Source organism: Thunnus maccoyii, chromosome 3 (genome assembly GCF_910596095.1).
Source record: "Thunnus maccoyii chromosome 3, fThuMac1.1, whole genome shotgun sequence".
Taxonomy (NCBI): Eukaryota; Metazoa; Chordata; class Actinopteri; order Scombriformes; family Scombridae; genus Thunnus; species Thunnus maccoyii.
In genome coordinates this window covers 5,614,822-5,685,162 of record NC_056535.1, presented here as the reverse complement: position 1 = coordinate 5,685,162, position 70,341 = coordinate 5,614,822, and the positions used below count along the sequence as shown (strand labels likewise).

General features: G+C 38.9%; 3 protein-coding genes across 3 annotated transcripts; 2 read left to right on the top strand and 1 right to left on the bottom strand.

Moving 5' to 3' along the window:
- The first annotated feature begins 11,709 nt into the window (after positions 1 to 11,709).
- LOC121894558 (integrin alpha-5-like) lies at positions 11,710 to 59,737 on the top strand. Its single transcript, XM_042407226.1, has 30 exons — positions 11,710 to 12,102; positions 19,698 to 19,822; positions 21,888 to 21,988; positions 23,137 to 23,260; positions 24,318 to 24,379; positions 24,569 to 24,614; positions 24,822 to 24,947; positions 27,688 to 27,732; positions 28,025 to 28,068; positions 28,291 to 28,347; positions 31,283 to 31,335; positions 32,813 to 33,021; positions 33,848 to 34,039; positions 34,124 to 34,169; positions 34,257 to 34,370; positions 35,263 to 35,318; positions 35,842 to 35,999; positions 38,868 to 39,005; positions 44,840 to 44,907; positions 49,404 to 49,554; positions 50,134 to 50,226; positions 50,771 to 50,850; positions 51,219 to 51,299; positions 51,410 to 51,515; positions 52,226 to 52,384; positions 52,508 to 52,615; positions 55,062 to 55,175; positions 56,108 to 56,209; positions 56,342 to 56,464; positions 57,585 to 59,737. The coding sequence occupies exons 1-30, from the start codon at positions 11,900 to 11,902 to the stop codon at positions 57,666 to 57,668; spliced, it is 3,168 nt and encodes a 1,055-aa protein (XP_042263160.1). The 5' UTR covers positions 11,710 to 11,899; the 3' UTR covers positions 57,669 to 59,737.
- Positions 59,738 to 59,980: 243 nt separating this feature from the next.
- Positions 59,981 to 63,501, top strand: fbxo2 (F-box protein 2). Its single transcript, XM_042407042.1, has 6 exons — positions 59,981 to 60,061; positions 61,187 to 61,252; positions 62,040 to 62,166; positions 62,411 to 62,503; positions 62,587 to 62,725; positions 62,943 to 63,501. Exons 2-6 carry the CDS (start codon positions 61,216 to 61,218, stop codon positions 63,075 to 63,077), a joined length of 531 nt encoding a protein of 176 aa, XP_042262976.1. The 5' UTR covers positions 59,981 to 60,061; positions 61,187 to 61,215; the 3' UTR covers positions 63,078 to 63,501.
- A 529-nt stretch (positions 63,502 to 64,030) lies between these two features.
- On the bottom strand, positions 64,031 to 66,517 carry LOC121894125 (small vasohibin binding protein). Its single transcript, XM_042406485.1, has 3 exons — positions 66,373 to 66,517; positions 65,841 to 65,980; positions 64,031 to 65,708 (listed from the first exon to the last, which is right to left on the bottom strand). Exons 2-3 carry the CDS (start codon positions 65,952 to 65,954, stop codon positions 65,622 to 65,624), a joined length of 201 nt encoding a protein of 66 aa, XP_042262419.1. The 5' UTR covers positions 65,955 to 65,980; positions 66,373 to 66,517; the 3' UTR covers positions 64,031 to 65,621.
- Positions 66,518 to 70,341: the final 3,824 nt, after the last annotated feature.

The window sequence follows — 70,341 nt, the reverse complement described above, 5'->3', positions numbered from 1 at the left end:
AGAGGAGACAATTACCACTCCTATGGTGCTTTACACCACTGCACTCTTGAGTGAATGCTTATTGCAAACGACATACAGTGCTGATTAGCATCATGTGATATGATTGAGAACTTCAGAAAAACAATTAATAGATAAAAGAAAGAGATACTTATTAGCTGCTGTTTCCAAGGTCAAGAATGAACTTTGAACCTCAGATATTTCAACACAGATTGAATTATTCTTATTCACTCATGGATGCAACTGCATAGGAAATTTGAAGGAAGCAATGTGAAAGTGACTTTGTACTAATATAACTTTGATGTTTCTGTTCCAGATGAGAATATACATGACTGTCAATATCTCTGTTATTGGAGTAAACCTCATTCTGCACCATTCCTGCTAAATGAAGTCACCACAGTGACACAGGGATTTAGTGTAATACTGGCTTGACTTGGATTAGAATCCTCTTCACTCCTCATTCCTGGAGGAAGACCATGAGATTAGTTTAAGTCGCAAAGTTAGAGTTTTGGTTTTTTTTAATGAAATATCTGGATATGAAGTGGTTTACATCTTACATATCCTCTGATTTACAGACACTGTTATTGCCAATAAAGCAGAGAGTTATTTTCCCTTTGCTGGAACATTTCGCTAAACATAATACTAAGATATTTGCCATAATAAATAATACTTTTAACTTACGGAAAGGCTTTTCAGGCGGGTGTGGGCATGGTTGCCGGTTGATAACAGTGATTAAGGCTTTTAAATTTCCTTGTTAGTTCTTATCGAATACAGAATAATGAAGTATTTATCTTGCATTTCCTTTCTGGGCATACTCCGTTCTCAGTTTCCTTAACAAAAAAACAGTCTGCTCCTGGCTTCATTCTCTCTTTCTGTGTATTCTGTCAAGTGAAAATTTGCTGTGTGACTGAGGGAGTGACAGGGAAACCTGTCATAGCTGTAGACACTTTTCATTGGACTATTTTTCAAGCAACCAGTGGGAATACACACTGAAAGATCAACCACACACAAGTCTCCTGCTTTAGATAGAAATCCAGTAACTTTGATTCTGTTATTTATAGAGTGGCTCCATCACTGAGAGGTTAATATTGAAAGGTGATATTCACAGTGGAAGACTCTGGGCTCCACTCCAATATGAATATAATGCATTGTTACTTGTCTTTTTCTCAATGAAGGGCCTTTATTTGTGTGAGAACCTCTCTCCAAGGCCTGTTTCTTCTCTGCTGACCTCGTGCTGCTCTGCTTGTTTGCGGTGTGAGTTTTCCTCGTGGCTCCTCTGGGGAATAGGCGTGTAGGTTACACAGGGCTAACTGCTGTATTAGCTCAGGTCCATTAAGAAGTAGTGTTGTGTTGACAAGGCAGATGATAGATAAACTAGGATAAGGTTTCACAGGGGAGCTATGGAGTTTTAACCACTGCTCAGTCACATTCCTCATCCCGCAATTCATTCTGGATGACGCTGATAAAAATGAGATGCTAGATGATGCAGAGAACCAATCAGAACTTTTACTGCTATGTATGCAAATACATACACTTCAGATCATGCACTTGCACTGAGACAGCAGAGAGATTGCAGAGACACTAGGACAAACAGTTTATGTGAAAAACCATGAAAGTTACTCTCTGAAAAAATTTTAATATTTATTTCTTCCTGTAACAATATTCTGTTTCCTCTTACCCCCTATTCAGGAAGATTAGAGGACAGAGAAAGGTCAGAGGTCATGCTGAGCTACACAAAAACATCCTTGGAGCTGGCCGTGAGTCAGCCTGTTACTCAGTGACACAGGACACAGGAGTTTAAACTCATGTCCTTCAGTTGAAGAATAGTCTTCCAACCCACAATAAAGGCAATGATAAAGGCAATGACCGAAATACTGTTAGCTCTCACACTGCTGCGTTGTATTTTTCTAATAATGAAGAATATCTTAACTGATGATCTTAAAACCTGCATTAATCTATTTTTCTGGCCACTCAGGGGCAGTGCAACAGGCTATAAACACAGCATATTACCACTATACAAAGTTGTTATGGAAAACTTGTCAGTTGCTTATTTATGCATCCAGCAGACACAGAGCTACATTAATATTCATTTGGAGTCGTGTTTGAGGAATTTAAGTCCAATATTCACCCTCCTTTTAGCTCTGTTTTGGTCTCCACCAACCTCTGGGCTAAATATTTGGTTCTTTAGCTGCTAAATGCTTTATGTTCACCAGCTAGTTGCTAACTGTGTCTGTCTGCTGTTTGGTGCTGGACGGGCTGCACAGTGGGTTTATCAGAGCCTGCAGCCAATAGCTGCCTGCTGCTGCTGAAATGGGGTTGGGTGAGAACAGTGAAAGGGAACCAAAACAGTTAAGTTAAAACCAAAACAATGAGCTGAAAGACACTATGATGCCACATAAGGGAGCTAGAGAGGATGGTGGTAATTCTATTTCAGTTTGTCAGTACAAGAAGCACTTTTTACTTTACACATAGTAATTTGATCCATTGTTATTACACAAATATTGATTATTGCTCCTTTAAAGTCCATCATTTATGCTTGTTTGTTCATCCACGTGGCTATCACTGCTCATGCTATTTACCCAACTAAACTGGAAGCACTTGTCCAGAAGGACCTACTGTACCCCACATATAGCCTACCAGAGTTTAGAACTAGAAATAGAAAAGTCTTTATGAATTTGATATATTGTTGGTTGATATACTTTATGACAGACTATTACTTTAGTACATCAGTTTTGTATTTGCTCCCTGAACATGTCAACTTTAAATTAGCTAAAAATGTACTTCGGTCAAGTGTCCTTTAAGACGTATCATCACACATTGATTCTTGATTACAGCAAAGGAAATATAGTTCCATTAAGTCATATTAGGGTGCCTGATCTTCCAGAGGTGGGTTATGACAGGCTTGTTAAATACCTAGTTGTTGACTTTCGCAAATACAAAAACCCCCCAAAACTCCCATGTTAGCAGCCATGTTGCTGTTTTAATTGTGGTTATTCTGTGGTTTCCTGTGGGTGTTGGCAGCCTTGTGTTTGTGTGTATGTGTGTGGCGGGAAGAGTGCATGCAGAGACCGAATACAGACACTCCTAGTAGGTGTGTGTTATGTCTCTTATCACCTTACTCTGACATAATGCAGACTGTGTGTGGGGGTCGGGGGATAATTTTGGCTGTGAAAAGACATAAATAAAATCCCCCCACACGGCTGCCGAGTTGACCAATGGAAAATGAAACCCCTTAAACTTTACAAGCATCCACATAGCAAAATAATTGCAGAAACGCTGAAATAGGTGTTCCAGCTTGCTTCTTTTCTCAGGCTTTTCCAATTTGCCTGCAGATATAACTAGCACAGCAGGTCTTTGAGCTTTTGCAGTTTCAGCGCACTCCTTGTAGTTTGCTTTTTTTCCACAGTCCTGAGCCAAATCTGTAAAGGTCTCATGTGTTCACTTCTTCCCTCTTTCCTTCTTTGAAAAAAAAGTAAAACAACACATTCATCACTGAGGTAAGGAGTCCATGCATCAGACTGTAATATTTACTTTGAGTCTGATTGATCTTTCTTTAATGTGATAACTGTCTTTAGTTTTACGGTTAGTGTTCAAACTCAAGTAAAGACAGAAAGCCAAAAATGCACAGACTCCATGCTTAGCTCCACTGTCATTCATACCAGTAAAAGCTCAAGCTTCCTCTGAGGTGAGTCTCCATTTCCAATTTCCTACCGAAATAAAAACCTGATGCTTGATTTGGACCAGGGAAAATATTTGCATCTGATAAGTAAATTTAAACACACAGCCGGGGTTTTGAAGTCATAAGGAAACAGTGCTCAGATGGTGTACAGTATATTGCTGCAGTTCGTGGTTACTTTGGTTGTTGGGCGTTACAGGCACAGGATGTTGCAATACTGAAAATTACCCAGAAAAAACAAGTGAATTTTTGTAATTAGGTTTTTGAGATCAGAGGAACATTACATTTTTTTCTTGATTTAAAGCTGCATTATGTGTTCATTTATTTATTGTTGGCCACTTGGAGACAGTTGAACAAGCTGTTACATTGACATATTATTTAAAAAGTTGTTGTGGCGTGTGTTAATGTGTTAGGATGCAGTTGCATATTTTGCCACCTGATGAAGGTAAGTTCAGGTTCAGTATAATACTCTGTTTTGGTCTCCACTAACTTGAAAGAGAAAATATCTTAGCGATTAGTTTCTAAATGCTCAATAAATTAGCTAGTTGCTAACTTTGCTGTTGGGCAGGTAGTTTAAAGTTATCAGAACTTTTTGCTTAAAACAGCTGCCTGACGCTGCTGGATGTTGATGAGAGTGGTGAGAGTGAACCAAAACAGTAAAGTTATTTAAACCATTGTTCTTATGAAAAATATTGTTTAGAGCAGCTTTAAATTGCATAAAATCACTGTTTTACAATTTTCTTTTTTTAGTATAATGAGCATGTGTTTCTTATCCTCTATGCTACATGGGTTTAATTACTTTTTACTAGTTTGCTAGAAGAAAGCTAGTAGGTTCAATTTGCGTTTTCCTTTCAGGAACCAATTCATGGATGTCAGAGTTTACCACAAGTACTTGAATGCAGCTTCACAAAAGTAGTAGGCTGCTCTTTTTCATGTTTCACCATGCAGTAAATCACAAAACCATAACAAAATATCTATTTCTCAATTTTAAACATAGCTACATTTTCAAAATGTACAAAAATGTGGCTGTCAGGACGAAAGTCAGTGCTTCAGAACTGTTTATTCGGGTACATGATTTGTAGTGAAGTAAAGTGTAAAGTAAAGCAAAATGTCCTAGAACCAATTAACAATGCAGTGTTCATTTTTCCAGTGTTTAACATCATCATTGATAATTGACCATGAGTCAACTATCAAATCGCTTTAAGCAGCAGAAGGAATTCTACAAGGAGCTTTAACTCCAGCAACAAGTCATTAATCCAATTTATAGTTGATGGGACTAACAAAAGACTTGATGGAGTAATAAAAGATATCCAGGAGGTGAAAACAAGCCTGCAATTCACGTAGAGCTTTGTTGATGATCTAAAAACAGTGGAAAAAGACACAGAAAAGAAACTATGTGCCATGGAAGTAGAGATCAACAAGTCGTGGGAGGAACTTGATGGGATTATGTCTAAACTTGACTACATGGAAAATCAATCGAAGAGGAATAACTTACTTGTGGACAGCATTGCTGATGAGCAGGGATAGAGCTGGGAAACTTCTGAAAAGAAGATCAAAGCCATGCAGGAGAAAAACCTGGGCCTGAAAAGTGAGTGCATGGAAACTGAACGCACTCACAGAGTTGGCCAATTCCCACAACATGGCAGACCCAGATCGACTGTCGTTAAATTTCTTTGTTTCAAAGACAGACAATCTATCCCCTCTGCTGCAAAAAGGCTAAAAGTTGATTCAAGTCAATTTTATTTATAATGCCAAATCACAAGAAAATCTCAGAGCACTTTTCCCATAGAGCAGCTCTAGACCGTGTTCTTTAATTAAAAGGAACTAACATCTTAATCGATGAAGACTTCTCAGACATTGTGAAAAAAATGAGGAGAGATCTTCCTCCTAAGCTCTGAGCTGCCAAAGAAAGAAGCGACAAAGCCAGCCTGAGGTATGACAAACTGGTTATTCGGCCCAGGGGTCCGACTCTGGCTTACTGAATGGACCTGCTTTGCTTTTAATTCGGATTGGCAGTGTTTTTAATATGACTGTATGAACAATGTCTCTGGGTTTATCTAAGAAAGGTTTAAGGATCGCACACTAACATCTGTAGTCTGAAGCATTCAGAAGTTCAAGATCTCTCTACACCACTTAACAACAATAATGTAAACGTAATGACAATTTCAGAAACACATTTGGATATCTCATTTAACCACTCTGAAGTAGCCATGTCTGGTTTTAGTATTTTCAGACATAACAGAAATAAGCATGGGGGAGGTGTTGCCATATAGGTACAAAACTGCATCCCAGTTAAGGTCCGATATGATCTGATGAATCCTGTTATAGAAGCCCGTTGGTTTCAAATTCACCTACCTCACATAAAACCAGTACTAATCGGTTGTTGTTATAGACCCCAAAGCTCTACTACACTGATGACATATGTACTATGCTTCATAAAGCTACAGATGCAGATAGAGAGATATACTTTCTGGGGGACCTAAACTTTGACTGGCTTTCCTCGGCCTGTGCTCTGAAACAGAGAATACTAGTAGCAATGAATGTATACAATTTGAATCAGATGATGCACGTGCCTACCAGAGTGAGCTCTAACATGTCTGGAGTCATATCTGTCACAGACTGTTGCTGACAAGCATGCACCAACAAAAAAATTCACTGTGAGAAGTATGTTGGCCCCGTGGCTGGATGAGGAATTGAAAACATGCATGGCTCACCAGGATGAAATTAAACATGCTGCAATAAAATCATGGGACTATATCAAATGGAATAAATACTGTGACCTCAGAAACAAAGTCACAAAAATGAATAGACTGAAAAAAAAATCTCACCTCAAAACAAGATTTATGAACTAAAGCATGATGGGAAGAAATTATGGAATATTTTAAATGGTATATTAGACAGGCCATAAGAACAGAACCCTTCCTTTATTGAATCAGATGGTATATTTATTACAAAACCCCTCAAAATTGCCATCTATTTTAATTACTATTTATTAATAAAGTCAACAGTCTAAGACAAAATATGAATAACTCTGATGATGAACTATCTGTAGAACTAATTAAAGAATTTATCATGAAAAAGAAAGATTGCAAGTTCAACTTCAAACAAGTACAACTGGAGGATGTAAAAAAACTTCTAATCAGTAAAAAACAATCAGACAACAGTCTGGACTGGATAATATTGATGGTAAATTAATAAGAATTATAGCTGATTACATTGCTGAACTGGTAAGTCACATTTTTAATCATAGCCTGAAAGTCGCCAAAGTCAAGACAAGTTAGTATTCTTCCTGTTCTTAGCAAACTTATGGAAAGACTAGTCTTCTCTCAAATTTTGAATTATTTCTCTGTCAACAGCCTTGATTCTGAGTTTCAGCATGCATACAAAGATGGCCACTCAACATGTACGGCCTTAACACAAATGACAGATGATTGGCTGAGTCAAATAGATAATAAAAATATTATTGGTTCTGTCTTGCTTGACTTCAGTGCTACTTTCGATGTTATTGACCATAAACTAATTTGGAAAAAAATATTGGCTTATGGCTTCAGTATAAATGCTGTCAACTGGATGAAAGGGTACCTGTCTAACAGAATGCAGTATGTGTACTGTAATAGTAGCTTTTCTCCCATTGAAGTACACAGGAAAGTTAGAGTATGGGGTTCCCCAAGGTAGCTGCCTTGGTCCTCTCCTATTCTCAATTTTTACCAATGACCTACCCCTGGTTTTAAATAAGACAGTCCTACATTGTATAAGTCCACCAATAGTCAAAGTGAACTAAAGGAAGTTCTGCAAAGTGATCTTGAATGTGTGTCAAACTGGGTGGAAAATAATAAGCTTGTGCTAAGTGTATTTAAAACAAAGTGTATTATCTTCGGTTCAAATCATGTAGTCTAGTAGGAAGGGGGGGTTCCCATGCACCCCACTGATATATTTTTCTAACTTAGTTTTTTGTAATCCTCAAGGTGTCTAGTAAACAAATTTTCATGTTCCCAACTCGAAATATTGTCCCATGGGTCCGTTTGGAGGCCATCTTTGAAAATTGAAAATTGACATAACTTTTGAACAAGACATCATACAGAGACACATGACCCCATTTTTCTATATAATTTTGGCATGAGGAAATGATTGAGATGGTTATTGTAGTGATTTTATCAAGTTTGGTATATTAAAACTCGAAAAATAAGAAAGAAGTCTGTATAATTTACGCTCAAAATCTTGCAAAATGACTGTCTACATGTATACCAAACTATATGGTCCACACAAATTCTGGAGTCAACTAAAATTGACAGTGAATAGGGAAAAATTAACAAAATATGAGTTAAATAATTCAAAATAACAAGGAAAATGTTCCACTACTAGTTTCATCTTTCATGACAGAACAAGCTACAGAAGTGGTAAGCAATGCTATGTTTTCATCATGCTGCTGTATATTTGTTCATCATCATTAAGAAGCTTGTCATAAAAAAAGTATTTAAATATGTTTTCTGAACTAAAATGTGAAATAAAATAAGAAATAGCTCAGTGTTCAGTCAAGAGAGAGCGTGTGTGTGGCTGCGCCAACACTGGTCTGTAGCACACACAGGGACGAGCTGGAGGACAATCGCTGCGTAGAACCAGAACTGGAGCAACCCATGTTCCATCCAGGGACAGTTTCACCAAGAGCAGGCAAAGAGTGGGAGATTTTCTGCCGAAAACAAGCACCAAGACCGGGGGAGACATGAGAGCAGCTGCTTGCTAACAGTTACAGCAGAGAGCAGGAGGGAGGACAGATGTCTTACTCTGCTACTCTGTACTGCAACTCTGCTACTGCTGTGGACTCACGGAGTAGACACTTAAGTTTATAACTGTATTTTCAGTCATCTGACTAAGTATTGATAACATTACAATCAACAATCCTTCCTCCCACACATGGTCATGTTTTGATTCAGAGTGTGCACAGTGTGTATTGAGGAGTGAGTTGTTTCTCACCCTCTCAATGAAAGGTTTAGCTTTAGAGCAGGTCCATGAAGTTAAGCTTTTGGGTGTCACCCTGTATGAACATCTTTCCTGGTTGGGTCATGCTGATAAGACTGTAGCCGAAATGGGGAGATTAGTGTCAGTCATCAGGGGGTGTGCTTATTTCCTGGCTGATCACACAGGTTTTGTCACATTTGACTATTGCTTGGTAGGTTGGTCAAGTGCGACTAAAAAAAAAAGTGCACAAGCTTCAACTTGTGCAGAACAAAGCTGCATGTCTAGCTCTCCACTGTTCATCCAGGGCGAGTGTCGAGGGCATGCATGATGCTCTCTCCTGACTGAAAGTAGAGGATAGTCTCCCAGTTTTCCTTCGTAATATTTGTACTTTGTCTGAGCCTAAAAGTGTACACTCTAAGATTTCATATATCAATAACAGACACGGTCATACTACCAGAAAGGTAATACAGGGTCATGTAGTAGTACCTACACTTAGAACCTGTGCTATGCAGAGAACATTTTCTACAGAGCTACGTTTTACTGGAATATGCTATCATGTTCCTTGCAAAACATGTTTTAAAAGCACTTAAAAACAAGTGTGTCAACTGTTGTCTGGTGTTTGACTTAATGTCTTTTGGTCTTGTTGTTTTCCAGTGAGGACCTTCATAGTGATCTTGTTTTGTTTTGTTTGAATCTGTTTTGTTAGTTTCAATTTTGCGCCCGATTGCTTTCGGTCCTGGTGGAAACGGTGTTTTGCTTTGTTTTGTTCTATTTTATTTTGTTTTCACTGTTATTGTTTTTTATTAGTATTATTATCATTGCTGTTGTTATTGGAGTGATTTTCTTTTCCAGTGGAGAGTGTTCTGTGAGGGTATGAGGTGATCTGGAGGATGCTTGGTTGGTTGAGGGGAATCTGGGTTTGGGGTGAGAGGTATGATGGTTGTGTTGTCCAGCTGTTTCTTGTGTGTAGTGTGTTGATGTTGTGTTTTTTTATGTATTGACCCCAGGAAGAACAGTTACCGCCCCTGTAGCAAATAATGGGGATCCCAATAAACAAATAAACAAATCATTTTATCTAATACTCTTCTGAGTTACTGTATTTGCTCTAATAAGCTCTTTTACATTATGTAAATGTGACATTACATCTGCTTATCCTAGAAAAACTGGTGGTGTACTAAGAACTTTTAATGTTGTGACATGTTATGTTGCAGTTCACACTTCATGCCCATAGAGGTCAATAAAGGTCATACATTGCTTGATGTCCTTCTCATCAGAATGCAATCCCAGGCACCAGCTTGCTCTGGACTGGTGGGGATTGATGGAGGCAGGACACAGCCTGGGGAGAAGTACTGCCACGGAGGCTGAACCGAGGGAACACAAGTCTTGTAATGAGGAAATTTACTGGTGTTAAATTGATAGGTTAGATTTTACAGTGACAGGTAATAACTGATATTATAATAACTTCTGTTCTACGTATAATAACCTGTCAAAATGTGAGGATGTGTCCTTTGAAATCAGTTGAAAGTGTTTACCTATTAATCAAATAAACTGCTGAGTAAAGTAAGATCCAGCACGTTATTACACCTATTGTTACTTTATGAGAGGAGCCGACTGTTAAATTATCAGTTGCTACGAGGCAGAGTGTGCAGCCTCTGTGCCATGTGAAACTGTGTTTTTACAGAGAGAAAACTTTCTTTGTCCAAGTTCTGTTGCCTTTGGCAGGTAACACATCATGACTCACAGTTCTTCAAATCTGGGGCCTCTTTTCCTATAGGCTACACACACACACACACACACACACGCATACACAGATGTTGACAAGGAGACCTACAAATAATCACGTACAATACGCTTGCCTGCTTGTCAGTTTGCCATGATAGCAAGTTTAGTTCCAACAGAGTGTTGAGAGACAGACTTGAAGATGGATGTCTGTGGGTTTTCCGTTTTTAGTCACAGTGATTTCTGCCTTGACGTGTTGAGTATGATAGAACAAAAGCAGGACTTTCTGACGTTAAGCAATGCACCAAGGTAGTTTGAGTTTACGAACTTTGGCAGTTTCTGTCAGGATACCTTCAGTTTGCTGAAGTTTTATTGCTGCCATTGGTGAGGAGACAGAGATGGAAGACGGTATTTTGTGTGTACGTGTTTTTCAATTTTGTCTCCATCTTTGCAGGCTGGTGTAGGCTACTGAAATCTGACATCTCTGCAAAAAGTTTTATAGGGTCATAGTATTTGCTTAACAGCTGTCAAAATGCATGACCATATCTTAATATCAATACATCAAAATACAGAATCCTGTGTGACAGAGAATTAAAACATTAGCAGTGGCATCATGGCTGAAAATCCCGATCAAGTCACAGACTTTGGTGCAACACCCACGTGCACAATATCAGAGCACTGGAACGGGACCACTCATTACTTCATTCATGTAGGTGTTATTAATTACAACTGTGCTACAAAATGTGTGCAATGAAAACACACACACACACACACACACACACACACACACACACACACACACACACACACTTAACTTCCCCAGTCTCTTGTTTTTTCTTTACAATGTGCATATGACATTCCAAACTGCAAAGAATACACATGTTAATAATAATCAAACAATACAAACCACACCATATTTTAGTTTAGGTAAATAACCCCAGTAATATAGCAAAAATAACACTAAGACTGGGTGAAAACTGGGCACTGGTGAACCCAGTGTTGGTACCATGTTGACCAAAATTGGGAGGAAGAAACTGGATAAATTCTCTCCTCAGTATGCATTTCATTATATATTCTATGGTACTCAAAAGTTTACAGACCTTCTTATTAATATAGCACATTATGTAATACTCCTATTATAATTTACAATATGTCTATTGTACTCAGTGATGACTTTATATTGACTATATCATATTCCTTTGTAATTTTTGTCCATTTTGTTGTGATATTCGTGATTCTGTGTCTCGTCATGTTTTACAGAATTACAACAGTCTTTTTTTTCTGTAGAGACTGTCTGGTCATATTTAAAGCTCCACCCCAAATGAGGTTGCAATGATTCCTCCCCCCTCCTTCTCCTTCTCTCTCTCTCTCTGTATTGCCTTTCTTCACTTTTCACCATTCACTCTCAGGATAAGCACACTGGATCTGAAGGAAACTATTCAAGACACCAATTTATGATTACGACCCAAACTGTCCTACATAAGGAACAGCACGGATGATGCGTTTTGCGCTGCAGCCATTCAATGAAAGAAGAGACGCACAAAAAAAGAGATGGGCACCGTTCCTGGACTTCCACTTACCCGGTCATGGGGAAAATGTTGTCATCACACCGTGCTGGTTGTACCTGTAGTGGTGGCGGTTCTGCTCCAGCTTTGCGCTGCTTTTAACTTGGACACGGAGAAACGCGTCGTTTTCACCGGACCACAGGGGAGTTATTTCGGCTATTCTGTGGAGTTCTTCAGTAACTCATCCAGGTAAAGTCTTCATGCATCTTCACGAAGCTTGATGTTATTCTTCACTTTGGCATTTTCCAAGTCAGTGGGAGAAAGTTAACAGCATTCTCTACAGTTCAAAATGACTTAATAATACTCTTTGTGACTGAGTGGGACTACAATCTTCACTACAAATCACTATATTTCTATAATCTCACAGGGTGTTTAGACTACTTTGCACAGTGAGCTTTACATGTTTCCTCTCTTATGGTAGCCCTGTGATATTTTATCACTCCCTAGGATTACAACATTTCTACAATTTTGTAGTTGTGTCTACTCTCTCAAAGAGTCAGTTCTGCAGACATAGCCTACTTAATATTTTTATATTGCGCAATAGGCTACTCGTAGAATATCCCTATAAAAACATGTATTTGTATGTTGTCAATATTCAGTTTAAAGTGATCTTGCCATGGTAGTTGATCATTCATATGATCTTATCATCATTTATTGAACATCCTATAGTTAATAGTAGTCTTTTTCATATATTCCATAATGATACAGTGGTGGAAATGCTTGGATATGTTAACTTATTAATAATAATAAGTTATATCAAATAAAACATATACATCTTCACTCTCTCTCTCCCTCTCTCCACACACACACACACACAGATACACACACACACACACACACACACACACACACACACACACACACACACACACACACACACACACACTCACACTGAATTCCAGCCGAAGTATGATTGGAAACAGACATACACGTCTGTGTGTGTGTATGTTTGAGTGTGTATGTGTGTGTGTGTGTGTGTGTGTGCAAAGTAAGAAAAATACTAATCTTGTGAATATATGCTACAGCGACAGAAGGGCTTTCTGCTGGTTTTCTGTTGACAAATGAGGAACTGCTGAGTGAGATAAAGTCAAAGATCAAACATGTTCTTTGACTTCCTTTAGGGACACTTGTACCGTTAACCTGTGCTGACTCACTGATGAACGTCTCCTCTGGGCTCTAGTGTGGAACACACACATGCATAGATAATCCAAAAGTACCAATATAACAAATATAATACAAAAGATGTGAAGTAAATGAATCATGGTTGGTGGCTTCATTGTTAGTTGCATACAAACAGTGTCTAAACACAATGTAACACCAGGAATAAAAACAACTAAAATTTGATGATGTGTAGGTCAGTACAGTGATATAATAGTTTACAGGGCTGATTATAGTTAAGATAAAGTCAGTCTCTTACAGATTGTTTCTAAATGTAGGCTGCTGTGATACAAAACTGTCTTGACTTTCAGTTTTCCACTCTGAAACACTCAAAACTTAGAGAAAACCCCTGTTACTATGTAATTTATGAAAAAAGAAATAAAATGTGAATTGATGAGCTGTAAAATACACCCTTACTCAGTTTAATTTGCTAATGGCTTACTTGATCCGATATGAAGCTTATTGTAGTCAGTGAGCTAGCGTTAGCAGTTTTTAGGTAGACAATATGAAATTGTGTCACTTAAATTTTTGAGACAGTTCGCTGACTTTTTGACTCTTCTCTATTAGTGCTGCTGTTGCATATGTGCATTACACACAATAATCTCACTTTAAACTGAACAAACTGCCAGTAAGCTAACTAGCCAGCAGGCTCAATTAGCAAACAACCAACATGATGGCTATCAGTTAGCATAAATCAGATGTAGACACACCAAGTATGCATGAATAGAATTTTGGAGTACTTAATATTTATAACTTAGTATTTTGAGTATTTACATTTAAATTCCACAGAATTTCAAATGAAAATGAAACATTTTATTCCACTTATCAGCTGTGGTTACTTTGCAGATTGTGAGAGATAAAAGCAAGAGATAAGATCATAAAATATGATGCTTTGCAAGCAGGCTAATGTGCTGACATGAAAAATTGAACACTGTGGAAAGCACTGTTATACAGAATGAGTTATTTTGTTTATTTAGTTACATGGTATTCATATGAAGACCTTTTTCAGCACTTCAAAACATTGACCAGAAACTACAGTACAGTTCTGTTAACCAACTGAAATTCTTTAAATTCTATAAAACAATATAATTGATCACTCTCAACATATTTACTTCTATCATGACAGCCAAATACATTTTGGTTTGTTCACCCAAAATGCCCTCCAGCTGTTCACAGCCGCTTTTCCTCCAGAAGATGTTACATCATCGGATAAGCTCTCTATACATGATAACAGGAATCTTGTACATATCAGCTGTTAAGCTTTTTTTATCTGCTCTATGATAACCTGATGGCGAGCAGCTTGTAGCAACCGATATTCGGTTTCATATATCCCTGTGAAAGTTATGTACACAGCTGTTCCTGTAAAAGGTTAAACTGTTGTAAGTCCCAGTTACACCTTATCGACTGTCTGTGTCTCATTTTCCCTCATTTAGCCTACATCCTCGAGGGTTCACACTTGGAAAGTGATGTTGGTTTAATGAATGCAGATATTTTCCTGTGAGGAAATTGGCTAAGATTCTCTCAGTTTTCTTAACTAAGCCTCTGGCAGTTAGAGGACATGTTGTGGAGTAATTACAGAGATGTTGATTTAGACCAATTTGTAAAGACCAAGCCCCCTTTCATCCCTCTGGTGCTTTGGCTTACACTGAACAATTCTGTTCCTGACCTAATTCACGTATTTTAATTGCTCACAATTGTCGTTGTTGTGTTCTTTCTTTCTTTGCTCTTGTTTCGTGGCGGGTAAACAACGCAGCAGGAAAGGGATGCTTTCCTAAATGAGGGACATGTTTTCATTCTGCTGATGGGGTTGTTTCTGCTGGTTGTCATGCTTTCTGACAATTACTAGACTGTTTGGCTGTAGGGAACCTTATTAAGAGTTGCGCCTGTTACCATGCCATCTCTGTCTCAGCACACATGTCCAGTTTGAGTGACTAAGTCTGGTCTAGCAGGCAGGCATCAAGTGTGCTGGTAGAGTTTGTGCCTCCTCATACATATCAGGTGCTGTGGTAAATAAATATCATCCATTTATTTAAGCCTACTATGCTTTCTGTTAGTACAGTGTAAGTTTTTTGGTTGTAATCAGAGACACTTTGGAATGACAGATTTGTGGCACAGTGCTGCACTGGGCAACTTTGTATGCTATCAGTAATGAGGGATTTTCCAAAACTTTTTCAGTTCTGTTTGACCAATTTTGAAATAATCAAAACTGAGCAAGAAATGAGAGATGTTGGAAAAGTTCAGCACATTTACTTGGCTGGAAATATGGGACTAGATGATTATTTGGAGGGGAAAGGACATTTTCTGTTGATTTTAACTGTCAGTGCTACATGCTTTGTTTAACTTTGACCAAAAGTGGACTGAGGGCTGTAATACTCAAGCTGTGTCCCAATTCCATACAACATACTAATTGTATAAAGTATGTATTAGATACTACATACGTACACAATGTCAATTACACTTTATAATAAAAAAATCGAAAGATGTATTACTTTTTGTTTGTTTTCCAAGATCTTCCTCACACTGTCTCAGCAGTAAATGTTTTTTTTATATTATAGCTTTGAGTAGCATTTCATGAGCAGAGAGGTGATATCACAATTTCATCTGTATAATAAATCTGAGTACATTTGAGTACAACACTACAGAATGTATTCACTTCAAGACAGCTATGTTGTTATTCAAGCCTATTACTCTCTCTCCTCTCTGTTTCTCACAGAGGTTCAGTCACGATCTCGTGGTTGAGACAGCAGGAAAGAAAACACACTAATTGAGTTTTATGTCCGATAATTCTGGCCACCCACACATGAATGAGTTTAATTAATGTATTTACATGTTAACCAAATAAAGCAGATATTTGAGTTGGGGATCTGGCTCGTATAAGCATCATATCTTGTTTATTATAACAACCCAGATAAAATCTTGAGAAACTTGAAGGGGCTTAACTGGGATACAGATACTCTGTTGGTTTGCATGCACATATATTGTGTTCATAACTGAATATACAGGAAGATCATATTACTAAATATCAATGGTTCCCAACCTTTTTGGCCTGGAAAGAAGTCTACATGTGACCCCTTGTCATATGTTTAATGTGACAATCTTAGAGGCTCAAAGGGTAAAACTATTCAGTGTTACGGACTTATAGAGAAAGTCTGAAAAAATAAACATAATTTTGTGTGGAAGAAATGTTTTTGTTTCTTTTCTATCCTGTTAATCATTGTTTGCGATCCCCTTGCAGTTTGTGCACCCCAGGTTGGGAACCACCGTTAATTGGTGAGCAGGTTATGATGCATGATGAACAGTTAAACTGAGTAAGACCTGTTATTAGCATATGACCTGTTTCAGAATAATGTGGCCATGTAAGTGCAATCACTGGGGCTCATAAATCCTTAAGTAAAAATTACATGTTGCATCTTTGACCTTGTCATGCCTCCAAGCTACTTCCCTGTTTGCAGATGTTCATAGTGAACATGAGTTAAAGGAAAGGAATCCTGGTTTCATGTCTCCACAAACACATCCATCATCCCACTGATACACATCATATTGTTAATGAGGCTAGTGTTTGGGTGATTAGAGTGCTTTTAATTGTCTCAGGGAGCATGTTTCAACTCCACATGTGCAGAGATCACAAGGGGTAGTGGCGGGTTAAAAGTCGTACCTTTGAAAGAAAAGGCCATTGAAAGCCTGCGCCCTGGTCGGCTGAGTGGCTGTGGAGTGAGTGGTTTATAAGGAAAGCTAATCCAGCCATGTAAATATTCCTCTTGTGCTCTCCAGACATTACTGGGGATGGGGGAGTGTACAGAGTCTGTCTGATCTCTGCTAATGTCATCAGTCACCAATGTCTTAAGTTGTGCCATTCGCTCGGGGCCAGGCCTTTTAAGCATGGCTGTCTGAAAACCTTGAAAGCTCAGCTGGTTTGTAATACACATGTACATTTGCATGTGCATGTATTATTCATTCGTACACACAGCCATGCTAACACATGCAGAGACAGTGTTTGGTTGTAGCATCTGTTTTGCTGTATCTCCTTCATATACTTTTGCCATTAAATCATTTTCAGACTGTCATCTAGCAAAAACATGCAGAAATATCTCCAGATACTTCTTGTTTAATCTCCCACTCTTCATGTCCTTACACATTTTCTTTTAAAACGTTATTAGGAGATAAAATGCTTAAAACCACCCTCACCTACTTAACTAGCAGCATGGAAATAGCAGTTTCATTGCGCACAGTTTGTAAACTTGTAGTCAGAGGTGGAAAGTTACTAAGTACATTTACTCAAGTACTATGCTTAAGTACAACTTTGAGGTACTTGTAGTGTACTTAAGTATTTCCATGTGATGCTACTTTATACTTCCACTCCACTACATTTCAGAGGGAAATATTGTACTTTCTACTCCACTACATTTATTTGACAGCTTTAGTTACTTTTCAGATGAAGATTTGACACAATGGATAATATAACAAGTTTTTAAAATACAACACATTGTTAAAGATGAAACCAGTGGTTTCCAACCATTTTGGCTTTTGACGTCTTACAAAAAGCAGTGTGTAGTCGGGGTCACATTTCACATGTCTATGAGTTGTTAACAGCTCCACCAAATAGTGATTTTTCCCTCTAAACTTCTCACATGCTTTCATTTCAATAAATGTTCAAATGATCCAATATTTCAAAAAAAATAAATAAATTCTTCCTTCCTCTCCCATTAATCATCTCACGACCCCTCAGATTTACCTGGTGACCCTTTGGAGGGGCCCGACCCCTAGGTTGGGAACCACTGGACTAAACTAGCTAACTATTATAAAGTAGTTGAAACTGGCTCCAACTCCATTAGCTACAACAGTAACATGCTGGTCTAACACTGATGCTTCACTATTAATAATCTAATGATGTCATATATAATAATATATCAGTCAGAGGGAACAAACCACCACTTTTACTGCTGATAATACTTATGTAGTGTTACCTAAGTATGGTTTTTCATGCAGGGCTTTTACTTGTAATGGAGTATTTTTACATTACTGTATTGGTACTTTTACTTAAGTAAAGGACCTGAATGCTCCTTCCACCACTGATTAATGTGCAGTTGCACAACTACATTTCCCATCAAACATCCTATCTTCATTGAAGGCGAAGACCAAAATTATTGCATCTTTGTTTTGATGACTATGTAAACTAAACAAACCAAAACCATCACCAAAAAAGCAGTTCAGACGGATGATTGTCATTCATTAAGCTAAAATAAGTTACAGTTGCTCTCTGGCATCAACATGTTACCACCACTCATCCTTCTTACAGGCCAACTATGACTTGTAATCATCCAGTCAGCTCTCGTAGTAGTTTCAGTATAGCAACTGTGTGGCAAGCTAAATTTAAAGCTGCTCTATTCAATATTTTTACATTAACAATGGATTAAATAACTACACACAGTGTGAAAGAGGTTGAAAGTTAAAACCTGTAGAAAATTATCACCCGACTCTGCAGTTTCTCTCAGCTCTATGGGCTTTTTTTTGCATCTTGCTGTTTGGATTTTGACTTGCAGCTTAACTCTTGTGACTCACTCTCACTGCTCTTATTAATCTCATTTCCAGCTGCAGCAGGAAGCTCTGTAAAATCCACTTTATGCTACCTGCCCAACACCAAACAGCAGAACACATACATGTTTAGTTCTATTAAAAAATGTTAGCTTACTCACGGTGTAACAACTACAAACTGTAACCCTATACGGAGCACACAAAATGATTCTGCTTCTGTTGGACTCATTGCACAAGACAAGATACTGAGACATTGAGGAAGTTGACACCAGTAGGGCTTTGTTAATGACAAACAATGCTTTACTTGGCATCAAGTCAAAACTACACAGTGTTTTGGGCTTCTACAAAAAGCTCCTTTGGCTACACTGGTTGTTAATTCAAACAGTAACAGAGGATAGATGATTAGAGACCCCACGCTGAGCTTGCAGAGCTTTGACTAAACTTGATGTAATATTATGTAAGTTGCATTTGTTGATCATAGATAAATGTTAAACCTTCCGTGCAGCAACACTAGAAGTACAGTGTTTTTCCTGTATCTTACGTCTGACAGACCTCAATGACCGACCGCTAGTGATAATGATAGGGATCACTAGAAATACGATTGCTGAGGGAATAGCTGCAAACTGCTCTTTAAATGTTCTTTAAATACCGTTACAAAACAGTTGTACTCTACCTTACATGCCCCAATAAACAGGAGCATGGGTCAATAAGGGAGAAGTCAGCCTTGGTGCTGCTTCTCGAAACTTGTTCATGGTAGTGCCTGGTGTTACTTTTTCTACAAACTAACATTGTTTGGTTTTTTCTCTTCCATTATTTCAGCTTTGATTAACAAATCCAAGGTATATCTAGGGAAAACTTATAGATCCCTGCCCCCGTGTCTACCTTTCAACACCCACCCCTTCCCTCCTTTAAAAAAAATCATATTCTTCATTTATGAGCAGTGTGTGCGCCAAAACTTTAATGTAACACAACCTGAATGCATTTGACTTAAGATCAAAACAACTGTCTCTTGGTATAATTTCTACTTTTCCTGGACATGGTTCTTCACCGCAATGTAAGACTTTGTTTTTTCTTTCTGTCTTTCTGCTGTCTAGTATCAGCATTTTGATCGGCGCTCCAAAAGCCAACACCAGCCAGCCCGACATCACAGAAGGAGGAGCTGTGTACTTGTGCCCCTGGAGCCAAACTAACTGCAGTATTATCAACTTTGACAAGCAAGGTAGGGTGCCTTGTTAAAACTAAATTGACGATCAGCCTCTTTGTAACCATATCGAGAAAAATAAATGTGATGATTGAAAATTCATGCTCAATATTCTAAATCCAAGGGAGAGAATTTTCCCTACATCATAATCACAGCAGTAGCTGGTAATTCACATTGTTCCAGGATGTAAAAATGCCACTTTCCTTAACGGCACTGTGAAACAGTTGAGACAGGGCTGTGCAGTAAACTCTCAGCTGCGTCTAACCAGCCATAAAAGTGGCTGAGAGAAGCTATAGGTAGCATCCTGAGTTAGACGCCACTGTGCTTGACCCTGAGGTCAGGAGTGCGGCTCGCTGCCTTCTCAAAGCTCCTAATCCAACAGTTCTCTGTTTTGATTGAAACCAGCCTTTGATGTCTCTCCTGTGTTTTAATGGTCGCTGAAGTTTCCCTCTGCTCCACCCCTCGGTAAAGTCTCCATTTTGGGGCATGAGCTGTGTTTGCAGTGCTTTGATTTCCTGCTGGACTCGGGCCCAGTGTTGTGAGCACTCTTTAATTAGGGCAGAGTCATTACGGGGACAAGGACCCCAGAGGATCTGGGCTGCCCCAAGCTCTGCCAGAAAAATAATCGCCTCAATCAGAAAAACGGGAAGCGATAAGGAACAGCGTTTGAGGATCACAGGGTCTAACTTATCGTACACTTTCAAATGCTGATATGGAGTGGTGGTTTACATAGATTCGGAGCTGTGACTATGAAAACTCTGCCTACATAAATACACACATACAAACTGTTTACAAACACAAACTGCCTCTGTAGACAGCCTCCGAAACGTGATATGTCTCGTAAGAGGCAAGGAAAACCACACATATGTTAACACACACACACACACACACACACACACACACACACACACACATGCTCGTGCTTTTACATTCAGTAGTCTTGCATTTCCCATTACAGGCCTCAGGATTCATGGTGTGTTTGAGGACACAGCCCAGACTCCATTAACCAAACAGGCATCCTGAGTTGCAGCCAGAAGAGTTTCATGTCACCGCTCTGCTACAGACAGCAGGCACATACTGTATATCAGAAAATATACCACAGTAAAGCTTACATAGTTACAGGCACATTGTAGCATGATTTAAAATTGTTAGTGCTTAAACAGGGACAAGCTTTCTCATTTGGGCAAATTGAGGGTGTCAGGTTTTGTTAAATGACTTTTCAAGGATGCTGAATGGCAAAAATGTTGGATGATTACTTTTTGTGTTCACTGTAGGTGTGACAAAAAATCCCTGCATGTAAAATAAATTAGGCTCTGACAGCAACTTTCAACATCACAAACTTTTATTTAGTACTTGGATAAGGATGTGAGCACTTTTTCCAGGTCAGAAACTTGTTTTTACAGTGTTCCATAGGACATAAAGGCAACTTGGCTCACCTACCTGGCTCAAGAGTTCGTTTTGTGGACCAGGAATAGCAATTCCAGTAGAAATATTGCTGTCTTGTTTTTCTCAATTAATTATTAGACCAGCCTAAAGTGGAAAGCAAAAGTCCTGGAGGTGTAATGCTGCTGAAGTTGCAAAAGTAACCTTTTGCAATTTGGCAAGCAACCACACACCCACATATACACACACACTCCTAGCACTCCACCACCCCCACCTTCATCACTGCCTGAGCACTGCCAGGGCCTCTTCTCAAAACAAACCTTGACAATGAAGTACAGCCGTTTGGGTTACAGTAACAACGAGGTCCAAGTCCCTTTGAGCTGTTTGATGTGTGCCATAGCATGGAGGATGGATTAAGACTGCAGACCCCGGGAACAAGGCCATAAAATATCCATGTAAAAAGCCAAGAACATGTGGGGAGCGCTCTCAAATGAAGCCCTGACTGCACAAAAATCAAACACCGATGACAGGAGGATCTTTGACAAAGTTAAAATAGAAACTCCTGACATAACGGAAGTTTCTTCCACGACCCAGTTTCTGACTAAAGTGTAGCAACTATAAATTATTCAGTCATAGAGGAGCTGCATATATCTCTGTGTAAATGTGCTTTTATGTATTTTTCTCTTCTATCTTCTTCTAGGTGATCGATATTTTTTTATAAATGAAGTGAACACTCAGGTTGAGTTCAAGTCCCATCAATGGTTTGGAGCTACTGTGCGTTCCCATGGCAACAGTGTCCTGGTAAGAATGGTTCTATGATGTTTGGTCTCTTTGAATTATTTACTTACATTTAGTTGTATGATTACATGCTATGCCAACATTTGTTGGTGTGATGCTTATGTTTTAGTTTTTCACACTAGCTAGAGTTTTTCAATATGGGGTTTTGGGAATTCTTGTGGGATGGCTTGATGTACTGTACAGACCAGATTGCAGAACATTTCTAAGACTGCTTCCTCTGAGCACTGAAAATGCAATACAGTCTCTAACCATGGGTTTGGTACTAAAAAACATTGTTACTGTCCAGAAAAGGTTGAATAGCCTGTGTTAAACTTTACATTATCTTTGTCTCTTGGGCAACTTCTGGCAAACACAGTCAGAGAGCACTGAATGCTAACAACGACCCTGAAAAAGCTCTTCAATTTGAATATAATGGCTACAATCACACAGAAAAAAGTTATAGGTTCCAGGACCACTTGATGATTCATGTAGAAGACATGGTAATACAGGAACAGCATTGTTCTTGTATTGCAGGGTAGTTGGTGCTGGTACTGTAACCTAGCCTCAGATACTGACACAGTTTGAGGGTTACCATTTATTGTATGCATTTTCAAACAATATGTCTCACTTTTACAAGGATAAAGATTACAAAATGAGCACTAACTGATTAGTATGGCAAATGACATGGCAGGATGAAATGACATCAGATGCATTTCCCCAAAGTGTTGAGTGAGTTACAGCACACCGCTGTTGCCTAGAAGTCGGCTAATGGATAGTAAACATTTGAGACTGGCGCCCATGAGATGGATATACTGTACCATTCATGAGCAGGGCAACCTGTAATTCCAAAGTGTAGTTGGCTAATGTTATGCTACCCCTTGGCCATGGAAGAAGGTTTCCTACTGTAGATATTAAGATTTTTTTTCCAGGCATGCTAATGTTAGCAGCTTACTTCAGAGCACACATTGCTTCATCTATAACTTGCACTTTCTCTTGTGTTTTCGGTTTAACTGATACACAGTACTGTTCTTACTCGTTCCCCATTAGACCACTATGATTGCACAATCATTATTCAAGGGAGGAGTTCAGTGAAGGGTCAGTTTAATGCTTCTGAGCTCAAAAACATGATCATTGACTCATTTGTCATTGAGCTGTTTCTCTGTGCTTTCCAGGCCTGTGCTCCCAGGTATTACTGGAGGACCGAACACGACACACCCTTCGCCGATGTTACAGGAACCTGCTACCTCTCTGACGATGGTCTCAAAACATTTGTGGAGTACGCTCCCTGCCGAACTGGTGAGTTACTGCAATAATAGCCATTCTCCAGGGGATTTGTTTACCGTTGTTAATTATTTACAGCTAACATAAAATGTGTTTGCATTGGATATTAAGAATCCAATGCAAACACCCACAGACATGTTTTAAAACATAAAATACTAAGTTTCTCCACAAAAAAAGTTCAACTAGCTACTTAGAATTTCTTAAAATTACATTTCCTCCTTCTCCTTTATTGAAAAACTCCAGAATCTATGAAAATGCAAATGTTGTTCATTTCAAAAGTTTAACAGCTGGATACAAGATGTCTCCTACTTCACTGTAAAGTCCATTGTCAGTGTTTGTGCACTGGAGGCTTTCAAGTTTCCATGTCACACTTGTGTAAGTTGAATGCTGGACCATGATTGGCTACAAACTTGTTGTGATGTCACAAATCCTGCTCATGGGTATACGCCCTGAACTCAGTGACACAGAGGAAGTTCCCACCTTCAGCAGATAAATGTGAACACGACCTTCCTTCCCACATTTTTGGGTGGAGAGGGACTTTAAGAAGAGTACTGTCTACAATTTAGGCCAGCTTTTTAAACTCGTTAACATAACCTGATATTTACAAGTGTTACCAGGTGAAGCTTAAGCTATGTATTTGAATAGCTGAGAAGCTATGGTGAAGTCATGTCATATTTATTCATAAAGCACATTTATAAACAACAGTTGACCAAAGTGCTTTACAAGCAGAATAGCAAAAACCATAAAACAACACAATAAATACACAAAGACTAGTTACCACAAGCTATAGAAAGTGGATCACATAATGTTGTTGGAACCCCCTGTAAATCAAAGAAATTGCTGTTGCAAAACATTTGCTCACCCCAAGGCTTTATCTTTTCTTTGTTTCCTTCTATTGTTTTCAAAGTGATGGTCTTGAATTCAGTTTTGGGTCACTGTACAAGTGAAATGTGATGAAAATTACACTAGAGAATTCTGCCCTAAACAGAACTGAATGTTTCATCTCTAAGAAAAGTTTGAAGTTTCTTTGAAGTTTAAGTGTTTCCCATATTTTGGTGCTTTTCCGCTGCAGAAAGACATGGACCTGCTGGACAGGGCTATTGTCAGGGGGGATTTAGTGCTGACTTCACCAAGGTAAGAGAAGTATTTGCTGGAGTTTTTGCTGGTTTTCTGTATAACCACATAGTCACAGTTTCTCTGTTTTGGCTGATGTAAGCAGTGGAGATTACACTGTGAACATCAGACTTGCAGAGTTTGTTGAAACTCATGATGGAACTGGTGACACACAGATTCCTTAGTTCTGGCTACTGTTGTGTGTTGCAGAGCGGACGAGTTGTGCTTGGAGGACCAGGCAGCTTTTACTGGCAAGGTGAGCTCACAAGAATGTGGAACAGCATTGGATTTTTATGAGATATCTTCAAATGGATTTTCCCTCTGAGAGAGAAAGATCAAATCAATCCATCATCTTTGTCAGTGGATGAACTACAGTGTAACCACTCAGGAGCCAGAGTTCAAAAGTCACATGTCTTATTTTAACCTCTGACCTTTAACCCTTTGTTACCCATCCATCCTATAGGTCAGCTGATTTCAGCCACCACGGAGGAGATTGTGAAGGCCTACTACCCCTCTTACTTTCTGCTGTCAGTTGCCGGGCAGATTCAGACACGACAGGTGCACGGGAGCTATGACGACAGTTACCTGGGTGAGGAAGCACACTTAGATAATAGAATTATTAAAATTTGATGTATTATTATGACTACGTACATGTACTACTACTAACCCTAACACTACTGCTACTAATATGACAAATACTACGTATACTACTACTGATACTACTGTTGCCATTATTATCAGACTGCTACAGCTACGTTTACTGTTTCTATACATTTTCATACCAGCAGCAGGGCCTCTTGATCCAAGATGGATAATTTTTCTGACAGTCTGTTGAACAATTTGGTCCAGAGTCACAAACAGCATGCCATGAAATTTGATATTGATATTCACGTTCCTCAGAGGATATTATCTGATGCTTTTAGCCACCCTTTAACCATTTTTCTGGCACCACAACAAGGTCAACATTTTAACCAGGAGTAAGTCGCGGTTAAGGAAAAAATAAATACCTTGAAAACTGACTGGATTTTCATTAAATTTGATATGAATCTCTATCTCTCCAGGGGGCTAGAATGATTTTGGTAACCTCCTGACATTACTTCTAGTTTCACCAGCAGGCAAAAATCTGCACTTGGATGGCAGAAATATAAAAATCTAATCAACACACTTTCCCTAAACTACCACCCTTCCATTTTCCACTAACACCACCATCATGTGAAATTGTCAACTTTGTACTGTACACAGAAAACTGAAAAATAACAGTTGGATTGCAGTTAATTTGCTGTCTATATTCACTGTCTTTTGACCTTTACTCTGGGTGCATACAGGCCAAAATATCATCTTACACATGACCCATGACATGACTCACAACATGCCATAATCTTTTAGGCAGATTTCCAGTGAACAGGCTGACTTCAATCATTCTCTCCAAGGGATAAAAACTGATGATTACAACCTCATGGCCTTTCCTCTAGTGCAACTTTTTGCATTTTTGCCCCACTGTTAGTAGCAAAATCAACAGTATTTCATATATTTCTTACAAACTTTCATAGTGTGGGGCTTAAAGAACTTTTGCTTCTAGGATCTGCAAGCAGAGGCTTAAAGGCAACACAAACTGGCAACATATGATTTCCATCAAAATACCCAAACTAGGGCTAAGATTGTATGGATTTTTTCTTACCATGGTGAAAAAGCAACGGTTTTGCAGCGATGACGGTAATGAGCTCAACACCACGGTAGGCATCACATGACCGTGGTATTGTGTTAATGCTGTTCTCATCAGAGCCTTAACCCAAACCTATTGTTTTCTGTTTGCTTGCACATAGTCGCCACAGTGCTATATTGTGTGCTATTGTCAGTTCAAATATAAAACGTGATGCAGTGCTGTGTGACGGAGCTATTTTTGTTTTCACTGCTAACCACCAATAGTAATACTTCTGCTATTGTAGCAGCAACTATTTCATGAATTTAGATTTTTATTATTTTTATAATTAGTTTTTCTTTTCTTCTTTTCTTATTATAGAATTTATGTCAGTTATTTTCTATTACTGTAATTTAATTATAATAATATAATATTATTATTATCCTATTATATATTAGTAGGTGTTGTAGTCATATTAGTTTTCTCCAACTAAACACAATGGGCCTCATGCAAGAAGCACTTGTAGAAACAGATTTGTTCTTAAGATACACGTATGAATGATTTAAGAACATTTTTGGCATTCATAAAGTTTCTTGTACTTAAAATTTTCTCTTAGGTATGAACTAAATATACGAGTGGTCCAGAGCTGTCATACGTGTCATGAATGGGTCATCTCTGCCTTTCTTCACAGGAGACAAACACTTGTTTCATTTACAATTATAATGTCCTAATCTGAATTAATTTGGAGTTTAAATATGATACAGAAATTAAGAAAATAAAGATATAACTAAAACAAACTTCATGCAAAATTAATATTCTGTTTACCATATTATCATTACCATAGCTGCTGATTTACTAAAAGGTTTTTTAGATTTTATGATTTTTATTGGCATATTTTGGCACAGAAACTCCTACATTTCAGTAGTTGCTTAACGTCTCTCACTCCAACAGCTGCCTCATGTTTCTCTACAGCTCTCTGCCCAGTATCATGTCGTGTTGCAGCTGACAGTGTAACATCACCTACTGTAGGCTGTAATATTCTCTCATCTAATATCTCTGTGACTGTCACATGACCACCTCTCATATTAGTCATGGATGTTTTTAGGCATCAAACTTCATGTCAAAGCATTTCCTCTTTATTTCTGTCACAGTACAGCACTGATCTGATAACACATTGTTGGCTCCTGGATTCATATTGTCTTACTGTTTTGGGTCCTCTTCTACTTACACTCCTAAAGTTGATATGTTTGACTTGAAGCAGTGCTGTGACTCTATGTTTGTGAATGAAACTTGTCCACAAACAAAGGGAAACATGGAGCCTTATTTTTAATTTTAGGGGCATGGATTATGCTAATGATCAGATCTTGTGAATGTGCATCTCCTTATGAACAGATGACATTCAACAGGCTGAAACGAGCGATTTACGACAAGTTCAGGCAGTTAAGAGAGTTTGTTGAATCTGACTTGGAACACTCGTATGAGCAAACCTCACAGGAGTTTTAGGACAAAAGTATGAAAATGTTCTTGCATGAGGCCCATTTTATGTAAGATGATGATGAATTAAAATACACCAGTGCTACAACTAATATCATTACTACTAATAATAATACTATATTTTTTGAAGTAATTAAATAGAATTATTACTCTCAAACCCAACTGTATCTCTACTCTCCATGTGTCTTTCCTGCAGGTTACTCTGTGGCTGGCGGCGAGTTCAGTGGGGATGATGATGAAGGTGAGGGTCATATTTACAGTGCAGAGTTCCCAAAACACATGGCTGAGTACAGGGTTTGTTGACCCCTGCCCCAGCTCTGTCTAACCGCTCAGTCTCAACACACATGATTGTGGATGGTCTGCTGTGTTTTGATGTAAAGGGATTATTAAGTCTTTTAGGGAGCAAGAACATTTAGAAACACAAAGAATAAAAAAAAATACACACATATATATATATCAGTGTTTCAGTTTCAGTTCTTAGTTCTCAGTCTTGTTTTGAAATGACCCCTCCTAACCTTTTGCCCCTGTTGCAGATTTCATCACAGGAGTCCCAAAAGGCCTCATGCTGTATGGTTTAGTAAGGACTCCCCACATTTTCATTTTACACCATTTTACAGTGAAAATAGTGTACAAAGCATAAAAGTAAAGGAATAAACTGTACATGCGGTATACAAAGACCTGCAGTATTAATGGATAAAGCTGAATACATTTTAGTTGAATAATCTAATATCATTATGCACTTTTTGGATTATGAACCATATTTTATAATCAATAATGACTTTTGTCTGTCTCAATATAGGTGTCCATATTAAATGGAAGGGATCTGAAGTCTATGCTCAACTTGACAGGGGAGCAGGTATGTGCACATCTGGCTGGAGATTTTCTGTACTTTTCATATGTGGGTACACATTTAAAGTGGCATGTGTAAAGGAGGGTTGAAGATGAAGGAATTCGCCCTGTGGAGAGGCCTATACCAGGGTCAGAGGTCGAGCTTACAGTATGCACAGCTCATGGTTTCCAAAAGCTGTAAATCAAACCCTGAAACAGCAGGCCAGGATAGTGTTAATGTTGTCACTGTACTGACTCAGTATGTGCATTTTAAAGGGGAAGAGTGGCAGCGTTGGTCAGTGAGACACTAGCTGGGCTTATAGTCATATTGCTTAAAATATAACCCACGGATGAATTATTTTTAAAACGGAATGTCACAAACTTTTGGAAAATTTCCTATGAGCAAATAAATGACTCATCTGCTGTGCATTTTAAGGTGGGACGTGTCTGCCACTAACCACCAATTTAACTTCCTGTGCGAATTCAAGTGCTAAATAAAGTGCAACAGATTAGATTCACAGTATGGTTAACAGCTACATCATGGGGAAACTTATTTGTCTGTTACTTTCTTGTGTGCTTTCACAAGGCTTCATTGTGTACATATTGCAAAATGTAAGAGCATGTGATCAAGTTCGCATGAGAAAGCATGTGTCTGAGTGTGTGTGGCTGTGTCTGTGTGTCGTCAGTATGGGAGGTCATCAGCGACTGCTCAGAGGTGTCAGTGTCAGGGCGGAGGACGCTGAGTAAACTGTTAAATCATAGTGAGAATGATCTGAGGTGAACTCCTGGCTAATAGACTCTTTGCTCTCTGTGGGTGAATGCTGGTCCCTGTGTGGTTGCTCGGACTGTGGAGTCAAAGTCAGCTGCAAAAACACACCAGAGGCAAGATGCTCTGATGATCTGGTGAATGAAACCTCAAATTTTGTCATTTGTTATGCCGGTAAACAAAGAGAGATGTGAAGATGCAGATAACCACAAAATTTTCTCTGTTTAGCTATGTTCCACTGGTTTAACAACCCATGAGGTGGCCTAGTTGCACTAGAGTTGGGCAATATGATGATATATATCCCATGAGACGATGGAACTGTGTTTATCATGAGAGATTTTGCCACACTAAATACCATGATAGCTTTTCCTGTAATATCTCTGGTGGTATCAGACCATTGTGGGCAAGGCAGCAAATCAATGAGCTGTACAACTGCTCTGGTTCTATTGGATTTGATAACTTTTGCATTAATGTCATGAAGTAGTATGTTTAAGCTATTTAATCAACTGGATAAGCCAAAGACATTTCCAGTTATTCCAATTATTTTATCTATGCATTGTTTCTCAATAACAAATGTTGGATGCTAGTCCATTTCCTGGTATTATAGAATAATACAGTGCATTCATTCCTTGTATATTTATTCCAAAATAGTGGACTCTCACTAGTATATAGTGTATATTTTACATTATATAGTATGAAATTTGGACACAATGACATATTAATGTAAATGGACAAATTTGTACCATGGACTGTTTAATTTGTGCCTGGGTCAAATTGCAATAGTGACTGCCAGCAGTGACAAAATTTCAAACTGGGAAATGTGGAATTTTACTGCTTTGGTATTGCCTTTTATAATATTACAGTGGTTTCTGTTAGCATAGTTAGCTAAATTTAAAGCTTCAGTAGTTTATTTTTAGCCACTCTCAGCAGCAGAACAAGCTGTAAACACAAAATTGACATATTTTCACCTTTGATATGGCACACATGTTACATTAATTTTCTGTTGAAGTTGTATTTCTGTCCACCTTACAAATGTAAGGCTAATATTCACTCTCCTTTAGCTCTGTTTTGGTCACCAACTATTGAAGGAAATAACTGGCTAAGAAGTTTGATTTTCTTTACCAGCTAGCTTTTAGTAGCTAACTTTAGCTGCTAGATGCTCCATTGTGTTCATTAGCTCGTAGCTAACTTTGTCTGTCTGTTGTTTGGTACTGTACAGGTAGCGTGCAGTGGGTTAGTAAGGAATTTTTTGCTAGGTATGTCCTGTGAACAATTGTCAGTATGACAAATATTAGTATTTGTGGTAGTTGTAGTGTTAGTAATAGGGCAGCTTTAATAGAAAAAAGGGAAAAAAAGCTAATAAATATAAAAGGACTTCAGTGTAAACATCAACCCAACAATGGATACAGATGCTCTCATGCAAAGTGTGACAGATTATTCCTTTTGTCCTTCAGATAAAACTACTTTACTACTACTAGTGACATCTGCATATGAGAGCATAAAAGAAATTAGAAAGTTCATCTGTGGTCAACTCTCTTAACTTGCTGATTTCACCTCACTTCACCATGACTTAGCTGAACATTTGTGGTGGCTCGGCTCTACGGGAAGTGTTGATCATGTTTCTTAGAGTATGAATGTATGGCAAAGCAGTGCTCCTTGGATATCACTGTGGATATGAATATGAACTTTGTACTGAGCCTCAGCTTGATTTATGTTGATAAAGTTTTTTTGCATGTGGGATGCAGGAAGTCAATCCTCTTATATTCAGGCTTGTTTTTCACAAGGGTCTCTAAACACACTTCCATGTAGCCACGCTACAAATCACTTTGAAGGGAGAGTCACCCAAGGATGTAACATGACCCTAATTTATCATACATGGTATGAAATTAAACCGGAAAAACCTGAGCCCCATGAGCATTTTCTTGGAGTGAGATTTAAAGGAGTTCAAATCCCCGATCCCTAGACCCCCTACCTCTCCTTGAGCTTACAGAAGCCCTAACACTGAGCTCCATGAAAAGGGAGAAGAAGAGACCCCAGGGGATTGTGGGATTGAGAGATTGAAGACGAAAGCTTCTGGGGGCGGTGGTGGAGGGTACAAAAGAGAGGACACGGAGAAAGAAAATGAAAGAAAAGAAAGGGATCTATGCACCGTGGTGTGATTACAGGCTAACCGGGTCTTATTTGTAATGTGTTCCAGATGGGGTCCTACTTTGGCTATGCAGTGGCAGCCACGGACATCAACAATGATGGGTGAGTGAATGGAGTGATGGTGACACAGATGATGGTAAAAAAAAGGGGAAAGGGTGACAGAGTGGGTGGAATGAGAGAAAAGTGATATAAATATAAGCTCAAATAAGAGACTAAAAATGAAAGGTGAAGTCACTGAAAATGAGGTCAACAGTGTGAATTTCTCATGCTCTGTCATGACAGTTTAACTGACTGTCGATAGTTCCTCTCTGTGTTAAATTCCCTAGCAAATTTCACTTCCTCACCTTGGAAGAGTCACAACCTCAGCTCCATGAGAACCACTGTTGTAAGAGTTTCGGTTTAAACGCATTAGCTATTCAAGTGAAGCCCTGTTTGCTTATCCTTTTAAAACTGTAGTTAGTTTGGTATATGTATTGCAGCCATTTAAATATGTATTTGATTTGAAAATGCTTGCTGGTAGTTGTAATGTATATGTTGTTATTGAGTCCTTTTAAATTGCTATTGATTTAGTATCAGTGTTTCATCTTTCAACAGAATAGTCATAACAGTAATAATTAGTCAGCTGCCCTTGTTCCTTTCCCCTGTTTCAACCAAGACATGTGATTCAGTGTAAACCTGTTAAACCCCACTGACTTACGGCTGGGCAAAAATACTAAATATATGTGGCTGAATTAAAGGATGGGTTCACAATCTTTCAATTCTGTCTTAAAACAATAGTCAGGTGCCCAAGTGAACACTGAAACAGTTTTTGCTCGCTGTAATCTTTCCTCCTGTTAATTAAAACGAGATCTCTTCCTTATGAGCTTTCAACGCAAGTGATGGGGGACAAAATCCACAGTCCTCGATCTGTGCAAAAATGTGTTCAAATGTTTATCTGACATTAATATAGATACCCTCTTCATTTGTTTAGCTCTACGTCTATTAACTCTGTGTCTATTGAAGCCTCATATTAGCATCAGATGAAGTCTGGAATACATTTTTGCACAACACAATGGCTGCTGATTTTGTCCCCCACCACTTCCATTGGAAGTATGTTTGGAAGGGATGTCGTAATGGCCAATAATAACAGGAGGAGTGATTACAGCAATGAAAAAATGTCCATATGCACACCTGACTGCTGTTTTTAAGACAGACCTGAAAATTTGTGAACCTGTCCTTTAAGGGGGAACTTGTATAAAATGATACCCAAGAAATCCTTTTGATGAGTCTTGGGTTTGGATCTTTCACTAGGTGTAAACATCATATAGCTTCCATGAAGAGCTTGAACAAACTGATACAGATATACTATGATACTGCTGTACAGCGTGGAATAATACTGTTTTTTCAACCTTAAAGCTACTGAAGTGCAAATACTAAAAGTGGAAACCGCAATGCTAAAGAAGACACTTTGGCCCTTTAATCACAGTTAACTATCTCTTGTCGTGTATCTATATTTACACGTCAACTCTTCCTCCTCTTTATCTACTTCCTCTGTCTTCATCTCCATTTTTTCATCTCTTGCTTTTGCCTGCCTCCCCAGTCTGGATGATCTGGTGGTGGGTGCTCCAATGTTTATGCGTCGAGGGTCCAATGGACGTCTGGAGGAGCTGGGTAAGGTGTATGTGTACCTCCAGAAGGGCCCTCTGCTGCTGGAGCCCAGCCAGTCCCACCTCCTTGGTCGGCAGGCATTCAGCCGGTTTGGCAGCTCGCTGGCTCCCTTGGGTGACCTCAACCAGGATGGATTCAATGGTAGGTGTGATAGATACAGTACAGTGTGTGGCTGAAACTAATAGAGTTAAATGTTGCATAGCAATAGCTGTGATTTTTATATTGCATCTTTCATCTTTTATCCAGTTAATTAAACATTTTTGTGGAACAACTTTATGACACAAAAATAATGATTCCAAGCAGGGTATTTTATATGTCATAAAACATACATCTTGAAGGGGTCTTTAAGCCTATTTAAGGATAAATAAAAGGGTAAAATTATAGAAAATGGTGAAAATTGCCTTCACAGTTTCTGAGAACCCATCTTGAAAGCTGAAACTGAAACTAAGGAACGTTTTGCATTTTATTTATTTTATCTTACTTGATGATCAAACTTGTTTTTGATTTTATTTTCTGTCAATCGACTAATTGATTTAATGTTTCAGCGCTAGTTCAGATGCTATTCCAAGGGTGAAAGAGAACTTGGCAACACTAACTGACTTACTGGAAGAGTCCGCATTTTATTCAATCATGATTCAGCCAAAGTCTAATAAAGTAAATCACCATAAAACAAAGCAAATCACCAAAAAATAAAACCAGTAACTATCACAACTTGTTTATTGGCCCTCAAACACACTGCTAGTTCTACCTACCCTACTATAACATTGCTATAGATACAATAAATCAATAAATATATTGGAATTTAAGCATATTGTGCTGCACTCACTGTAAGCTGCTCTGCATGTAAGCTTCAGCTACATATCTAGAATGTTGATATTCATTCAGACGTTCATATATGGGTGTTATATATCGATTATGAGAAAATATGAGATTCTTCACACAGTGTGTTGTTTCTCTTTACAATCAGACATGGCTATCGGCTGTCCTTACGGAGGAGACGACCAGCAGGGACTGGTTCTCATTTATAACGGTCATGCTGGAGGACTAAAGGACACGCCCACTCAGACTCTCGCTGGCCAATGGGCTTCCAGCTCTTTCCCAGCCAGTTTTGGCTTTGCTCTCCGAGGCAACAGAGATCTGGATCAAAACGGCTACCCAGGTACTGCAGGAAACTGTGTACCTCCAGATCTCTATTTGCTCTTTATTCCTCATCTTCATTTAACACCTCTTCCCCTTCTTGCAGATCTGATTGTTGGTGCTTTTGGGGCTGACAAAGCCGTGCTATACAGGTATGTTTAAACACTTAGCAGTGTAATGATAGAAATATAGATAATATTTCTTCTTCTTATCCTTTCATGCTCTGTGTGTTCACTCAGAGCTCGGCCAATAGTGAGTGCAAGCGCCTCTCTCACAGTGCAGCCAACCATGTTCAACCAGGAAGAGAAGACTTGTGAGCTGTCCACTGGGAATGAAACCATTGCTGTGTCCTGGTATGGATGCCCATTTTTTTCCCCTAAAAAGTTCAGCCCAGCTAATATATTAATAGGAAGATTATACACGGTTTGATTTCATTTGGTTGGTTTCATTCTAGCGGAAATATCTCTAATGGTTTAACAAAAAGCTTAAGAGTGGTTAAAGAGCTCTCTGACGATAACAGAACATGGAAAGTCTTGCAAATGTTATGTAACGCACATCTTAGTTCAATTTCCAAAGTTTACCCCATGAGAATGTCAAATGACTTCATGTTTGCCAGTGTCCTGTCCAAGCTGCTCTGAACTACATGTTCGGTATTCTTAGATCAGAGGGAAAAAAAGGGGGAAATATACCCAGCTTTTAATCTCAATGAAGCTCTTTCCACAAGTTTTAACCATCGTATTAAAACATTTTTAGACTGCTGTTAGAGGCATTTGCCAAACTGGCTGGTGTTTTAGTATCTGCCCGATTGGGTGATAGAAGTGAGTCTTGTTTTCATGTTTATTGCTGTTTTAGTTGCCTTGGAGACAAAAAGAGGAAATGGCAGAAAGGTGGAGTAGCTCCATAGAAAACGAAAAGATGAAGAGAGTGTCGAGTGCAGTTATGAAAAAAAAAGTTGGAAAAGGTTTGAAAGTTTCTTGAAATGGATGAGATATTGTTTGGCATTGGAAAGACTCCGAACACAGCATGAGGCGTACCCTCCCTTTACGTGAGCGTTTATACGACCACACATGTATTTAAATGTGTTTGTCGACTGATATTTTAAAGCATTTGATACTTTGAATAAAAAAAAAGACACATGGAAGTCTCACAAACCAGTGAAAAGACTCCAGAGATCTCTGTAAGCTCAGTGAGCATGCATGTTAAGTCTTTTTTTCTCCCATATTTTTGTCTGTCTCTAACCTCCAGTGTAAGCATCGGTTTCTGCCTGCTGGCTAATGGGAAGCACCTCCCCTCTCATCTAGGTGAGGCACACACACACACACACACATATATATACACACACACTCACACACACACACATACACAGATGGTGCCTATTACCTTGCTTTCTTTGTGTGGCCACAAGTATGCTGGACCTCACTGTGGTCAATTTGGCAGTTTAGATCAAGATAAAAGAACAATCATGTAAATACAGGATAACTTGGTGGGCTCTGGCAGTTTAGAAAAGTGTGTGTGTGTTTATTTTAAGTGCGTGGGTGTGTATTGTCTGTGTTCTCTGCATAGTTGTCGTCATGTGGGCCACAGCAATGCCCTCTGTGTGTTTCTGTATACTGTACAGCACATAAAGGCGCTTTACCATAATAATGTTTACCACTGTATATGTGTGTGTTTGCATGTGGTGATATGTGTGTTTGTGTGTGCACATACATTAACATGCATTTTTGTGTTTCATACAGGCATATAGATACAAACGATGGGAATATTCACTTTTTTCTTGCCGTGTGTGTGTGTGTGTGTGTGTCTTTATATGTGTGTATTTTAAAGGCTTTGTAGTGGAGGTTCAGTTAGACAGTGTGAAGCAGAACCAGAAAGAGTCCATCAGGAGGACTCTGTTCCTGGACAGCCAGCAGCCCAGTCTGGTGAAGAACTTCAGCCTCGCCAACGGAGAACGCTCGTGCCATGAAACCAAGATCTATCTCCGGGTCAGTCACACTAATTGTTTTTACACATCAGCATCAAGCAGATTGGATGTAAATTTTTGAAATGTTGCCAATGATTAAATACCATATAAGCACATTTCTATCAGGTAGATTGAAAAAGATAAATATTCTCCAACAATTAAACAAGATGCTGATGGCTCTGTGAGGCTGTATTTATTGCTTTGAGCTAAATGCTAACGTTAGCATATTAACATGCTCACACGGACAATGCTAACATACTGATGGTTATCAGTTATACCATTGTCACCAATTAGCTGTAAACACAAAGCACTGAGTAACATACTGGGGAATGTCATAAGTATTTGATAAATTAAAATAGATAAAAAATATTGAGCTATATGAAAGTTAAGGGATCAACATCACTATAAATCATCCTAAAGAGAAGTTAGGGTGGCTAAAACCCCCTTAAGTGAAAAACTGAAAGAGTTAAGATTGTTGTATTTGAGGTAAATCATTTTGTTATTATATTTTACAGATGAATGTACCTATAGATAATAACACTGTACTCACCACCATCATTGTAGAGATTGTGAAGAAGAGCTCTCCTCTGGAAAGCACTGCAGGGCCAATGAAATACAAACAGCAAACTGCTTTGCTCAGCAACAAAAAATCTTGGAAGTTCATTCTCGACCTCTGGGAACAGTGTGTAATCTAAATAATCTTGGCTCAAAGGTCCACCTACTAGCTTTTTGGAGCTTTCAACCATATCTCTCTCTGGTCATTGACTTTGACAGTCAGTCCTGTGGGCCTTTCTGGTCTGGTGTTCACAGACAATTGATGTTGTCTACAAGACTTCTCATTTTGTTTGACTTTTCAGCCGCACAACCAACATCAAGCATTGCATATCATGTTGAAACTTCAGTTTGAGCCCAATAGCTCTGTAATAACTATAAATGTTCACTTTTGTTTAGACCACCAAGTAACAGCTTTTGATAACTGTGTTAAAGGTACCCTGTGGAGATTTTGACTCCTACTATTGCTATGGAGCCATGTTTTGATTAGTGGGCCCTCAATTTTTTTGGTATCTTGCGCACAAGCACGCACATGCACAATGGCTGCTGGTGTAGGTAACACACCAAGGAATGTAGCAATGAGCCATGAAAGGCAGAGAAGAAGAAGACTGGCAGCTAGCAAACATTGATTTAAACAATGAAGGCTAAAAAATAGCCACAAAGTCAGTTTTGCAAATGTTTTACGAGGAAGAAAATACAGTTAGGGGTCAAGGGTACAAACAATGGGTTCTGGTGAGAAACAGTGAATGTAAACATAACTTTGCTGTTCACAAAAAAATAAAACAGAACAAAAAAAAAAAACCTTGACTGTGCACTTTTAAAGTTGAACTGTTTAAAAGCTTGTATCTGCTTGTATCTTGTATCTGCTTGGACTCCATCATACAGCTGTATTCACTCGTGTCACTTTACTGTAGAAACAGTTTACATGAATGGGCCAAAATATGAGAATAAATCCCAGGTTGTAAATAAACTGATTTTTTTCCTTCCTACAAAGACAGGTCATTTACAAACTCAAAAATATTGTGCAATAAGAACTGACTATTCTTCAGATCATCTTAGATCTATGCCTTTTATATCATCAACACATTTTCTGGTTCTTTATCCTGGCCTTCAGGAGTCAGAGCCCTGCTGGTTTTCATCCGAGCCATCTAATCAGAGAGTGTTTTGCACCTGCATCACCAGGTGAAGGCAATTAACTAGTTTGTAGGACGGAGGTTAAAGTCATTTCCTAATCGACAAGGTTTGAAGTTGCCGTTTGAAGTACTATTTTGGGAGGTACATATAACTGAACACAGAAGTAAAATACTACAGCACCAATCTTCTCATCACTCAGTGGTGACCTGATCAAAGAGAATGCCTGACAAAAACACTTAAGTCATATGTGTAGATGTTCACTGTAAGGACATAATGATCAGAGCCCTTTGCTCTTTGACAGGATAAGAGATGGTTTGACTTGAAACTGCCAACCATCCACTCGCCTGTCAGTCAACACTTATCTGTTTGCACACCATTTTTTATTCTTTAAAGGGGCCACATTATCATGGCGGGTCAAATGGAATTCGTGTCACTTCTTTAGAAATTTAAAACAGGCTGAATCTTACATTTAGGCCACTATTGTTGTAACATCTGCTTTTGATTTTACACAGTGTGACTTGTACATTTACTTGGAATAGAGCTTCGCACAAATCTGCTATAAAAAGCTAGACATTTCTACCCTTGTGGCTAATTGCTAACCATTTCAGATATTCTGCCTCTCATCTTAAGAACTGACAAATCAGCACATTAAGCCATTAAGTTTTGTTTTTTCCAACTTTCTATGGATTCATTTTTGTCTTTGTGTAGCACGTTTTAAATTGTCCCTACCTCACATGTATGGTATTCTTTTTTCAGAGACTTATCATTTTGTCAGTTCACAAAAGTACCAGAAACCCAAATGACAAGAGAGATGACACATAAAAATGTACAAATCTTAAGTCATAATCACACAGCTGTAAAGGTTGTAAAAAACTATATAATACAGTCTATTTACATGTAAAGTGATTTTTCTCCAACTTGTTTTTGTGCCTTTTTTTTGAAAATATACCACTGTAAATCAATGAAAATATTAATAATTCGTAGTGTCAAATATTCTTTCAAAAAATGTTTCAACGTGTTTTCTCAGCTTGTCTCTACATGATATATAAATAAAGTTATGTTACTATAAATAGAACATGCTCAGTAACAGATGGGCGACAGAGCGTGAATACACCAGATGAATGTTTATTGGTCCCTGTAGACGACAGTGGGTTTGTGTCATTCACTTCCTCTTCAGTTACTCATGCATCTCTGTCTGTTGCAGGGTGAAGAGGAGTTTCGGGATAAACTCTCTCCCATTTACATCAGCCTGAACTTTAGTCTGGATCCTCAAGCCCCAGCGGATCAACATGGTCTCAGACCTATCCTGAATTATCAGACAGAACAGCTTATAGAACAGAAGGTATGTACATAAACTCGTATGAAGTCATATTTACCTCATATTATCATAGCAGAGAAAAGGTCACACAGTAGTCTACATCGTAAACTTCTCTCAGTTACAACCTGTATCTGGGTGTTTCTGTAGTCAGCTTAGAAAAAACAATTAAAAGGTTTTTGCCAAAAGCAAACCTCAAGGTTAGCTGGTCAATATCAACTGTCAATAAAAGGAAATTATGGCGGTCCAAATGCAGTCTTTATGCAATTTTCCTGAGGCGCAAGCCTATGTTTTGTGTATCTGTGTCTGTTTGGTCATTTCCAGGCACCAAAGAAGTGTATTGCGCTGACATGGGAGGAGAGGCGCAGCTCAGGCTGTGTTTATGCAGATGATGCAGTGCAATTTTGGGGGTCATTTTGGCATGAAATTGCATTTGTGATAAAACCTGCTCGGAGCACCTCTTATCACACACGCAGACGCAGGGCAATTTTCGTGGCTTCAGCTGGCAGAGGCACACAGACGTCTCCAAAATCACAGAACTTCTTTCATTTATGTTAAGTTTTGCCCCTTTCAGTTTGCTACATGTTCTTTCATCTACTGCAGATTGACATGAGAATAAAACACAAGTTTGTTTTTAAGGAAGATTCTTACCAATAATATCATCCACATGAACATAATCTAGTGACCCGGAGTTCAGAAATATGCTCTGTTGGATGAGTTTCCCACAACAACTTGTAGAATGTCGGATCTTTTCCATGTTTGCTGTGCATCAGTTAACATGTGGATGACACAGCAGAGGAAACTTCATTAATTATTTAAATCTTCAGGATCAGTCAGGATATACAGTATAATGTTCTGTATTTTCTAAACATCAGACTGGAAAGCTGTTACTCACAGATCATTTGAAGTAAAGCAGTTGTCTTCAGGATGTGTCCTGAAGACAACTTAAAAGCATAAATGAGGACTTTTAAATATGCAGAGAAGAACTATGGAGTTGAAATGTATTTATTATCCTATATTCATTGTTTGCACAAAATAAGTGGCAGCACACATGAGAACACACCAGCTTTATTTTCATTTTACCATTGTCAGCATATGTGGATTGATGTATGTTAATATTTGGGGTGTCCTGAATGTTTATTTTGGAACTTGTGGTGCTTCACAGCCTCTCTCCCCTGTTCCACCAGTTGCTGCGTTTAAAGGGGATGAGAGGAGCTCATGTGATCAGTCATTACTGAGGCCCGTCTTGACTCCACCTGCACATAATGCATTCCTCCCACTAATAATGTATTCAGTCTCTCCTCCACTTTGTGCCTGGCCAAGCCCAGAGTGTGCCAACGCTGATTGTTGAGAAAATTGCAAAAGTGTGTTGGTCACACCCACATGCCAGGAATTAAGACTTGGATCTGTACCTGCACCCTATCTGAGGATAATAGGGCCCTATGTGTTTCCCAGCCAAAATTCTGCATTCAAAATTTCATGTGTTTCAAATTTTCTTTAGATTTATATTTCATTTGATTACAATGCAAGAAATCACGGAATGGAATGCATGATTTAACCCAACGAGTAATGTCGGCTGGGTTTAATTGCTACACAGCACTTTCACATCCAGCAGTGAAGGTCAGACAAAAATGTAAAGTTTTTTCTTCCAAAAACTGTCCAATTCCAAGTTTTGAGACTGAAAAACTTTCACATTAAATGGGATAATTTCATCTGTTGATTGATGGCCTCAGTCAACCTAAAGTGAATGAGTTCAGTATGAATCAGCCAGTGGATTCATCTATATAATTTACAGTGTTTTGCTGCTTGAACATGATGTTGGAAAAGCCCTTTTCAGAAACATCAGGGTCGAGAAATCTTTCCCAAATTTCCAACCTGGATATCCATGGGGAACTGTGCCATTTAATTTCTCCTTGGAAGGAGGATATGAAGTGTATCTGTGTCGGGCTGTAAAGTGTATCTATATATTGCATTACCACACTAAACATCTAGACCAAACCACTTATACAGCCACACGCCTTGCATTTTATGACCTAAACAGATGGTCACCACAACGATTTCCAGCAGAGAGAGAGCAGAACACATGGCCTGATGAATATTTTCACAATACTTTACCGACACACGTTCACCCTTGAAAACCACAGCACATCTCCTGCTGTTTACATTTTGCACGCAGGAAATTTATTTGAATGGCAAAGACGGAGGTTACAGGCTGCCATCTTAAAATTGAAATCAAATGTAGGACCCCTTTATAGTGCTGAACCCCATATGGTTAGAGGTTGAGGGTCAGAGCTGATGGAGCAAGAGCTGATTACTGCACTCTGGTCTCCATTGGTAGTTTTCTTTTTTTGTTTCCTAGAGTTGGAGAGTTTATGGAGGACTGGCGAGTCATGGCTTTGCAAAAACACAGAGGGAGGACTGACAGCTCTGTTTGGGTGGGGCGGCGCTTGGCCCTCAGACATCTGGTTGTGGTTTGTTTATGTATGTTGCCAGTGCTCTCCTCCACCAGGCAAGAACCATAGCCTGAAAGTGTGCACATGTTTATGTGAGTGATATAAGGGGATGTGTGTATATCATGTGCTTGTAACTGGCTGTTTTTAACAGAATACACCCGACTTTTTTCAGCCTAAAAACCTTTAATGCAACACCATGAATCAAACCTGTTGTCGCTCTCTCTTCTCCTCATATGAAATCCTCATATGAAAGGAACTGACAGACTTTTGATCCACTGCTCAGTGAGCTTAAGTGATGAGAACACAGATGCAAAAATCATCTATGATTCCAGTAGAGTGTGGGCCCTGATGCTTCATGCTAACACTTTAGTTTCCACTAGATGCTAGCATGGTTAGCCTGCCTTACTGTGAATTCACACCATTTCAGTGTCAGTCCATGTCCATTATAGCATTGTAGATAATCAGCACTGACTGGCTGGTAGGGTTTGCAGTCTTATGTAACTGTATGTTACAAGTTATGAAAAATTAGTGTATAATTGCCTGAAAATAAGAATCATTGTGTTTTGTGTTACCTTAGAGTGAGGTCTTCATATCTACATAGGGAGCAGGTCCTCTACCACAGAGCCCGCCATGTTGCACCGCCATGCTTCTACAGTAGCCCAGAACGGACAAACCAAACAAAATGCTGGCTCTAGAGAGGGCCTGTCTTGTTTTTCAACCTCACGGCTAGATGCTACTAAATCCTACACACTGCACCTTTAAAATCCTGCCATCTACCTCTTCTCCTTCATTAAAAAATATCCAGAATGTACAAATATGCAAATGTATTTCACTGTAAAGTCCATTCTCAGTGTTTGTGCACCAAAGTCTTCAAGTTTCCACATCACACTTATGTAAGTTCCACATTGGACCAGGGTTAGCTCCAAACTAGTTGTGATGTCACAAGTCATGCTCAGAGGCCGACCACTTAAAATCAGATTTTCACTGACCGCAGAGAAACTTTCCATTTTCAGCAGATGAATGTGAAAACAGCCAGACAACAGTCAAAGTCTGCACATACATCATTCTGCTCAGTGAAGCTCAAACATCCAACTGTAGGAACAAGAAGAAAAACATACTTTTGAATGGATGGAGACTTTAAGCAATAGCCAGTCAATGTATGTGCATTCTGTAATTACCTCTCTATATGGTAGTCCACCATAGTTCACTTGTATTTCTGGCAGAGCATTTTTGATTCCCCAAGTGGCTGACGCATTTTTTTTTTTAAAAAAAAAAAAAAAAAGAAGAAGAAGAAGAAAAAGAATGCATGGAATAAAAAGTTCAGTTGCATCAAATTTGAATCTTTTTTTATTAAGGATTTTTCTTACTTGTCAAGACTTGGCACCTATATTACCCACAACGCAACTCGATCAACGACAGTTCATTTGGAGATTCTGGTGTGATATTCTGGTGACATCATTCGAGGCAATTTATCAGATTTCACACTTCTCCCTCTGGAACAACAAATTAAATTCAACTCGCACATAATTATGCACTAGTACTTTCCAACACCTGGAAACAGACTTTGATGTGTAAAATTAGTCAAGTTCCCTTTATAGTCATTGATGCTTCTTTTTAAAAATGAGTTTCTGCTGGTACCATTTGATAAAACCGTTCCCAGATGTTTATTGTAAGCATTTTATTATTGCTATAATACTTAATTTAGATTCTTAATTTGTTTGTGCTCCACAGTCACTGAACATGGTCTTAGCATGAAGCACAGCCAAGGATCCACCACATGTACTTTTAATGTCTGTGTTTTCATTGCTTCACATCTTTAAGTCGGACGACATGCCAACAGCATGGTCTATTCCTTTAAAAGCTGGAGGGAAACATGGGTCACATAGATCAAACCGACGGGAAGATGAAGAGATGAAAGTCAAAAAGAGATGAAAAGTGTTAAGATGGAGGGGAAGATAAGCTGGGACTCATCACTTGATCTTAGTAAGTCTATTACAGAGCGTGTGCGCTTCATGTCTGTTTGCTGTTAAATGACCAATAGCTGTGCATCCTGAGTGAATGTAAAACCAGAAACTTGAATGAAGGATCTCCACTGAGACATTGTTAACCATTGCCAGGCTGATTCTTTGCACTCTGTAGTCCTCCGTAGCATTCTTTTGGAATCTAATGTGTCCCATATGTTGGAGAGATGAGGGTATGGCAACAATGACAGTACGGCTCAGTGAGCTACATAGGAGGAAAATGAATGGTGGAGACAGAAGAAGAGAGAATAAGGAAAAAAAAGCTCAAGGGACATGCTGGAAAAGACAATACATCAAATCAAATCACATCTATCTGTTACTGTGGTTTTTAACCAGTCATCTGTCACGTAAGACTGAAGAGCAGAATGAGCCCTATCCTCTTTAAAATTGGGGGTTTTTACTCCTTTTGATCGAGGCTTTTCCTCAAAAATGTAATACTTGTTTAAATGGAATTAATCATCCTTACATTCTCTTAAACTTTCCCTTTCTTCTTTCCCACATTTAAAGCACATATTACGTTTATCCTGCAAACATCAAAGAATTCTTCTTTCACACGACTTTTTGGCATCTGGTTGTTGCAAATATTGTTACAGTGTTGTGAATATATTGAGGGTAGTATAGTCTCTATTTTCTCTAGTCTATTTTTTCTAATCTAGTATATGACAGTGGTGCCCAATGAATTTTGAAGTGGGTGCCATCCAGCTTTGGATGACATAATAGTCAACTTAATTTCAATCTCAGCTCAGCCTATTGTTTATGTACAACTAAAATATGGTAAGAAATGCATTCCCACTTCTCTTCAGGATACTTCCAGATCAAAATGGTAACAGCTTTTTTAGCTCAGTGGTCCGCCAACAAGCTGCTAAAAAGGTTCGACTCAAAAGGAGCGTCCTGGCTACTGTTGATACAGACCCTTATGTTTTTCACTCTCTGTTACACTGTAACCAATCAACCAACCAACCAGTCAATGTTTTTTCCAAAGAAAATCAAAATTCATTCCCTATTAAAATGGAGTCTTCCAATATGCCTACTAACCATAGACCAGAAAAAAATATATGGACGTGGTCACCATGACATCACCCATTGGTTTGTGGACTGCCATTTTGATGGCATTTGCTTCAAATTTAGTGATTTGACCGTTGCCATCTTGGATTCACCATCTTTGATTTTTGGAAGAAGTGATCATATGGGTGGACAAAAAGTCTTGTTTTCCCCCCTATTCCGGCGCCAGTGGTGTATGACTTCTGTAAACATCCACTTCCTCAAAAGCTTTTCTCTCTCCGTACCTTTGGACTCTGTTCCCTGAATACCTCTCTCTTTTTCACCCATCATATCCAATCCTCACTCCTCCCTCTTCCTCCATTTATCCTTATACTGTCTTTTCCAGGCCCAGATTCAGCTCGACTGTGGAGAGGACAACATCTGCGTCCCTGACCTGAAGTTGGCTGTTAATGGGTGAGAAGAAATCACCTTTCGATTACTTTACCTGATTTAAAAACACATCTTAAACCTTTTGGCCATGCAATGCTAATCTGCCACAGTTTTTCCTCTCTGTGACCAATATAACACAACATATTGTAGTTTCAACCTATACTAAGGAAAGCTCTTACATTTGCCATGTGGAACACAGAGTGTCTGGTGGGTCTTTCCTCTGGTACACATGAAGTGATGCATTATATGTTTCTGGTTAGTGTGGACTGAACAGAAGAAGAAGAACTGCATAGTTAGCATGAGCTGCAATTGCTGTCTTGGCTGAACAGACAAAGTAAACAACACTACTTACAGGAACCGCACACAAAAAAGCTGCTGCAGCACAGACCACACTGGCCACAGCAGTATTAACTGAGGTTCTTTGCCATTTCCCCCTATAAAGTTGTTTTGGCTAACGAGTTACCAAACAGTTGCTTATTCACGCATCCTGCTGACATAGAGCAACCTTAGCATTCATTTGTTGTGTTTTTGACCATCGGATTAATGGAAGTCCAATTCTGACTCTCCTTTTAGCTCTATTTTCTATTCTGCTGCTGCTTGTTGCTAGACGCAAAGTTAATGAGAGCGGTGAGAGCGAACCAAAACAGTTAGGTTGCATGTTGTAATACCAAAACAATCATTTAATCCATTGATAATATAAAAGTATTGATTACTGCAGCTTTAACTACACTTGAAAGTGATCGGAACCAAACAACACAGAATAAATATAATCATATAAATGAACCGCAAATGTAGACGTGATACTTTATGGAATTTTAAACAGTGATATTTTCAGATTCGTGACGAATGACGTGTCATGATATTAAAACAATACAGATAAGGTGGAGTGAAAACAAATGTCAGATTCAGTGTTTTTTTGGACAGCTCTGAATGCATGATCACATTTATATCATGGCCACTTACCAAAAAAATAAAAGAAGGCTGAATGTAAATTTTCAAACATGTTTTTTTAGAGTCAGTTCAGTGTATCTTGTGGAGTTTATGACCACTGTTAGAACTATGAAGCAATGTTTTTTAGGGCTGCAACTTACAATTATTTTAATTATCAGTTAATCTGTTGATTATTTTCCCGATTAATCGATTAATTGTTTCCATAAAATGTCAGAAAATGGCAAAATGTATCACTGTATCTCAGAGCCCAAGGTGGTGTCTCCAAATGTCTTGTTTTGTCCACAACACAAAGATATTCAATTTACTGTCAAAGAAGACTGAAGAAACCAGAAAAAAATCTCATTTGAAAAGCTGGAACCAGAGAATTTGGACATTCTTTTCTTTAAAAAAAAAAAGACTCAAAACGATTAACTGATAATCAAGATAGTTGGACAACACTGTACATATCCCTGCTTGATGGTTTCAAGTTATTCCACTGATTGAAAGTTGGTGGTTGTGATGCAGAAAAAAAGCCAGTAATACTCCAGCAAGTGCAGGGAAGAAGAAAAAGCAAGTAAGCAAATATGGTTGAAAACAATGGGCTTCAATATATTCCAACAATGGTTTTTTCAAATGTTTTATGAGGTAGAAAACACATTCAACATGTATTCTAGGCTTTAAGGATACACATGGTGCAGTGAGAGACACTGAACATAAACATAATTGTCTCTGTTTACAAGAAAACTCCACAGTGTACCTTTAAACTCATGGACGCTCAGTCACGGTCAGTGCCTAAATGTAAAGTGTTGAGTGTGGAGTACCTGTAAAAAGCAAGAACAGAACAATCGAAGACACGAAGCTTTGGAACGATACACAAGGAAAGTTTTAGATGCGGAAAATAAACATGATGCGTGTTCTGTGAGAACATTTCAGACACAATGATGGGAAGCTCTTTGAAGTTCGTAACATGCCTGCACTGGAATACAGACCTAGCAGAAGGATTCCTGACTCTTGGCACACTCACATATTAGTGTTAATTAATCATGTGTCTTTATTTGTGAATAGACATCAGCCAGATATTTGGCGATGTTTCAGTCCATTCACAAAGCGAACACAGACACATGCTCAGACTTTCTCCTCCTAGCCAGCTCTGTTTTGAGGAGTGTTTTGCATTACATGGCCATGTGATTTCTCTTAGCTGCAGAAATACAATCAGTGCTAAAAGTTTCCCATGAAAACTCAAAGATCTGCTTTTGTAGTTGCCAGGGGACCAAAACTCCAATGATTCAGCACTTTCACTAAACTGAATTTCCCTTCACTGACATACTATAAGACACAGCATTTTTTCTCGCTCGCCAAGAGTTCGCAAACAGTGGGATGTTTAATATTCACAGCGCAGTGGTCTGTCACTGGTGTTAGACTTGTTTTCTCTGCCTTCATTTATTTTTTTGAGCTTCATTATCCGCTGTTGTATTTTCCCAACAAACGAACTAAACTAAACAACTAAATCTCATTGTAGTTAACATCTCAACTATACGCTGCAGACTTCTGTCCATTCTCAGCATCTGCTGAGTGTTGGTGTTAGGGTATCAGTGTTGCTTCCTCTGCATTCACTAAACTTGCCTGGGCCTAATTAAAATCATCTGGTGGATGTCTTACCTAGCGAGGGGTCACTGCGTCCAGACCCTCTGAAGACGGGGGGAGGGGAGGAGGAAACATGAAATGAAAGAGGAACCCCAAATTTGACCCTCAACCAGACTCCTTTCTCGTCTTTCTGCTCAATAGAAACATGAATTTACTGGCACGAAGCTGTTGGGGGAGGGTTGGAGGGCGTCGAGAGGATTTATCACTACACTGAAAGTGTGTTTGCACACAGGGGCGTCACTGTGAACATACAGAATAAGGTGGGGGTCAGTTTCCTGAGACAAATCACAGTGATCAGATTTGGGTCATTTCCCAGGTCGGTCATGGACAGATATGCAGGAGAAAATGGCCTTTGGGGACTTTCTAAAACACAGATGCATTGTCTGGAAAGACTTCAGGTCCCTGCTTTTCATTACATTTTACAATAGCTTCTTAGGCATTTTTGTCATGCGCTGCACCAAGTGAGTGAAAAAGAACGCAGCAGCAGAGACAGCACGAACTGTGCCAGCGTATGAAGGCTGTAAAAGAAAGCTGCTGTTTTCAGTCATTTTAATTGTAGTTGATAAATGTGCTTTTCAAGACTGACAAAAAATAATGGCTGTGTAATATATACTCACTTAAAAAATACATCAATCTTCATCAATACATTAAGGCGCATTAACATATATATACGTTTTTTAATCTTTTCTTAATCTCCTATTTACATGTGCGTTCAAATTAAAGTGTAGGAGTTTGAAATTTCTGACTTTGGGGACCCCTAGTGGTAGTGTTAACTTCACATTCCAACAGATATTACAGGGGCTTAAAGCAACATAGAACGTACCACCATCACTGCAACAACGGCATTGTCTCCTTTTTTTCCACAAAGTAAACCTTGCTATCAGAAGATGTTGGAAGATGTTATAATTACATAAAAATATAAACATAAAAGCTTTAAGATGTTGATAAGATTGCAGCTGCTACACAATTGTTCAGGAAGGAAGTTGTTATCTATGCCATGAAAACTTGCCATTAAAAATGTATCCGAAGGTCTTTGCTCAAGTAACCATTCAAATAAGGAATGGAAGTAAGTAAAAATGCAATCTTGCAAAGCACAAAATAGTCACTGTGTACGTTAGGAGTGTTGATCAAGTTATTGAACTATATAGATTTAGATATCTGGTTTCAAAACTTACTTTCACACTTGCTGTGTTTGGAACAAACCCTCCACTCTTGAATTCACGACATGTCTAAAACTCTTAGTGGTGTTTTTAGTAGCTTTAAATCTGCACTTTTCAGTATTCCTATTAGCAATAGATCAAATGACTATGTGCAACATAGCTTTGCTTGTAGTGATGAACTCACAGAAAATAATCACCCAAGTTCTCAGCTCAGTGGAGGATTTGTGAGTCTTTCATCTCATTATTTTGGTTTTAAGGAACTCACCTTCGCTGTTTTGGTTCAGTCTCACCGCTCTTATCAACCTCACTTCCAGCAGCAGCAGGCAGCTTTTTTCAGGAAGAAAATCTCTAAAAAAAAAACCCTTTAGTCTATGTCCCCAGCAGAAGTGCTACTTGTGATTGACATAGTCAAGCCAAAACATTAAAACATAGTACTAGTGAGGATGGTAATATACTAACTCTTTACTGGATCAAGTTGCTTAATCCTCACAAATATGACAATCTGGCTCAAGATTCATTTTATTTATCTATAAAGATGAATTCTTGAGGTTTTATTACTTATCCACGTGGTTTAAAAAAAATGGAATTAAAAATAATGCAAAATTTCTAGTTGTTACATGTCACAGTCCAGTTTGGGTTCTGTAGTTATCTTTCAGCTACAGTATATACAAAAAAACTGAAAGGCCGTTTTAATAGATGTCAACAACCTTTAAAGTGTGGATCAGTTGTGGCTGTAAAACATTCAAGAAGAAGAGTAGTGATGACGTTTTGCTTTTCCTCTCCCAGTGACAGAACGGAGGTTTACCTGGGTGATGAAAACTCCTTGAGCCTGACCTTCAACGCCAGGAACGAGGGAGAGGGAGGAGCGTACGAGGCCGAGCTCTATGTGGTGCTTCCCCCGGAGGCCGACTACAGCGGGATAGCACGCAACAATGTGGTGAGGAGGACCAGGGCATTTTGATGTGTGTTTTATTATTGAGTTGAAGATCATGTGAATCTTTGCATGGTCACAAATCACATCATCACAGTGCCTGATACTGAATACCAGCAATTATTATTTTATTCCTTTATTAATTCTGCAACCTAAGTACAAATAACAGATCTTTGGCTTTCATAACAATACACTGCATGTTTGCTTTTCACTTGATTTTTGTTTTATTTTCCAACAAAGTAGCAGTTGAATGCAGTGCTGTGCAGCAACTGATGTGGAAAACCCACATTGTGTGTGTTCCCACGAACATCTGAGCAGAATAAAAACACAAAAAAATAAGGAGGAATCATCTAGTGGCAGAAAACACATCATATAATCCTTGTTATAAAAGCTGTCTGGGCACCAAAAATGTTTTGTTATATCCTGCATAAAAAAGATCATAAATATTTTACTTTATGTGAGTTCAGTTCAGTAAAACTACAAAATACAGACTAACTTCTGTCATTGATGCAGGTAATTAGTGACTAGTAATCGTAATACCTAAGAGGTGAAGACAGTGTTTTGATGTTTTTGTGTCTTTTCCAGAGCCTGACTCAGCTGACGTGCAGCTATGAGGCAGAAAACCAGACCCGCTATCTTTTGTGTGATCTTGGAAACCCCATGAAGCCGGGTACCAGTGTAAGAGCCAACAAAGCCCACATGTTGTCTTTGGCCTTTTTTCAGTTTTTGTGCTTCAGTACAATTAAGTCAAGTCAAATTGTTCTTGCATTGCATTATTCATACACAAGCAAACTCAAATAGTTTCTACATTTACCTGGTAAAACATAGGAAACAGGCATCAAACTTTGATGTGGAAAGAGGATTATCTGTTTCCAAAAGTAGAGGGATATCTAAGAGCAGAGTAAGAGTCCAGGTTCCGTTTGACTGTTTATTGTCTCGTCATAATGAGATTTTTTTTTTTCCTTCTGGTGCTTTTAAGAGCAAAAACTGCTTTTCAACCTTTTATCACCACTAATAAAATCAGTTGGACTTCAATACTCATATACATGGCAGAGACCGTTTTAGATCTGCTAAAAGCTATAAAGGCAAAATAGAAAAGTAATGGCTGCCTGGTAAAGAACTGAAAGAGCAAATTACAGAACAAAATCAAATGTAAGACAGCCCTTTCGTTTCTCAAGTTCTTTTGATTAATTGTGTGCATTTTCTGTGGGTCATTTCCTAGTTATGGGCTGGCCTCCGGTTCACTGTGCCAAGACTGAAGGATACTCACAAAACTGTACAGTTTGAGCTCCAAATACGAAGGTAGGTTTCTCTTTATAGCCAAGTACTGTATTGTGAGGTAGACTCGTGTGTGATACCTGCTAATCCTTAAATGTTTGAACATCTCTTGATGTTCCCACACTGTGCAGTTATATTTTGAATTTAGTTCAAGTTTGATGTAGACAGATTTTTTTTAAAATTTATTTTGGTTTTTAAATGTCTTAAAATCCAATTTCAGATCACATTTAAAAAGTTAACATTAACATCTGTGATATTTTTAAGTATCAATGTTCATTCTTTCGGTTAAGACCAATTTCATTTTTAAAGGTAGTTTTACATGGTTTTGACGAGTGATAAATAAATGTTTCTGAAACATCAAACTTTTCGTCTTTGTGTTGTGTATTTTGTAGTAAAAATGCAAATAACTCAGAGAGTGAAGTGGTGTTGTATGAGCTGGAAGTGGCTGCGATGGCTGATGTCATTCTGCAGGGGTGAGGCTTCAATACTAACTCAACCACTACATCATTACAATATATAAACATTCTTATCAAAGTGTTTCCTGCCGAGGTGAACTGCTGAAGTTTGCGTTTGTCTCTTGCAGTGTTTCTCGGCCAGACAAAGTCATCTTTCCCCCTCCCAACTGGACTGCTAGTCAGACTCTGATGGAAGAGCAGGACGTCGGCCCAGAGCTTCAGCAGGTCTATGAGGTAAGCTGTGATTTATTACAAACTCTCTCTATGTGCTTTGAGATGTGGTAGTTTTATGCATTTTTTTGACATTGACAAAATAGAGATGGCAATATTTGTCATTTGTCAGTCCACCACTCTGGTCCAAACTAAAATATTGCTACAACTATGGAATGGATTGCCTTGTACTTTGGTACAGACATTCATAGTTCCCAGATGATGAATCCTAATGACTGGTGATCTCCTGACTTTTCATCTGGCACCACCATCAGGTCAAAATGTATCCAATATATTGGTTTATGACCAAATGCCTGTATACGAATAACATACCTGTCAGCCTCAGCTGTACTTGTCTAGTGCTAATTAGCAATGTTAGCATGCTAACAGGCTAAATTAAGGCGGTGAAGATGGTAAACATACCTGCTTAACATCATTATGTCATCGTTAGCATGTTAGCTCGCCAATGTTAGTATTTAGCTCAAAGCACTGCTGTGCCTAAATCAGAGCCACAAGCATGACTGTAGACTCTTATCCCATATCTGTTGTTTTCAGTGATGGTTGGACTAAAATTTAATTCAGTGATTATTAAGCAAACACAAATCCATTATAGTGTAAAAAAATTCGTCTTCATATAAACTGCATCAGGAGGGCAATGCAGCTGTCCTTCATGAAGGTTTCTCAAGCAGCTGTTTGCAGAAACAGCATCTAAGTTCTAACTATCTCTCTTTCAGTTGGTGAATAACGGTCCAAGTGTGGTCAGCCAGTCCACATTAGAGGTGAGATGTCCTCTGAGGGCTCATGACCATGAGCTGCTCTATCCTGTGGAAATGATCACTGAGGGGCCGCTCAGCTGCTCCTCCAAACACACCTTTAATGCACTAAAGCTCAAGGTGAGGACACACACACACAAACATCTGGGTTAACATTGCAAGGCTTTTACCATCAGTCTATTCTTGGCCATGAACATCTGATTGTGTTTGTTCATGACCCTGACAATGTTTTTATGCATGCAGCTCCAGCCTCCAGCAACAGAGAATCCCACGTCACTGAAATCCAGCACTGAACACCACATCCAGAGGAGGGAGGTGAACAGAGATCCTCTGGCTGAACAAGGAAACCTGGTAAGATGACGTGGAATGGAAAGGAAATCCAGTTATAAGGAATTTTTAGGGAAAGCAAAGACAAATAGAAGAGAATATTTATTCTCTGCCAAGCTTTTGTAGTGCTGCTCAATAAACCTTCAATAAACCTTGAGTCTAAACTTCCCCAGAACTAACTGCCTAACCTTCACTCTGATTTAAAACGAGAGATTTATGCATCCAGAAATGGTCGTTTAGCCTCACTTAACATAAAGACAGGGAGCAGGGTGAAGTCAAAAACTGCCTTATTTTTATATCAGTTTTCTCATCTGAACTGACAAAATTTACTGTTATTTTTTAACTTCTTGAGAACATTAGTTTCTCATCCGGATAGAACCGTTGACTCCATCTGTCCCAGTAAGACGGCAGGAGGTGTTTGCTTTTCTCCTTCTCTTTCCTCCTTGAGTCAGCATGTGGAGGGAATCACTGTGACGCGAGTCTGTAGAGCTGTTAACTCTAAACGCACCACAACAGAAGCTCTTAAATAAAATCAATGACTCTTGTGTTGGTTATTCAACTCAATGGGTTTTCATTAGTGTGCGGCTCTTATTGTACTGAAGTGTACTGTAACTCCTGAGAGGGCTTTGCACATTTATGTAATACATTTAAACCATAATAGTCCGGTTAGATTGTTGGAAGAGGTAGCTCTGGCCTCTGTACTGAGGACGATTGTGATTATAATGAGATTATTTCTTTCAACAGAGGAAATGGGAATAAATATACTTAGCTCTGGTCAACATCTCCTGCTGCTTGCTGTAATTGTTTGTGAGATAAAGTTAATTTGGTTTGTGATTCACTGGGTTGTTTCGTATGACTTGCGTCACTGACTGTAATGTTTGACAGCTCATCTTTTATTCAAATGAACCTTTAAATTGGAAAATCCAACCACATGTTGAAGATGTTTCATCGATGCTCCACTGTTTGAATGTTGAATGTTATTATGACAATTACTAAATCACTGCTAAGCTAAGGGAGTTTATTTTGTAAAGATGCTGAAGTATTTATAGAGTTTTTGATAGTATGCAGCTCCCTTCTGAAGACATTTACACACATTTTTATAGAAATAAGCATCTGTAACAAAAGAGCAACTGTGTAAAGGATGTTCATTTATATGAAACTGTTTAATGTGTCACAATAGTGATACTTATCGGGACTGAAAAAACGAGATGATACTTCAGATACCTTCAGATACTTCATTTCCATCAGAAAGTCCAAGGAATACTGCACATGTCAATGGCTGGATTAACCTACTCCTCACACTCTCTGTGCAGTGTGCTGTAATACTACCTGGCCTCAATTTGCTATGAGATTATTTGATTAAACCCAAATTAATTTGGGGATATGCAACATAAAGAGCAAAATTTAAACAAAAAAGTATACTTAATTGCACTTATTTTAAAGGTGCAGTGTGTAGAATTTAGTGGCAGCTAGCAAAACAGACTTGGCAGAAATGGAATATAATATTCATAAGTATGTGTTAATTAGTGAATAATCACCTGAAAATAAGAATTGTTGTGTTTTCGTTACCTTAGAATGAGCCCTTTATATCTACATAGCTAGTGGGTTCTCTTCCACGCAGCCCGCCATGTTGCATCGCCATGTTTCTACAGTAGAACAGACAAACCAAACACTGGCTCTAGAGAGTGCCTTTCATGTTTGTTTCGTTGCCAGCGGGGAGAGGAGGGATTGCAATCTGCAACCTTATCTCTAGATGCCACTAAATCCTACACACTGGTCCTTTAAGTATACTTACTATAGTTTCATGTGCTGTCATAATTAATAGTATTAACAGTTGTATTTTTGAGATAACATGAAGTTGTAATTAAGTGTGGTTAAGTATATATATTTGTACTGATGCTGCACTAGACTACATTTTATACTTCTAGGAAGCCTGTAGCGTTTGAGGCTCTGGGGCAGTTCCCTGCTTTGCCCAGCTGGTAATCCAGTCTTGTGCATGTCACAGTGCTACCAAAACCATTTGACTGACTGGTGATGTCTGGAAGATGCTGTACAGAAAACAGCATAGGAACTAATACTGAACTATCACACCAGAGAGCAAGTCTGTATTTATTCTGCTTTTTAAAAAGGTCTCTAGGGTTAGGGATATGGATGTATGTCACAGAATAGGAGACGTTCCATTGCATATAGGATATATTGCTTCCTATTTACTGCTGGGTACATCACTGTGACAGTGATGTCCTTGATGGAGAACTTCTCTACAGACTAGACTGGGTCATTTGTATTGAAGGGATACAAGTCTTTAAAATAAAGGGAGAATACATGTAAAATTCTTAAAATTCTTTGAAAAGATGCAAGACACTGAAACACATCATACTGGACTACAAGGCCACTGCAGTCTGTACACTCATTAGAAAAAAAAAAAAAATTATTGTTGAATGCTACATTGACTGACTCTGTCCCATCACAGACCTGCTCCGCAGTGGAGTGCTGGCAGCTGCAGTGTAATGTTGGGCTGCTGGAGAAAGGAGCCAGTGCGATCCTGACTGTTCGCTCCAGACTCTGGGCTGAAACCTTCATTGAGGTGAGACTATATGTTGCTCTGCTCTGCAGTGCTTGTTTGTACTGTTGATTATATACTGTTAGTACAGAGAAACTCCAGGAAAACCCAGATGATGCAAGAAAACCAACATAACATTAGAGAATTTATACTGCCTTTCGTTGTAGATCACTAAACAACAATTACAGATGGTCTGTCCCAGCCACAGACTGTATATAAAGAGATCCCAATGCCACACAAAATGCTTTTTCAATACAGTATATACTACATGATATACTCATTTTATAGCATAGTTTTATTTTAGCAGAGATTAATGTACTTCATGATTATACACCAACAAATGATTCATCATGTGCACTGAAGGCTGTCAGTCTAACTCTATCTTAGGAAAGTGTCTGTTGATTAAACTTAGTAAGGAGAAAGCAAAATGTTTCTCCTTTTTCCCACTTTTATGCTTCTATACTTTTTTTCCCTTTGTGCATTGCATTGTGGAGCATTCGTATCCATCAATTTTGCATACATACTGATACTTTTGTTTTCCATTATTTACACACATCCTTGTTAACATTAGTATGTTTTATGGAATCGGGACACTTCTGGGTTGAATCAGTACATGGCATTACCCATATACTGTATCGGTTAACATTGGCATTCTATTAAAAAATTACTCTATGTCTTGGTCAGTTAGTGTTACTTATTTTTGACAGGATGAATGGATACAATGTAGTTGGAGAGATGACTATCTTTTGTAGAACTGATCAGTGTCCAAAGTCTAAGTGTTGCTTCAAGGGATTTAGAATTTGGGGAAAATCAGTGTTTAGCTATAACTTTGGGGGATAAACAAAAAAACCCCAATCCCTAAAAATACTGACTTTTGCCACAAAATATGCAGCCTTCAAATATCAGACCCTTATTAAAATATCTGTTTTTTCCAACTGTGTTCTGCCTGTCCACAGAGGCCCTATAAGCAGTTTGTTCTGGAGTGCTCTGTTCAGTACAAGGTGGACAAGATGCCTTATTCTATTCCTCCTAAAAACAAGCCATCGGGATCCAAAAAGGTAACTACATGGGATTGTTTTATTGGATTTTCCTAAAAATTCAGGAGCTTGTAAACTAGCTTATTTCCATATGAAAGTCAGTGCAACATGGTACAAATCTGCACATGGATATTATGGTTTCCTGTTGTTCAGGTGGTGACGGCTGTGATGTGGAACAAGCCGGACAGTCTGTTCCATGTTCCTGTGTGGATCATTATCCTGGCTGTTCTAGCTGGACTTCTATTACTCTCCCTGCTCATATATCTACTGTACAAGGTAACAAGCTTATAAATAACCCTACTTATACCTTCACCACAGAAAGTAACAAATCAAATATCAGGACACCTCAAGAACAGTTCAACAACTGCAACTTGTGTGTGTATCAATAACACTTAAATTGTTCACTACCATTAAATGTGTTAGTATTTTTCTAAGGGGGGAGATCTAGACTTAGCTGAAGAAGTGAGAAAATGTCCTTCTTAGGGAAGAAAGATAATTTTAGCTTACAGAAAGAAGCTATTAGTTTTCTTTGAGTGTGTTTGACTAAACTACTAGTGTGTTTGTTTTGGTAAGGCGAATTTAGCAAGAGATGTGCTCACAGAATAAACAGAAATCTTACTGAAAGTGTGAGTGTGAGTGTGACATATTGCATTAAAGCTGCACTAATCCAATTTTTTCCCCCCGCAATCTATTAAATGACGATGTAAAATGTCAAAGATGTTGCTCACAGTTAAAAAAAAACAGAGAATTTTATCATCTGATTCAGCTTTTCTCCTCAACACTCAGCTTGAGTGTTTTAGTATTTTCAGCTGCTTGTTTTGGTTTTACAGTTTAGTGAAGTCTCACAGGTCTCATCAACCCTGCTTCCAGCATGATAAACTGACTGTACATTACCTGTCCAGTTCCAAACAGCAGACTGACAAGAGAGCAACAACTGAAAAAAAAGAAAGAAAAAAGAGCTGCTTTACTGTCTTAGCCTTTACACTTTTAGCATTTAAAAAAGTTCAATATGAAGGCAACAGACTTCTTATTTTTATGTTACAAAGGACTTTTTGGGTGTGGAAGTCTCAGCATACATAGGGTGCGGTGTGTCCATGCATGTGTGTATTTGTCATACTAGTATGACTAGTATGACTTGCTCCACTGAAATCATCTTCTTACGTCAGAACTCAGCCATGCTCTGATGGGTCAATATCAGAATAGACTTTTTTTCTAATGTACAACTTTGTGCAAAACAGCAAATCATACAATTTGTACTGTAAACAAGAAACCTCAATGAGTGTAAAAGCCATGAAAGAGATAGGGAATATTCATTTACAGATATCTCCCTCCTTCAAGTCTAGACTTTGTCAGATTGATTTGTATCTGATCTTCCTCTCTCCATGTTTCCCTCCAGATGGGCTTCTTTAAAAGGTCAGATCCGTATGGTACAACCATGGAGAAGGCCCTGCTCAAACCCCAGGCGTCCTCTGAAGCCTAGCTCCAACACGGAGCCTCCCCTGCAGCTGTTCCACAGAACTGGAATTATCGTCACATTCCTAAATAACAAAACTTGCTCATCATAAGCAGGCAACCCATTTATGAAGGGACAAATATGGGTGCTGCATCACTGGAATACATCATATCTGATGCTGCACTAAAATGCCAAAGCAGGAAAAACTACGAGGGCCATGCAGTTGAATATGCACTGCTGTTTTGGACATTAATTTATACAATCAGAGCAGGATTTATGAAGCTTCTGCAGAAAAAGCAACAAGGACTTGATTCATTGAAGCTCATCCCTGTGGAAAAATGTTTCTTTGGAAAATAGTCCTCGGTGTGTTGAACAGGAAAAGATTAAGATTTAACAGCCTGTATCAGTCCAGGAAAACAAACGCACCTCCAACAAAAGGCACTAATGCGACGGTATTCCTTATTCTTAAAAGGTGTATATTAAGCCATGTTTGCAATCCCAGTGTTTGATATTTCTTGAGGTTTCCTGCTTTTGTATGTTCTATACACCAGTTGTTATTTATGGCACAGTGTTTTCCTATTGATTGTTGAATGTTGTACTGTACTGTCTGCAGGACAATCCTGATCAAACTGCAATGTTTAACTTGAATTATTCCTCTCCCATATTGGGAGGTATTTTGTGTATGATGTCATGTATGTAATGTATTCATTGTGTTATGACCCATTGGTGTTGTGGCCCAGAATAAAGCCTAATTTTGTATACTCACCCAAAATGTCGATGTGCCAGCTATGAGCAAACAAAACCCCTTGATATTGACATGAGATACTGTATGTGGGCAATAGACCAGTGCACTGTTCAATGAAAAACTGACCAGTACATCACAAAGACCCAGCTACCACAAGATCAACATGTCAGCATCCAGATTTAGAGTCTTTTGAGTTGATTCAGTTTTTCACAGTACGTAAAGAAACAAAGTGGAAAGAACACTTCACATTTTGAGAATTTTTATTTATATGACTTAACAGCTCAATCTAAAAAAATGCAGTTTTCCATTGAGCCACAGGCATTCAGTGGTCTATTACCTCCCTCTGCAGGTGACATCTGTTACTACCACTATACAGGGCCTGTCCTCTGATGCCTTCAGGTGCCATCACAAATATTAGAGGTTTCCAGTTTCCACATCACACTTGTGTAAACTGCATATTTGACCACAGTTGGCCTCCAAACTAGTTGTGATGTCACAAAATCATTCTCATATGGACACAGAAACTTTCTTCATCAAATGAATGCAAAAAACAGTCTTCTAGTGTCAAGTGAAGTAACAATAACCAAAACAGTTTTGAATAAAGGGGGACTTAAAGTGATTTCTCCTCTTAATGACCCATCCTGGACTTTCATGACAAAAATCAATTATTAAAGAAGTGATTGGTTGAGACTTTTTTTTTCAGAGTTCTTAATTATATCTTATATCAGTGTGGTACAGCCTTCTACACCTTGTAGAGAGAAATATATATAAAAGATACTGTATAAAGAGTGAGTAAAATGAATCATCTTTGAACTATTAAATAAGTCATTTTGCAACTTTGTTTGTTTTGCTAATATCATCATTAATTATTAACTTACCTTTGATAAGTAATTCCTTTAGTGCATTCTGGGTCTGCCTCAGGGTCTCAAGGTTAGAGGTTCCCAGGAGACCTCTACAGAGAGGTGTTGAGATATTTCATGACTGAAATTCCTCAACTGGCTCCGTTCAACATGAAGGAGCAGCAGTAAAGTGTGAAGTCACCTGGAATCTCACCAGGAAAGCATGATGGACCACACCAACCGCGGACAAAAAGCTGAAAAAGGTTCCACTCATTTCTATACTATACAAAGCTTTCAGGGATTTTAATCTGCACGGTCATTGTCCCACTCATGTGTGACTCCAATCAGCATAGAGATCCTCACTGACTGCTGAATGATTAAATGAATGTATTAATATGTATTATATTTAGGTAGAGGCCCTTCATCCATCACCCATCAGGCCCTCTAGGTTCTGTCTTCTCCCTGTGCATTTTACTTTATCTTTCGTTTTTGCGTTCTTTTTGTTAATGTGTGCAAAATAAACTTGGACCTTTTATTAAGAGGAATACTGACTGTTGTTTGTGTTTGCTTTGATTGATATTTGTGCTGAGTGTGTGCATGTGTGGTTTTGCTGAGTTCTGCTGGTTGGATGCTCCCTCCCAACCTGCAGATTGGGTGTTTTGTGTCTCCTCCTCTCCCTCTCTCTCTCCCTCTCTCTTTCTCTCACTGTATGTGTGTGTGTGTGTGTGGCTATAAAAACCACACTGTCACGAGGGCGCTACCCTGCAGAGGAGCTCAAGTGTCGGTCAGAGAAAGAGACAGACGAAACAGAGGACTGCACTTGTCTTCCCCTGGCTGTGAGTAACATATACCCTGTCTTAGGTATTTAGAAAGAGCTGAGTGTGTTGTTCACAGTGGAGCATGGCATTAATGTGCATGTACTGTGTCTTTTATGCCCATGACTTTGAGTTTGCAGCATCAGATGACTCAGCTGTTTTTATTTGGAGGCTCAGCGAGCAGTGAAATGCAGAATGAATATGCAACCAAAGAGGGTTTCATGCCTGCAGAGCTCTAGACTAAAGCCTTGTCTGTTCTCTGTGCTTCAGATAAAGTAGACCTTCAATGGGCTTGTCTTTAAGAAGGAGACAAAACTGCTGTTTCCATCTGCTACATGGAAACAGGCCCAAGAAATTGTCTTGGGTTTCTCATCTAGTAAATAACTGTGTACTCCAGACGTGAGTAAGTAATAGTAATTAGTAAAGTAGAAAAAACATTCCGATATTCACTCCGATGCACTCCCTATATTTGATAATTTAAAAAAATAAATAAAAATAATAAAAATCAATTTTTGTGAAATAAAACCATTCAGGCCCCTTAGGCCACTAGTTTCTATATCAACACATGAAACCCCAGGTTGTTTTTCTGCTGACTGATGTCTTCTGTCTATCTGATGACTGGCTGATCCTCTGTGATACCGCCTATTCAGGATTTAAAGAGAGTGGCTTTTGCTCCATCTGTTGTGCTGTGAGTCAGCACACAGGGTATTAGTGTTTGGGTTTGGAATCTGTGTAGATGACCCGGCTCGGTTTGGGACTCTGGGTTCTCCCTCATATAGCCTGTTCTTATTTTTAACCTTTTCAACTCTGCTGGACCCAAAGCTGTACATATAAGTAGCTATTCATCTGTGTGCAACACTGTGGCCAAATTCACCGCAATTTAATGAAATTCTACTAAGGATCTCAAATGTTTCAGCTACTCTAAAGCAGTCAGTTGTTTGCCTTTACTGTAAGATCATCCTTGTATGTGTGTATGTGTTTAAGACATTAATATATGAGGATATGGCAGCATGCTCCTAGAGAGGATGCAGATGCAGTTTGGAGTGAACCAATGCCTGATTCCCGGGGGTGGATGTGATTCGGACATCCTGATAGAAACTGCAGCGGAGATGATTATTGATCTAAGTTGCTATTTCTCCTGTGCAGGTCCTGCCTTCCCTGTAGAAGCTGTAATCATGACCAGAAACCTGCTGAAGAATCCCAGTGGGGAAGGTAAGATGTCATTTTCTTCATCTCAGTATCTGCAACTATGTAACTAAATGTTTTATTCCATGAAGTAGGTGAAATGTACAGAGGGACTACTTTATGGTCATGAGTAAGTTTTGAAGCACCTATCATATATTTTTTGCAACAGTTTCTGCACACAAAGCCAGATTTGTGCTCATTCTTAAAAGAATACTTCAACATTTTGGGAATTACACTCACTCACTTTCTTTCCAAGAGTTGGATGAGAAAATAGATACCATTTTTATATCTTTCTGGTAAATATGAGGCTGCTATCAGAAGCCGGTTAGCTTAGCTTAGCATAGCACAAAGACTGGAAACAGGGGGAAACAGCTAGCCTGGCTCTGTCCAAAGATAACAACATCTGCCTTCCAGCACCTTCAAAGCTCACTAATTAACAGTCTGCTATCTGTACCCTATATTTAACAGACAGATATGACATATATCAACCTTCTTATTAAACTCACAAGAAAGTGTTACTTATGCATCTTACGCTCACTGACAAAATAATCTTAACGCAAGGTCCACTCACTATCTTTCTCCATAGCTTTCAACCACATCTCACGGTCTTCATTAGCAGATGGAGTTGCTCAGTTGTTGATCCATTTGTGACCCAACCCAGTGTGCAGGTTGGGTCACGTTTGTATGTATGTATGTATGACTTGAACATAACTAATCCTGCTCATGGAATTGAACTTGACTCAGTAAAAGTGTACAAGGTAGAAAAAACACAATACTGCCGTTGGCAGCTTGAGACTGTGCATTTCCCTCCCAGAGCAGCTGGAATTCTGGGAGCTGACAGAGAATGGTGGGAGCCAGTGGAAGGTGGAGGACATGCCAGGAGATTGTGGCCACGACTTCTGCATTGACGGAGTGGCCAAATACTTTGTAACCTCCTTTGAGTGAGTGCTTATTACTGTGTGTGTAGTTATGCAACTAATGTTATTTAAATGCTAAATAATCAGTCAGCTACTCTCTGTATCTGCTGGCCTTCTGTAGACTTCTGTACATTTTTTATAAGCTATTGAGATTAAATTTTTCCAGCATATGTCAGCATATTTCTTAACTTCTTGTCCATTTAATACCTAATTTATTTCATTTTCATGTCAAAGTGAGTGTCTTGTTTCTGAAAAATGTGTGTCCTAGGCTGTGTCTGAAGAGACAGGTGATCGACTTGTTAGAAGAGGGTTACTCTAATGAACAGCTGGATGCTCAGCCCACCATCACAGTGGAAGACTGGTAAGACAGAGGTGGACCGACATGCATGCACCTTCTGTAAGTGATTAGTGTCTGCAACTGAATACTGTGTGGCTCATCTGCAGGTACTGTGGGAGGACGGACTGTGGCTGCACCTATCAAATGACTGTGTGTCTGCTGGATGAGAATCACGAAGTCATACAGGAGTTCAAACCCGAGCCAGTGACCCTCGACCCTGACTCTGACGACTGCTCATGGAAACAGGTACACAGAGAGGGCAAGCTGAATGCTCTTAGCAGGCAGTGATTCCACATCAAACTAACTAAGGTCACAGTGGTCCCAATTTATTACTCCACCCTTTGTTGTCAATGGTAAGGACATATTTTCCTTTAAGACTTAAGGACATTCTACTACACAGAGAGTCCACACACCTGACTGTACAGATCATCACTGTTGTTTTCTCTCTCTGTTTGAAATCTAGATCAGCCATACATTTATTGAATATGGCCCTGGAATGCGCTTCATCTCCTTTGAGCACGGAGGACAAGACACCAAGTTCTGGGACGGCTGGTTTGGAGTGCGGGTCACTGGGAGCTCTGTTACTGTCGAGGTCTGAATGAGAGGAATACTGAAAGGTGAAAGAGGAGGGGGAGGAGAGTCATAGAAGGGCTCCAGAGTGACAGAGTGGAGTGTAGGTTTGGAGGATTCAAGAGGACCAGTTTTACCTTATGCAGCTAGCTTGCACCTCTGTAAATCATGCATATCGCAATTCATGCTGTGGAAACATATTGCTGCTATGAAGACTGTAGTTACAAATCTGTGAACCACCACCGCAACACACTACCATGGTGGCACCTTTTAGATCTTAAAACTTCCTGCTTGCAACAATCATAAGCATGACTGCAACACAGTCACCTATTAACTACTACCTCTGCACAGTGAAAATAAATTGTTTGGAGGGTGGGAGTGGGTGTAAGCAATCAAGTGGTTTATCGTTCAAATGGGATTAAAAATGATGATGAAATAAAGTGTCAACTACATATTTTTTTGTCAAGTTGAACTTTCATTTGAAGGGCAAATCGAATTAACTTAAGATTGTTGAATTGTTACAACTTTGACATAATTCGGTGATTGTGGTAGATTACTGTTAGGATGGAGTGTATAAAGTCTGGGTCTGTGATGGTTTATACTATGCAGATTAGGATTAGAGTCATACATCAAGCAAATGTTAACCTTAGCAGTAAATATCGATTAAGTATTCATTAATTACCTGTGCTGTCTTGTTGCTCTTTTACTGTGTATTTTACTCACTGCGGTATGAGATAAAAGATCATAGAATTCAATTATTTTCTCTTTTAACCTAAAAAAACCATTGTAATCTAATCTAACCTAAAACTTTGTGCAAATCCCACAGCAGACAGGATTTATGAACATCTGAACTGACCACAGACCAGTTTCTTTCCAGAGAGCAGGAGTTACAAAGGAAGTTAAGATTAGACATGTAGCCACAACCATGACTTTATCTACTGTTTTACATTAGTATATTGATATGGACAATACACAGAAAAACACATTAAAAAAAATCACTTTTATTTTCATTAAATCAAAGAAGTTGTTTAGAGTGACTATGACAATAAAATGCAATATTAATTCATGTACAGGCCAGTTGGTGTACAATGCATACATTGTCATTCACGACACAGTGTTCAAAGGGAGCACCATTAGCACTGGCACGTTAAGGGCACTGTCTATTTTATAGCTACATTAAGCAATGTGAATGACTCGCTGAAAACAAACTCTTGTCCTGTTGTTCCAACTTAGAATTGATGGCTCTGGCTGTCATTTGTAGTCTTGCAATAGTAGCTGAGGTTACTAGCACTGCATCATTTACAGAACCAGCCAAGGGTTTGAACACACCTTCCCATTCCCTTGAAAGTGTGTCCAAACTTTTGACTAGTACTGTAGATCAACAAAAATGTGACCTTAGCAATGCAACCACACACTGCAGCCTCAGTGGCAAAGGTTTTCACCTCTTCTGGTGGTAAATGATAAAAACTGAATTGTCTTGACATGAATAGATGTTTTGTAGTTGGAAGTCAGCAGCACACTGGATGTTTCTCCAAGGAGCTTACAATGTATTTCTGACTTCAGATAACTACACCAGGGCAGGCAGCAGTCAGCTTGCTTGTTTAAGCCTAATTGCACATTAGAAGTTTCTTTGTGTAGAGTCTTAAAACAAGTCGACTGAATGCTACCTGCCCCGCGCAAAACGCCAGATTAACATTGCAGATGCAGAGAGGTGAACATCTATCAAGCCTTTCTCAGGAGTTTCTTAACCAATATTGGATCCATGGAAATGGGTGAGAATGAGGACTCCAATGGGATGCCCATGTTCTTTTCTGTTGCGAGTGTAAGTGATGTTAGCCAATGTGATGAACAGACTTTTACATGAAGAATAGTTGATTTGAGTTTATTTTGTCACTTTCTGACAGCTAATGGTCAAAAATAACTTAATGCAGCTTTATTTCCATCTACAGTGAGAAGCGGCATATCCCGATGGTTAGAAAAATGTGCCTCTAACTGGCAGGTCTCTGACCAGCTCAGCTGTTTACACCAGTGCCTGTGAGTGAGTTTATACAGCTCGTATCTGTTTTTGACCTGGGCATCTTCAAAATCTCAACACAAATTAGAATTTTGTCCGTACTGTACACAGAGCATGCAAGCTCAGTTTAACCATTACATAAATGTAACACGAAGCTGATATTCAAGGAAATGTCAGTGACCTGATGTGTTTGTAGGAAATATGCAACTCTGCTTCTCGTTCTCAATGTTTAGAAACATTTCCCCCACAATGCTTTTAGGTAACAACGGTGTAGCTTATAAAAAAAATACTCTCTGGCATATTCAAGCATGTTACAGAATCTGAAGGTCAGTAAATCATCAGGAGCAAAGATTGTCTGATTCAATATTAGAAAACAATGACCTTCTGTGTATTTTTTAAGGTCTTCTCAGGAAGTGTGACAGCACCACAAATCTACACAACTATACTGTTTGTGTGTGTAAGTGTGTGGTTTGTTTCATGTTGGTGATAGTGTGCGTGTATGTGCTGTTTTCGGAGGAAGACAGGTCCAGGTCCACATGATAGAGGAAAGCAGAACTCTCACTCTCCTTGTGACTGCATCTGTTTACAAAAGGCCTCAAACTGCTGCTGCTCCAACTCGGTCATCACCTTGTTCAAAGCATAGATCTGTAGAACAGAGAACAGAAAAGAAGAGGTGTGACATAAAGCACAAAACATTTGGCGCACTGCTAGAATGAATTCACTCGGAGACTAGGTTGGTATATGTGTGCCAGGTTTAAAAACAGTGCTGTTAGTCACCTCTGCTCTCTGCCGCTGTTTGAGCTCTTGCTGTGCAGATTTCTGCTTGGCTCTGTCTCCTCTGGTCGGGGTGGAGTTCAGCTTCGGCTTATCTTTACGGCAGGCGGGCTCCATGGTGACAGTCTTCAGCTCAGTCAGCCCTATAGGTTGTTTAAGATAAGTCACTTGACAGTTTTTACACACGTTCACTTCCTGTAAAGTCAAGGAGTTTGTTATCTGTAAAAATACAAACCACTCAAAACAACTACGAGATTTCCCATTCTCACAACGGATTGGACCGAAAGTAACGTTAGTGGCGCACGATTTGTTGTAGCAATGATGTTTATAAACGGTTTACCTTGCTAGAAAAGACCTATTTGCAGTCAGTTAAGTGCTAGACGACTATTGTTAATCCCAGGTAAACGTTAGTGACGAGGCTCACATATTTGCCCAGTTACCTGTTAGCATCTGTCGTTTAGCTTAGCTACTCTTTATAAAGTCCAACCACCAATAGTAAATTACTTTAATCCAGATAATGGCGCACTTAACTTACCTGTGAAATATAACGGACGGTTAATAGTATATTCACGTTAAGTTGAACAGAAAATTGTTGCTAGCTACTAGCTGGTCAAACAGCTGTTCCCAATGTGTCACCAATAAACAAATCCGAGTTGAGCAGTGAAGCGTTTGTACAAAGGTTCCGGCGGTGGCATTAGTTCCGTTTTATGGCGGTTAACTGCGCATTACCGCCACCCAGTGTTATGAAGTGACTAATTCACCCTTTCTGTTGTCTTCAAAATAATATGGGCTAATAATGGACTACAATTTTTAGTTTTATTAGTTTCATAATTTAACTAATTTTAACATTTAATGTACTCAAGTAACCTTATCTCCAGCTCTTCACACTTCATACAGTGCACTAAAACATTAATAAAACATCCCTTCTCGTCCACAATATCCATACTTTACATCTATCGGAACAGAGTTACTGTCATACAAATCTTTGAAGAAGCTTTTCTGAAAAGCACTTTATGAATAAAATGTATTATTATGATTTAGTTTTCTAGGTTCAATAAGAAAGGCTATATCAAACTTCTAGTTTTTCTCATATTTTTTCACCACATATCAAAAATTGTGCTGTACTTACTACAAAGGGCATTGATTAACCTAATAATTAGCCTACAATCAAGTACGAATCAAGTAGGAATAAATCTCAAATGTAGATATCTCCAAACCTTGTCAATTCAAACCACAAGTTGCATGTCTAAATATTAGGTTTAAGTCATAAAAGGTGTGTTTTTGTGAATTGTATGAACTGAACAAGGTTTGACATTCCATGTACAGTACTGTACTTTTAGGCACTAAAAGTAAAGTGAGGATGCTTACAAAAGTAATGCTAAAAACTGTTTTTATCTATCAATTCACTTCATACAAAGTGCAGCAAAGAGAAAAAACCTAAGTCAAATCAATATTTGGTGTTAGCAGCTTTGCTTTTAAAACAGCAGCAGTTCTCCTCAGTACACTTGCACACACTTTTTCACACTACTTGGCAAGTCCGTTGTTCCTGCATCTTGGAGAAGTTGCCACAGTTCTTCTGTGGATTTCGGGATCTCAGTTGCTTCTGTCTCTTCATGTAATCCCAGACTTACTCCATGATGTTGAGATCAGGACTCTTTGTTTTTCTTCTAGTTCTTTATGACTCTGGCTGTATGTTTGGGATCATTGTCACGATGCAGAATGAATTTGGGACGGATCAGACACCTCCCTGATGGTATTACAATATAGATGAGAATCTTAACATCACTTAAAGTGCCGAAAACTTTTGCACAGTACTGTAAATAATCAGCAACGCTTTCAATATTTGTTCTTTTTGTAATGTAGCAACAGGTAATGCTCACATGCTAAATGTGCTCAATTTAAATTCATTGGCAGGCTAAACACTGATGAAAAAAAGCATAGATATAATCTCTGCTGTTTGACTGTTTGTGACCACCATGGAGGGTGGCACTCTGAGGCTTCCCAACATAAGCAGCAGCAGCGAGAGAGAGTGCCTGCCAAACAATAAAATTCAGCAAAAAATAATTTAACCAATTTAGGTAATGGGTATACCTGTTTTACAAGCTTCACCATTACCACATCTGGTCTCTGCTTTACAGCTCATCTGCTCTCCAACCAGGTCTCACCACAAGATGTCACCCTTGTCTAACAGTCCTAATATACTCTTTAAAGTACGGGAGTTTGCATTAACACAGATGTGCTTTTGACATCATTCCACATTAACCTGATGTGTGTATCTGACAAAGATGGTACGTTTGGATAAGTTAGAAATTCGTCTGGAGAGACTCTAATGAACTGGTCCTGTTGAAGTCTTTAGTATCACTAAAGCCTGATCCCTTTACACCTGCTCATCAGGCAAAAAGTGATCTTTTAGATAACCAACCTGTTTTCTAAGTATTTTCTTTCTATTTTCACCTTTGATTTAGGTGTTAAGTGATAGGCCTAAGCGTTACACACACACATACACATACATCTTGTACAGACTCCCCTCAAGGCACATCTTTAGTGTATAAATCAGCTGGGTGAGGAGTGAGTCTGACACCAGCTGAGGGGTGGTCCAGAACACATTTATCATCACAGAAACAAAAACAGTCATTATGAACGGACAGAGTAACTACACGTATGAAGTGAGGAGATCGTGCTCTCAGACAAAACCACCTGACAACACTGGTAGTCTCTGGTGTTGTTGTGAACTTGAGTCTGAATGTGCGCATGTGTGCCCTCTGGCAGTGCTACGCCACAGAGATTTATCGCGCAGCATACCAATGGTTTACCTGGATTTATCCTCCGACTACAGGAGAGCGCTCTCCCTCGGAATAATATCCTGCCAAGAACAACTTCTGCGGAACGCTGCAGACAACAGCCAGACCTGTTGCTCCATATGCGCAGCAACATAAAGGAAAAACACACTTATATAAAGCTTGGCAATCATCAGCAGGGGTTAAATGTGTGCTGTGCAGGATGCAGGTGATCCCTCAACTTACATTTCATTGCTTTTTGGTGAAAAATGTAAAAACTCACATTCCCAGGAATTTAAGTAATAATCTGGATTATTTCTGCCTGTTTTGCTGCTTTGTGTCAGCAGTTGATACAACACACTAGTTATTTAGCCTTAACCAAGCTTAACCGAGTTTATGAAATCTTTAAAATTTGCTGTCATAAACCTCAGAGTTGGAAAAGTTGGGGAAAAAATTCTTAGGATGTGATGTGTTTCATGTTGCCAAGTTCATCTGAAGTAAACAGTAGACAAACTGGGCAGTTAGCAAGTCATCATGGCTCTCAGCAACACATCCCACCCAAAGAAAACCAAGGAGAAAGACGTCACAGTGCTGACCACAATGTTTGATTGACAGGCAATTTCTTGGAGGAGCAAAACAGAAACACCACAGTAATGACTGCACCAAACAAAAAATCACAGAAAAGGTGCAACGAGCGTCTACATAGCGTCTTAATTAGCCTGCTGAGGGACGGTGATTTTAGATTAGCTTGCATGGAGATTAAATATTGGCTTAATTTGAGGTTCTCTTTTCTTTAGAACAGTTATCTAGTGTAAGAAGTGGTTCACTGATATTAAGCAAACAGCAGGGACAGTCAAGCTCGCTGATATCTATCAATGACAACCAACAGTGATTTGGCTTTAGTAAGTAGAAACTGAATTTCTCCTCCACATTTCTGTGTGTTTCTCTGCATCATTGCAATTCCTGTGACAAGCAGTCACTGATGACGTAATGCTTGTCGATCAGGAACGCATCGTGTCCTGAGCGTCGCACCTCTGGACCTGCAGACTCACTGAACATTACTTTCTTCACTCGACTTCTTTGGCTACCTGGCTAGTTTTCCTTGTTTGCTTTGAGAGTTTTGGCCTTTGCTTCATAGGCTTCAAAATCATTGCTTGCCTTGCCTTATTAATTGACATGCCTCATATTGCGCAGCTTTGGGGGTTCCATGATGACTTTGATTTCATTCAATGTATCTTGAATAGCTTTGTAGCCAAATCTCAGAGCCTTCGTTGCGTCAACTCTTGCAGACCACCCTGTGGCAGAAAGGCTCTTTAGTGTTGGACCTTGTCTGCACTTTGTGAGGTGGGCTGTTAAAATCTCCCACCACCGTGTCAAAGCTGAGAAAAAGTTGGGTAGACTTTGAATGAAGCCAAAAAAAATGAAACTGCCTCTAGGCAACATTCTGCTGCACATGCACCAACTAAATTAAGAGAACATGCAGAACATGGTATGAAGTCACATCGAGAGTTTTCATTTCTTATTCTAGCCTGAAGTCCAGAATATATTAGCTGCTATAGTACTGGAATTGTCAGAGCTTTGCCCACGACAGTCCATCAAATCAAAATCCAATTCTTTTAACACAGATTTGAGCTTTGTCTCCATGTGTTCTGCACTATGACCATGTAGTGGTATGTATTCTAAAAACCTCTCAACAGGCTCCCCATTCTTCCTCTGGACATAATGAA

Coding starts and splice junctions, on each gene's coding strand:
- LOC121894558 (XM_042407226.1), top strand. CDS start 11,900: ATGGGCACCGTTCCTGGACTTCCACTTACCCGGTCATGGGGAAAATGT. Junction 24,380..24,568: donor TTAGTGCTGACTTCACCAAG/GTAAGAGAAGTA, acceptor TGTGTGTTGCAG/AGCGGACGAGTTGTGCTTGG. Junction 39,006..44,839: donor AACAGCTTATAGAACAGAAG/GTATGTACATAA, acceptor TGTCTTTTCCAG/GCCCAGATTCAGCTCGACTG.
- fbxo2 (XM_042407042.1), top strand. CDS start 61,216: ATGACCAGAAACCTGCTGAAGAATCCCAGTGGGGAAG. Junction 61,253..62,039: donor GAAGAATCCCAGTGGGGAAG/GTAAGATGTCAT, acceptor TTTCCCTCCCAG/AGCAGCTGGAATTCTGGGAG. Junction 62,167..62,410: donor TACTTTGTAACCTCCTTTGA/GTGAGTGCTTAT, acceptor TGTGTGTCCTAG/GCTGTGTCTGAAGAGACAGG.
- LOC121894125 (XM_042406485.1), bottom strand. CDS start 65,954: ATGGAGCCCGCCTGCCGTAAAGATAAGCCGAAGCTGAACTCCACCCCG. Junction 65,709..65,840: donor AACAGCGGCAGAGAGCAGAG/GTGACTAACAGC, acceptor TCTGTTCTACAG/ATCTATGCTTTGAACAAGGT.